This window comes from Vigna unguiculata, chromosome 7 (genome assembly GCF_037176805.1).
Source record: "Vigna unguiculata cultivar grain cowpea cultivar isolate G323 ecotype 2 chromosome 7, ASM3717680v1, whole genome shotgun sequence".
Lineage (NCBI taxonomy): Eukaryota > Viridiplantae > Streptophyta > Magnoliopsida > Fabales > Fabaceae > Vigna > Vigna unguiculata.
Window position 1 is genome coordinate 42,690,376 of NC_140798.1, and position 72,089 is coordinate 42,762,464.

At 29.1% G+C, this 72,089-nt stretch overlaps 9 protein-coding genes across 16 annotated transcripts in view; 5 read left to right on the forward strand and 4 right to left on the reverse strand.

The window, feature by feature from the left end:
* Positions 1-3,237, reverse strand: part of TWN2 (valyl-tRNA synthetase / valine-tRNA ligase (VALRS)) — a 9,197-nt gene extending 5,960 nt beyond the window's left edge. The window contains exons 1-10 of one of the 3 annotated variants that reach the window (XM_085675575.1): positions 3,187-3,237; positions 2,956-3,078; positions 2,710-2,760; positions 2,385-2,557; positions 2,234-2,306; positions 1,606-1,671; positions 1,451-1,534; positions 802-879; positions 611-694; positions 347-426 (exon numbers count right to left, since the gene is read on the reverse strand). In XM_085675575.1, coding sequence (XP_085531701.1) covers positions 347-426; positions 611-694; positions 802-879; positions 1,451-1,534; positions 1,606-1,671; positions 2,234-2,306; positions 2,385-2,557; positions 2,710-2,760; positions 2,956-3,078; positions 3,187-3,222 — 848 coding nt within the window. In that variant the 5' untranslated portion in view covers positions 3,223-3,237. The other 2 variants (XM_028078214.2, XM_085675576.1) reach the window with 2 other exon arrangements.
* A 10,370-nt stretch (positions 3,238-13,607) lies between these two features.
* On the reverse strand, positions 13,608-14,355 carry LOC114190648 (uncharacterized). Its single transcript, XM_028079609.2, has one exon. The coding sequence runs from the start codon at positions 14,169-14,171 to the stop codon at positions 13,857-13,859; it is 315 nt and encodes a 104-aa protein (XP_027935410.1). The 5' UTR covers positions 14,172-14,355; the 3' UTR covers positions 13,608-13,856.
* A 6,658-nt stretch (positions 14,356-21,013) lies between these two features.
* LOC114192811 (protein HOTHEAD-like) lies at positions 21,014-23,587 on the forward strand. The gene is made up of 5 exons (XM_028082632.2): positions 21,014-21,304; positions 21,440-22,084; positions 22,228-22,625; positions 22,713-23,263; positions 23,354-23,587. Exons 1-5 carry the CDS (start codon positions 21,091-21,093, stop codon positions 23,418-23,420), a joined length of 1,875 nt encoding a protein of 624 aa, XP_027938433.1. The 5' UTR covers positions 21,014-21,090; the 3' UTR covers positions 23,421-23,587.
* Positions 23,588-29,238: 5,651 nt separating this feature from the next.
* Positions 29,239-31,511, forward strand: LOC114192350 (uncharacterized). Its single transcript, XM_028082047.2, has one exon. It carries the CDS (start codon positions 29,424-29,426, stop codon positions 31,374-31,376), a length of 1,953 nt encoding a protein of 650 aa, XP_027937848.1. The 5' UTR covers positions 29,239-29,423; the 3' UTR covers positions 31,377-31,511.
* An 812-nt stretch (positions 31,512-32,323) lies between these two features.
* LOC114190563 (Pentatricopeptide repeat (PPR-like) superfamily protein) lies at positions 32,324-35,419 on the reverse strand. The gene has a single exon (XM_028079504.2). It carries the CDS (start codon positions 35,200-35,202, stop codon positions 33,415-33,417), a length of 1,788 nt encoding a protein of 595 aa, XP_027935305.1. The 5' UTR covers positions 35,203-35,419; the 3' UTR covers positions 32,324-33,414.
* A 2,822-nt stretch (positions 35,420-38,241) lies between these two features.
* On the forward strand, positions 38,242-39,747 carry LOC114190262 (TCP family transcription factor). The gene is made up of 3 exons (XM_028079075.2): positions 38,242-38,296; positions 38,424-38,499; positions 38,621-39,747. Exon 3 carries the CDS (start codon positions 38,622-38,624, stop codon positions 39,600-39,602), a length of 981 nt encoding a protein of 326 aa, XP_027934876.1. The 5' UTR covers positions 38,242-38,296; positions 38,424-38,499; position 38,621; the 3' UTR covers positions 39,603-39,747.
* A 3,135-nt stretch (positions 39,748-42,882) lies between these two features.
* LOC114191541 (2-oxoglutarate (2OG) and Fe(II)-dependent oxygenase superfamily protein) lies at positions 42,883-47,355 on the reverse strand. 2 transcript variants are annotated; one of them, XM_028080767.2, is made up of 5 exons: positions 47,104-47,355; positions 46,634-46,881; positions 46,037-46,259; positions 45,738-45,892; positions 42,883-43,470 (listed from the first exon to the last, which is right to left on the reverse strand). In XM_028080767.2, exons 1-4 carry the CDS (start codon positions 47,257-47,259, stop codon positions 45,770-45,772), a joined length of 750 nt encoding a protein of 249 aa, XP_027936568.1. In that variant the 5' UTR covers positions 47,260-47,355; the 3' UTR covers positions 42,883-43,470; positions 45,738-45,769. The 2 variants fall into 2 exon arrangements, with proteins under 2 accessions (XP_027936568.1, XP_027936566.1); XM_028080765.2 differs by lacking the exon at positions 42,883-43,470 and having other exon boundaries at positions 45,449-45,892.
* Positions 43,313-45,312, forward strand: LOC114191540 (peroxidase 66-like). Its single transcript, XM_028080764.2, has 3 exons — positions 43,313-43,582; positions 43,699-43,887; positions 44,240-45,312. Exons 1-3 carry the CDS (start codon positions 43,313-43,315, stop codon positions 44,801-44,803), a joined length of 1,023 nt encoding a protein of 340 aa, XP_027936565.1. The 3' UTR covers positions 44,804-45,312.
* Positions 47,356-59,887: 12,532 nt separating the features above from the next.
* Positions 59,888-69,512, forward strand: LOC114190787 (MADS-box protein AGL42-like). Of its 5 annotated transcripts, none has more exons than XR_014996672.1 (9): positions 59,888-60,149; positions 60,474-60,535; positions 60,696-60,880; positions 62,688-62,766; positions 67,350-67,411; positions 67,674-67,715; positions 67,820-67,861; positions 69,168-69,326; positions 69,447-69,512. XR_014996672.1 is itself a non-coding variant. In XM_085675841.1 (8 exons), exons 3-7 carry the CDS (start codon positions 60,699-60,701, stop codon positions 67,851-67,853), a joined length of 399 nt encoding a protein of 132 aa, XP_085531967.1. In that variant the 5' UTR covers positions 59,888-60,256; positions 60,474-60,535; positions 60,696-60,698; the 3' UTR covers positions 67,854-67,861; positions 69,168-69,512. The 5 variants fall into 5 exon arrangements, 3 of the variants coding, with proteins under 3 accessions (XP_085531967.1, XP_085531966.1, XP_085531968.1); XR_014996671.1 differs by having other exon boundaries at positions 69,168-69,322; XM_085675841.1 differs by having other exon boundaries at positions 59,888-60,256; positions 69,168-69,512.
* The last annotated feature ends 2,577 nt before the right edge of the window (positions 69,513-72,089 follow it).

Genomic DNA, 72,089 nt, shown 5'->3' on the forward strand with positions numbered 1-72,089 from the left:
GTTAAGATCCACACATGTGACAGGTAGTTTATGTAAACACATTCTGCCATTCAGATCATTTTTGTGTATGATTGAGTAACATCACGCAGTAAACTAGATACAAGTATAGTCATACAAGTTCCAACTAGCCTTCTGTAACTGTTACTTAATAATTACAAGGCATCCTATATTCCAAATCCCAATAATGCACTAACAAAGCGTTCTTCACATAATCAATGATCTCTATCAATTCGTTTTCGAGAACAGACTTAAAAACTCAAACCAGCATTGATGAAAAACCTACAGTTTGGTTGTTATGAATAAAAGCATTAGAAAAGACAAAACATATTGCAAATGTCCAACCTACCTATAGATAAGGCCTTGCTCGTAGAGCCTTACAAAAGCCTCTGTCACAGCCTTACTTCTTCTTTCATCCATTGTGAAGCACTGGAAACAGAAAGTGAGTCACAGATAAATACAACAGCCATGATAGGAAATGGCATCAGAAAAAAAATGATCTGACTTGGACAAGCTTTGTTTCAGTTGTCTTCATTATGTTGAGTTTTCTGCTCATGGATTCTATAAGGGTGATTCTACGTTGGACTAAACATTAAACAGGTTATACATTTACCTCACGAGACCAATCCAAAGAGGCTCCTAATCGGCGCAATTGTTGTAATATTGTGCCCCCATATTTGTGTTTCCACTCCCAAACCTATTTTGCCAGCATTCACAAATGTAGGAAACAACAGTCAGAATAAACAAATAAAATTTAGCAACTTATCAAGAACCTTGACTTCAATGATTATTCCATTAACATACCTCAGAGACAAATTTCTCACGGCCCAGATCATGCCTGGTTAGATTTCTTTCCCGCATTACCTTTTTCTCCACAACTACCTGTGTCATGATAATGATAACTAACAATTTAATTTCATCTCACACAAAAGATATGCTAAAAACAGAGAATGAAGATATATGTCACAAGAAAAAATACATAGTACATCAGCACCATAACTAAAAATTGAAATAGGCCAACACTACCATTTAAAGCCAATGTTATGACACGATTGTCACAAATTTTAAGGGTAAAAATGTCTAAATTGCTTAATGCTACCTATGCAGACCTTATTGACGTAGTAACAACTTCAATTAGTCACAAATTTGGGATAGAAAAAAATATGACAAAATAGAAATATAAAAAAGGCCATTGTCTATCAGAAGCTAAAATTTTACACAAAAATCCCAGTAGCAAAATGGAAAAAAAAAAGTTCAAAGGAAATTGAACAAGTTTTTTATATAAATACTTAATCTGAGTCCAAGTGCAAAATAACGATTTCCTTTTCTAATTCCATACTATAATTTAAATAGCTTCTATTCAGCCACCCTACCACTAAATTCACAACAAATGATAAACTATAAAACAGTTATGGAAAATGGACCCGTAAAATTTTCTCAATTTAGACACAACCTGCGTAGCAATCCCAGCATGATCCATCCCAGGTACCCACAAGGCATTGTATCCAGACATTCTCTTCCATCGAATCATTGTGTCCTGAAAGCAATAAATCACAATGAGATTAACAGTTTAGAACAGCTAAACTTAAAATGGGATATATAAGATACCTCTATTGCGGCTGTTAGAGCATGACCTATATGGAGAGCACCAGTCACATTCGGAGGAGGCAAAACCTAAAACACAGCACGCATAATCACGTTCTCAACAGGCATAAAAAGGGAGCAAAAAATGCAACTTCTAAATATCATCAAATTTATGGGCTGTGCAGTGCAGCAACCTTCAGCAGTGTAACCACAAAAGAATAACACACAAAATAAATATTTTCAATATAAAACAAGGTCATCACACTATCCTTTATTTCGAGTCCAAATGAGACTGACATTAAATCAATAACAAAAAATTTGCTAGCCTATGTCCGTTTCTATTTGATACCATCAAACAGCAATGTAAATACTGCTGAATTTTGAGAAACTTCTTAGACTAAGATAAAACACTGTAAAGCATGGACTAATATTTTTATTATAAGGATCTCAAATTGAGAAGGGTCATCACTTCTACAGTTCTAATATATGGCAATAAGCAAAAGGTTACTTCACACTCCATACGTAAAATCTCCAATCAGTTACAGACACCATGTAAACATACAAAATGGTGTTTAAATTCAAATAGCAGCAAAAAACAACTTCATATAATACTTGAAACCAACAGATATAATAAATTCAACAAGATACTCACAATAACAAAAGGTGGTTTAGAGCTGTTAGCATCTGCCACATAGTACCTTGATTTCTCCCACCACTCATACCACCTAAATTATAACAACATAAAAGTTAGGCGTTTCATAAATTTAAAGAACAATGAGCATAAAGATGGAATTAACACCCACGATTTCTCCACTGCAGTTGGACTATACTGCTTTGCCATTTGCCGAGCCATTCGCTTCTTCTCACCCACTGGAGTCTCAGGATCAACATAATCTTCAGGATTCTCATCCTCCGCCCCACGCTTTACAACTTTCTTTTCACTTTTTTTAGAAGCATTGGATGATTGCTGTGCTTGCTGCTGCCATCAAAAGGAAGAAAATAAAAAAGTGGGGATTGTAAAAATTATTTACAATATAAAATTGACAAAGACCACATGCGAACAACAAAAATGTAGCAAAATCAAATCAAATGTTGCAACTGTACAAGGAAAGCATGAACTCTAATCACCTGGGCTTGCTTAAGAAGAAACTTCTCTTTCTTCAATTGCTTCTCTCTAGCCTGAGACAAAGCCGTAAATTTGTGACACAAGAAAATAAAAAACAACAATTAGGATAGTGATAGTCCACCCATATAAAAGAAACTAGCTAACAAGACTAATAAATCATTAAAACTCAGAAAAGCGAATTAAGAAAACACATTTTTTCTTGAATCCCGATTAGTAAAACAAAAGGGATAAGATGATAATGGGGAAACCTTTTCTTCCTTTTTCTTTTTCTTCTCGGGGTCCTCGGGTGTGGGTTGCACTTGTTCTTTGTTGTTGGCAGAGGATTCCATTGATGAAGAGTGAAAACTGCGTGTCCAAAGCCAAGAACGGCACTTGTAGAATAGAGAAAGCAAAGTGAGCGAAAAAGAAAACCCTCAAACCTAGCTGAAGTTAAGTCTTGTTTGTTTCCTTTCGTTTCTTTGTTTCGAATAAAGAATTACCTTAACTCTGCCAAACAACGGGCCGGGTATCTTCATTTGCACACTCGCATGGTTTGGTTTCAGTTTTTTAACAAATACAATTAACCAATCTCAGGTTATATTACATTAAAGACAAGTATAAATTCAATATATATTTATACTTATTATTATAAAGTTAACAACCTATCGTTTATAATAATTATCCTAAACAGCAGTATAAAATCTTTTACACTAGTAATAGTAGAAAACTCGTAAATCGAACCTAAACTCCGTGTGAAGGATCAACACATCATACAAATTGGTAATGTAAGACATCTTCATTGTTCTCCTTTTAAAATACTTTTAAATTATTAAATAAAATTTTAAGTTCATAAATAAAAAATATGTTACAATATTAAAAAGAATCGAATTTTTACAAGCAAAAATTGTTCAAATAAAATTATATTCAATAATTAAAAGGTAAAGAGGATATGATTGACCTATATAACATTTCTTTCTATCAGAAAGATATTATCTACCGAAAATAATATGGTTGAATCAGATACAGTCACCATAGGTAACCAGAGACTGAGTTCTTTTAAAACAAATGTTTACAACATATTCTTATAATTTGTTTGTAGAATAGGAGCAAGAAGAAATTGTTCCAATAGTTAAAGAACGAACGTGGTACAATTAAGTGTGATCACAACTTCAAAAGAAAAAAGTGCTATGTGTTTTTCTTTTTTAACAAAATGTTGTATATATTCTTGTTTACATGCAGGGTTCATCTTATAGATTTTTTAGCAGTAACATGATCATTTGAGACCCTTGCAGTTAAAAAATTAAGTTATATGAAAGGAAAATCAAGCTCATAGAGAACATGCCTAATAATAATCATGTGGATGTTAACTTATGATGATAGAATAAAATAATTCAAAATATAACCAAAAACATATTTCTTGGATATTTAGATTAAACAATTTTTTTTTGTTTTTCGTATTAACTTTGAGCGGGTGTAGTCAAGCAGGAATTTCAACCGGATAGGGATGGATTTTACTATCTCATGCTCATTCTCATAAAAAAAAAAATCATCCTCAATTTCAATGGATATCAAACTTTTGTCTCATCCCAATTCTTATTAGGTAACGGGTATAATTTCGTACTCATACCAATACTTGTTTTATTACTACTTCAATATTAATTTTAATTATTTTTTATAAAATAATAAAAAATTACCGTAAATGAAACATAATATTATCAAATATTCAATATTACGATGATGGTTGTTTCTTCGATATCAAATACTTTAAAATAAATTATAATTGTTTACATTTTATATTAAAATATGAAAGAAAAATTCATGAGAACCAAAACATTTATTAAATTTACAAACATTAATAAAACCTAGTTGATAAAATTTAAAAATATTTTAAAAAAATATATAAAAGGAAAACAAATATTGAAATTAAAATATATTTTAAATATTTATTTACTTCAATTTTTTAAATTCTAATTAATTTCTTTTTTATATACTAATAAAAGTTATAATACATCACTTGATAAAAATGATATAAAGAACAAATAATAAACATAATAATAAAATTTTAACATAGATATTGTATCTTTGAACTCCAATATATGTTGGATTATGATAAAAAAATATTATGACAACTACATTAAATTTTTATATTGTAGTAAATAAAAGTTATTTATATAATTAGAGATGGCAAATAAACTCGTCCCCATGGGTATTGCCCGAACCCGTCCCCATTTTGACGGGAAATCCCCGCATTGACTGGGTATGGGTATGGGAAATCCCCAATTTTTTCATTTGGGTATGGGGATGGGGATGGGGATGTACATATCCCCGCTATAATATCCGTCCCCGTCATATCTCCATCCTCATTTAAATTATTAAAATATTCATAATTAATTAAGTAACATATATATATATATATATATATATATATATATTTTATTTTTTATTTATTTTAATTATTTGGTTTATTTTGAAACTCATTCGCATCTCCAATCTTCAATATATTTTTTATCTTATCATAACTTTTATGTAATTATGTTAAAATGATGTATGTCAATAAAAAAAATTTATTTCACACTTGAATATTTATACTATTTTTTAATACTTTTATTTATTGTATATTTTTCTTTCACATGAGAATGTTTAATACTCTCAATTTAAGTGTTTAATAACATAAACATTTCATTTACTAGGTAATATATAAAAAAAATACTTATTATATTATTATTTTTTGTTTCATTTGAAGAACTTTTTTGTTTCGCTAAAACAATTTTTGTTATTTCTCAACCATCATTGAGTATATATGTTGATATTAGATCTCTAAGATATTTTTCATCTTATCATACTTTTAATTGTACATTTGTTTTTCTTTGTGCGATTCCTTTCAATAGTCTCCAAATTGTTTATAAGACACACATTTGTTAATTTTTTTATTTTTTGTTTATTTTCATCATGTAGAATACTATTTCGATATATTTTATCTAGTTATTTTTTATTTTCTAACTCATTACAATCATATTGTAATTTTTTCACTATAATTGTATACATAATTTTTATTTACTACAATATAAAAATTTAACGTAACTGCCATGAATATTTTTTTATCACCATCCAACATATATTGGAGTTCAAAAGATACAAGATCTATGTTAAAATTTTATTTTTATGTTTATTATTTGTTCTTTGCGTCATTTTGATGTATTATAACTTGTATTAGTGTATAGAAAATAAATTCATTATAATTTAAAAAATTGAAGTAAATAATCATTTAAAATATATTTCAATTTGATTTTTTTTTCCTTTTATATTTTTTAAAAATAATTTTAAATTTTATCAGCTAGGTTTCATTAATGCTTGCAAATTTAATAAATGTTTTGGTTCTCATGAAACTTTATTTGGTATTCTAATCTAAAATGCAAACAATTATAATTTATTTCAAAGTATTTGATATCGAATAAACAATCATCCTCCTAATATTAAATATTTGATAATATTATGTTTCTTTTATCATAATTTTTTATTATTTTATAAAATATAATTAAAATTAATATTAAAATAGTAAGAAAGCGGGTATGGGTATGGGTACGAGATTATACCCGTTACCCGATGGGGATGAGGATGAGACAAAAGTTTGATACCCGTTGGATTTGGATATGGGGATTGTAACATCCTTTTTTTATAATAAACCGTATTATTTATTTTAAATAAAGCAATTATAAAATCTTATATTTTTACTAATGTTTCATATTTTATCTAAATGCATTTTAAACATTAAAAATATATTTTATCATGATGTAATTTTACTTATTGAAAATAACAATAAGAATAAAACAAAACAAATATTATATATATATATATATATATATATATTAGGTAAAAATATTTTAATTAAATAGGTGTGTGTAAAAAAAATATATATATGAAGAATTTTCTAAAAGAGATAATATATATATATATATATATAGAAAAGAAAAAGAAAAAAAAAAGAGAAAAGAAGAAGAAAGGATAAGAAGATAGGAAGAAAAGATAAAAATAAAAAAAAGAAAAAAAAAAAGAAAAGAAGAAGATAAGATAAAAAGATAAAGATTATCTCTTCATGTAGGTAATGATGGTAATGATGATTTGGAAAAGGATAAGGATGTGTGGCTTGCTTATATATATAGAGAGATGAAGGAATAAGTTACGGGAGAAGTTAAGAAAGAAAGAAAGAAAGAAGAGAGAGAAAGAGAGAAGAAAGAAAGGAGAAAGAAAAAGAAATTAGAGAAATAAAGTTTAGAGCAAAGATTCAAAGGGATTCCTCTACAAATATTATTAGTGTGCTCTTCAATCAATAAGGTAAGGGGAGTGAGGTTAAGCTCTTATATATTAATCTTGATAAGCTCATGGGTTTTATATTAATCTTTTATTTATTTTGACTCATATATTATTCTATTTACTTTCATTTAACTTATTTTCATTTATTATCCTCTTATATTTATTTTATTTAATCTCCAATTATATACTGATCCTGTTTATTTATTTATTTTAATTAATCTCCAAATATGTATTGATCCTGTTTATTTATTTTATTTAATCTTTAGTAACGCACTGATCCTATTTATTTTATTTTATTTTATTTTATTTTATTTTATTTTATTTATCTTCAGTTAGTACTGGCCCTATTTATTTATTTTATTTTATTTATCTCCAGTTACGCACGGGTCCTATTTATTTATTTTATTTTATTTATCTCCAGTTATGCACTGGTCCTATTTATTTATTTTATTTTATTTATCTCCAGTTACGCACTGGTCCTATTTATATATTTTATTTTATTTATCTCCAGTTACGCACTGGTCCTATTTATTTATTTTATTTTATTTATCTCCAGTTACGCACTGGTCCTATTTATTTATTTTATTTTATTTATCTCCAGTTACGCATTGGTCCTATTTATTTATTTTATTTTATTTATCTCCAGTTACGCATTGGTCCTATTTATTTATTTTATTTTATTTATCTCCAGTTACGCACTGGTCCTATGTATTTATCTTATTTTATTTTTATCTCCAGTTACGCACGGGTCCTGTTTAATTTATATTTTGTTATTATATTTACTTATAACGTTCTAATCTTTATCTAATTATTTATTTAAAGTTCTTGCTTTGATTCTTATTTTATCATTATTTTATAATTAAAAAAATGTGAAGTGAAAGTAAATATTATTTTATTCAGTGAGCTTGAATATAAGAAAATTACATGTACATTTTATTTTGTTTTATATTCTTTGTGTATGGTTTATACAATGACATGATTTGATAGTCATCACATTTTATGACCTTTGAAAATATCCAAGAGTATGTCAGTTAAGTAAGAGTTAAATCTGGTTTCAATAAGTTGAGATTAAACCAGTGTCAAAGTGGTTGTATTTGGAAAGTCACAGTTTGGTACACTGCGGGATGAAAGGCAGGGACCATGGTGGGGTCTAAGGAAGTTTTACCAAGTAGGTGAATATCTGGATAGTTCAGAATAGCGCACTGGACTAGGATATTCATAGGCCAAACTTGGGACTATCCGATACCTGCTCGGCATCGCCAAGGTTAGGTAGTGAGTATATATCTCTTTTATGAGGCGATGAATGGCTAATATTCTCGAGAAAGAAATAATTATGATTGTACCAATGTTTTATGAGAAATACTCAACTACCTAATCACTTCCCAAAGTAACTTTTGATGTTCATATTGGATCATCATAAGTGAAATATGGATCCATATGTCTGGTAAAACAAGATAAGTTTTGTGGTTGTAGGTCCAAATCTAGGCCCTCGGTGTCTGCATTGTTTGTTGAGTTTATTAAAATTGATATTTAAGGCTTATAAAGACCTCACTCCTTTCATATTTTTCTTTCATATGTACCCGTTGCATGAACATAAGAGGAACCTGCTCAATGAGAGTTGTTCGGGATATTATTGGTGGATCTTCTAAAGATTGACTCATGGATAATTTCTATTAATATATTTAGGAGATATTAAAAATATAGATAATCTTTTATTCTGATGTAGAACTCTTAATATTTTACAAATACATATTTTTGTAACATTTCATGAACAATTATAGAGATGTATACTATATATATGAATATGAAGTTATGTTATTATTAATGTTCTCTCAAGGATAATCTTATGGAAAAAAAAATTAATTTCATATCTTTTTATCAAATAATAATTATTTAGTGTAGTAGTCGGGTATCACAGGGATGGGGATGAATTTTTTTACGGGGATGAGTATGGGATAGCGAGATCTGTCCCCGTCCCGTCCCGTTGCCATCCCTATATACAATTGTAGTAAAAAGATTACACTATGATTTATAATGAGTTAGAAAATAATAAATAATAAGATAAAATATATTGAAATAATATTATATATGATGAAAATAAACAACAAATAAAAATATTAAAAAATTAACAAATGTGTGTCTTATAAACAATTAGAAAAACTATTGAAAGAGATCGCATAAGGAAAAACAAATGTATAATTAAGAGTATGATAAGATTAACACATTTTATATTTTAGTAAATAAAATTTATTTATATTATAGTGAAAAAATTATAGTATTATTTATAATGAGTTAGAAAATAATAAATATTAAGATAAAATATATCGAAATAATATTCTATATGATGAAAAAAAACAACAAATAAAAATATTAAAAATTAACAAATGTGTGTCGTATAAACAATTGGAAAAAATATGGAAAGAAATCACACAAAGGAAAACATATGTATAATTAATAGTATAATAAAATGAAAATACCTTAGAGATATAAGAAAACTTTTCAAATATCAACATATATACTTAATGGTTGAGCAATAACAACAAATCTTTTGGCGGAATAAAAGAGTTATTCAAATGAAACAAAAATTAATAATAATAAGTAAATAATTTCTTTTCATATTACATAGTAAATGAAAATTTTATGCTATTCAACACTTAAATTGAGAATATTAAACATTTTCATGTGAAAGAAAATATACAATAAATACAAATATTAAAAAATAAAAATAAAAGAAATATTCAAATGTGAGACATAATTTTTTTTAATTGACATACATCATTTTAACATAATTACATAAAGGTTATGATAAGATGAAAAATATACTGATTCAAATGAGTTTCATGACAAACCAAATAATTAGAATAAATAAAAAATAGAAAGTATATATATATATATATATATATATATATATATATATATATATATATATATATATATATATATATATATAACTTAATTAATATGAATATTTAAATAATTTAAACGGGGATGGAGATATGGCGGAGACGAGTATTATAGCGAGAATATGTGCATCCACATCCTCATACCCATACCCAATTGAAAAAATCGGGGATTCTCCATACCCATACCTAGTCAATGTGGGAACTTGTTGTTAAAACAGAGACAAGTTTGGACAATATCCAGGGAGACGGGTTAATTTGTAATCTCTATAGTCAAATTTGTTAAATTTGATTCTCTTTTAGTTTTAGTATTTCAATTAATTAATATTTTTTATTAATTTTGATCAATTTGATATTTTTTGTAACGACATTTAAATAGTTTACGTGAAGCGTGCATGACACTTGTCAATTTTTTATTTTTTATATTTTTTTTAATATAAAAAAATGTGTTTGTCACGTCAGCATCATGTCACATGTCATGATCAATGTCACATGTCACATGTAAGTTCGTAGTTGTGTCGGTTTTTTTTTTGTTAAATTTAGTCTTTATATTCGATATTTTTGTTTAATTTAGTCTTAATTTTATTAATATGGAATAATTTTGTTTCTTCCAAATTTGAGATCAAATTTAACTTTGATATAAATGTTATTCTAGTATTTTTTAAAATTGACATTTTTATTAATTATTTAGGAAATTCAATTGTAAATTATTAAGTTTAATTATAATTTTATATAATTCTTAGATTAAAATATGACTATTAGGAAAAGATAAAATTAATATTTCTAAAATATTTATAATACTTCTAAATGTCAAATAAACATAAATTTAATATTTCTAATAATTTTAAATATAAAGTAAAACATAAACTTAATATTTCTAAAATATTTGTAATACTTTTAAATGTGAATTTTATAAATATTAGTATATTTAAAATATAATTTGGAAGAAAACATTTAATAGTTATATTTTATTAATATTATAATAAGTATACTCTATTTAATAATTCAATCTAAGAATTATGTTAAATTTTTAATTAAAATTTAATAATTTATTATTAATTTTATAAATAATTAATAAAAATATCAATTTTAATAAAAATATTAGTATAGATTTATTTATAAGATCCAATCAAAAATTCAAACAAAGTGAACACAACCATGGTTGAAAACTCTCCTAGCCTCGTTCAACGAGTGTATCCACTCGCTTAGTGAGTACTATTTTGATGCATTGATACTTCGATTTAGGCCACGTGTTTAACACATACTTGTGTACGATATTTTATGATACTTTATTAACATTTATTCGATATTTATTAATTAAGCATCTAATTTATAAAACAATAATATTTTTATGATGATAATAATTTATAAATTTTTATGTTAATAATTTTAATCCATATAACTTTTATTTGAATTTATAAAATAACAATTATATATTTATTATCATCAAACTGGATGCTCTGAAAACTTACAATTGAATTTTAACTTTTAATTTTCTTGAAATATTTTATCGTTCTTTCGATTTGTATCTTCTGTGGTTTTGTCAATTCCCCACTCAAAATGTTGACAGAAAGTATTACGAGTGAACCACAAATGTCCATGGATTTATGATGGTTAATTCATAGTTAAGTTTCTTCTCCTTGCCGCATCTTCTTCCTAATTTCCTTATGTATACGTCTACAATAGAGTATTTTTAAAACATGATTTAATTTTTTTGAAACAATTTTTCCTTGTATTGTCTCTTTTCACAGATGAAACAACCTTTTTTATTTGGGGGATACAACCATTTCAAATCGCCCTTAAAATGGGGCAAGGGGTAATCTTTAATTTAAGGAATAACTTATATCTTCTAAACAAATATCATTTGCTCTCTCTACACTAACTTCGAAACGTAATTAACAAACAACAAAGATATATTAAAGCGATTATGTGAAGTTTGTAAACTCTATACCTAAAAGTTAGATGAAAAATAATCATTTTTTCCCCATCAACACATGCTATGCTTTAGAGGAATGAGTTTGACAACTAAATATCTTACACTTCCCCTCTATAAAATTATTCTTCTCTTTCTCTATAAAATTATATAAAAATATTTGCCTACGTTTAACTAATTTCGCTATCAAATTTCAAGTGTCTATTTAACTATTGAATTTGCACTTCTTTCTCCTCCCACCCAAAAAAAAAAAAAAAAAACTAAATCGCACTAACATTTCCTTTATTTTTGAAGTCATAATCTTACCTTCTTATATTTTTAATTAAATATCACTCAGACTCCATGTAATTTTTAAATATACACCAATCTAAGTTATATTTACACTCATTATTTTTAACAAGTAGTTATAACTCATCTTCCTTATTTTACTACTAAAAACATTAATATATTTTTTTGTCAAATTTCTTTATTTATTAAATAGTCAAACTTTCTTCTTAATTTCATATTTTTATATTTAAATTTTAGTCAGTATAATATTTTTAAATAAAATACAAAAACGAGTATCACTTTATTAAAATATAAAAAAATATATTTATTAAAAATATAACCGGAATGAATATCTATCTAAAAATTAAGGAATGTATGTATGACATTTTACCGAAAAAGAAAATAAGAAAATGAATGTCAAATTTGAAATTAAAGAAAATATGAATATTATTTAAACTAGCATGAAGGGAACTGTAATTTCCCGTTTATTAAAGATATTATTGGAAGAGAAGTAATTGGTGCTTTCTTTTGATATTTTAAAATAATAAACAATTATGGATGAAAATGTAATGAGTAGAAATTAAAAAAAAAAAATTGCTCATCCGTATCCAACTCAAGAATTGTCACAACTCGTTCGTGTAAACTACCATTTCAATTTATAAAACGAGAAATATATATATATATATATATATATATATATATATATATATATATATATATATATATATATATATATATATATATATACGCTTTAGAATTGGATCAAAGGTTGGGATAATTTTACTCGGAATTTTTAAGTTCAGATTTTATTTTCATTCTAATTCGTTCACAAGCTATTTACATTATTTTTAGATACAAAATATGCAAATAAACCATATATACACATACACACACACACACATATATATATATATATATATATATATATATATATATATATATATATATATATATATATATATATTCATAGTTTAATTATTCGTCAATGGATAAAAAACGCAGTATAATTAAACTCAAAGAAACGGTGTTTTCCGCTTTGATATTTTTCATAATGGAAAGTGATGATACGAGAGTATATCTTAAAAAGAAAGAGTTTTTTTTTTTTCAATCAAAGTTTTTTGTAAACGAAAGGTATTTTTTTCTATTTATAAATAATAAAATGTTTCAAAAGAAATAAATTAACTCAAAAGATGAGTAAATCCATCGTATTTTATCATTGTATAATATGAGTCTAACTTGATTCACTTAACATATAATTCTAAGAATAGATTATTGTAATAAATAAATCAGTCAACTTGAGTTTCAAAATAATTAATTTGACTTAGCACAAATTCAACCTAAATAAAGCTATCCAACAATACTTGTATCCTTATTTATTTTATTTTCTTCTATCAGCAAAGTACTTGTATCGTTATAAAAAGTTTATTTTTAAGTCACACCTGACCAGGTCGCCACCACAGATAAAATTAACCCAAAACCTCAAACAAAAAAGTAAGAAACTAAGCTACCATTAACTATGAATATATATTTTTTCTCCTTCCTCTTTCTTGAGTAAATATCTATACAATGAAGAAGACCCGGAGCCTTTGAACCAGAAGATATAAAGAGGTTTTGACAGGTTTTTATACTGAAAAAAAAGAAAAAATCTAAGATCTGAGAAAAAAAGAAGGCTTTTCGAAATGAATTGCAGAATAATCCGTGTCTAAAATACCTTGTTGCAATGTAATAAGGAGGCACCACCTCTTGAATAGTTAGTTTCTCAGGATTGACGGGTAGAGATGATTTGGATGACAAGGCCAGGGTAAACATCATCCGGGTCATGGATATGCGGGTTCCGCTCCACGATAAACGGGTCATTACACTTGTCGCTGATTGTGTGCAGGGTCTCTCCTTCTCCCACAACGTAGATTTCATCACACGGTCCTTCACGGAGGTTGTTCCCTTTTACAGCCTCACCTTCTCCTGCCACTGCGCTTTCCCTTACAGACCCCAACAGAATCATGCCCAACAGCATCATGGCACAGTACCAGGACGCTGAATCTGCAATGTTTTTTGTGGCGGCAGATGAACCCATCTTATGCTATGTTGTGTATGAAAAGAGATGAAATATGAATCGGAATAAAGAAGCTTTGACTATATATAGGTACATAACAGTGTTGTTATGTAATGTAACGTGTATTGGTTGGGTAGTATCATGATGACGCCTAAGTAGTATCGGTATCTTTGCCGTTTGGCTTCGGGGAAGTTGGGTTCAACGACATGGGTTTTGGCGTGTAGGGATTGAGTTAAGTTCTGTTTTTTGTTATCACTCAAGTAGTCATCATGGTGTCGTAAAGCTTTGGTCTTAATCGGGTTTAGTTCAAATTTGTGGAGTGGATGAGGAGGTATTAATGGTCTTTTGGGTGAAAAAAATAAAAACATCATGGCAAGAGATTTTTATTTTTTTTATTTTTTGTTGACTCAGCTTCATTTTACACATACATTTAATAAACAATTAACCCCGTTTTTCATTTCTATAGTATTGATTTTTTAATCTCTCTTTTTTTACATAATCTACCATATTACACTAAGCCTCCTCTGTTTTGTAAATTGTTTGTATTTTATATAAAATTGTTGTATAAATACAAATTTAATGCACCATTAGTATTTGTTACGAGCAGGCAAACTCGTGGACTCTTTTTTTTGTTGCCACCTGTAAGATTCGTTGATTTCATCTCCTCCTAATAACGTAGTGGGTGCCTAGAGTGGTTGAACGAGAACACGATAATAAATAACTTTTTTTTTGTCCTTGCTTGTAAAAATACTTAATTTTCTTCTTTTATCTCGACACTTATTCTTATTTTTTAATTATTTCCAATCCATACAAGCTAAAATTACTTTTCCAAATGCATGCATTAAATGAGGAATATAGTTTATGGGTTTGTGAAATAACGATATATAAATTAATGTTTAGTCTATAAACAATAACATATAGGTGGCTAATTAGTTTCGGAAAATAGTTTGAAAAGGCTAATAATAATAATAGTAATAATAATTTTTTCGTAGCCATCAGCGGTCAATGAAGAATATTCTGGTCTTTAAATCATCGCTGTGAAGTCTTTGGATAGTATTAAGGTATGATTAAGACAAATTTAGGTCGCTTTGAATGGGTCATTGGAGAAAACGTCATAGCTGTAGTAGAAAAAATAAAATTCTCAACCCAAACAATGGGAAATAACCATTATTGCATTTCATTTGAATGGGAAATAACCTCATTTACATCGTTTTGCACTCACTCAGATACACTCCTTAAAACAATGAAAACAAAATATAAGCATAGCCAACTTTCTGTGAAATTATGTCCAGGATATTTTACAGTTTTGATATAACTGGGTGATGCAATCGCATTGCTTACGGTTCAAAAGTTTAAACAAATTTTAATTTGATGTATACAAAATATTTTGTACGGCGGAGATAGTCGCAGTTGAAATTTCAACGGCAGAGATCATCTGAGGGAGACGACTTGCGCCTGTGTCGTGAGGGGGTTGGCGGACTTGGTCTAGAGTGGGACAGTTTGACAAAGTCATTTTTTTTTCTAATTTCACGTGTTAGATTTTAACTTAAAATTTATTGAGATTAAGTGATGTTGGAACTATTATTAAAATTTAAATTCTAAACTCTGTTTGATATCATATTAATGAAGCATGATGAATGGTTTGAAATTGATGAAGCAGTGGGTGGGAGAGTTGAGTAACAAGGAAATGTAAGGGTAGGTTAGACGTCACACTTTGATCTTCGTAGGTGCTACCAAATTAGATAAATTCAAATGCTGTTCAGTTAAATAATTATATTTTACAATTTTAAATGGAATTGGTCACTACTTTTACTCTCTTCAGATTTGGTGTTTCGCTAATTATTCAGTTTTAATGCTATGCAATACTTATCTTTATGTTATAGACCTAAAAACATCAATATGCAATATTACAATTTATAAACTATTTTCTTTAAAAAAAAAAACAAGTTAACTTCTTGTCTATTATTTGTTTCCTTCTTTCACTGGTTTAACCGTTTCTTATTTTTATTTTTTTATATCTGTGTTTTAAATCTTATTTTTAACTTTGTAAGAGAATATTGAAGAATAATATTTAATATTTAATAACTATACAATCATATCTATATTTGTTTGAAAAACAACAAAAATAACAAACCAAAAACAAAACCCACGTTAGTTTTCTTTCCTGAATAAATAAGAACAATAAAAACCAAGATAAGAGAGAAATCACAAAACATCAAAACATCAAAGCAATGTAAAAAATATCAATATGAAAAATAACTCATGGAACCTATAACTTTATCCAGTAAAAAAATTTATTAATGACAATTAATAGGAATATTACAAGTTTTTTTTTTTTTAGTTTCGAAGGATATAAAAAAAATTCTTTACTAATAAGTAGATAACAATACTAAAAAACTCCAACGAGTATCTAATTAAAGAATAGAGGGAACCTATCTTTTTTATAGATATTTCGAGGGAGTATCACTAAAAAAATACAATACAAATGAAACATAAATCCAATTCATATTAAAGTATCGATATCACTTCCAACCTAAAATCTTATATTGAATTTATAGATATTCATCCTTATGTGATGCGTAACTTTTTCATTTTTACTTAACTTTAGAGTTTAAACTCACACTTGAATACACAAATACATTTATTTTTTTTTCTTCAGTATCTCTTAAGGCCGTGTTTGCTTCCAATGATGAATTTGCGTGAATGGATATTAGAAAATGGAGAAATGAAATTGAAGGAATTTTAAGATAAAATTTATGAAAGTTTATGAATTATTTGATGGATGTGATGAACAAAGAAAATAATTTAATAAATAAAACTATTAGATTACAATTTTACCCCAATGATTAAAATTAATATAAAATAAAATGTAAGTGTTATTATTATTACCAATATTGCTATAATTATAATAATAATAATAATAATTATTAATGTAATTGTTATTATTACTAATATAATTACTCTTATTATTATTAGTAATTATCCATAAAGTTTAAAAATAATAATAATAATAATAATAATAATTAGTTTTTCAATAGTTTTAGTTCCACAATTAATATCAACGTTAATGATATGTTATTATCATTAATATTATTCTTAATATAATTTATATTATTATTATTATTTAAAAGTTATGAGTAAAAATTATAAAAGATTATAATTATGTGATCTTGGCCACCTAATCTCTTCATCCACGAGGAGATGAGAATTTTAGGGTCTCTATACATCCTCTTAAATCAGTTTAAATTATTTGAAGCAAACACCTGTATTAATTACCCTTAAATCCATCATCACATATTATACATGTTTTTTTCACACAAGAGACTATCAGAGCTACCATCTTTATCTCATACGAATTTGATACAAAGGATAACATAATTTTAAATCACATACCAGAATTATCAGAATGATAATTCGTAAAAAATTAAATTTTTTAATGAAGTTAACTTAATCCAATAAATTAATGATTCACCTTAATGTAGAAAATAGTAAATAACTAACTCTTTATATACCAGAGTAATTAATTTTAAAATATTATAATTACTAGATACAATGTTCAATTACGCGTAGTTAAATATACTATATATACATATATATATATATATATATATATATATATATATATATATATATATATATATATATATATATATATATATGAGATATACAACAATTGAAAAACTAATATTCATCTCATACAAAATAATATACAATGAAATCTTATTATCTATTAATAAAAACATATACGTGTGTTCACATTTTTATAATAATAAAAAATAATAAAATTATAATAATAATAATAATAACAAATATAAATAATTTTTATAATTTGATAATAAATAGTTTATTTATTTATTTTGTATATGCTTTTTTATTTAATTTAAAAAAGTGATTAAATTTAAAAGAAGAATGGTGAATTTTTCCTAAAAAAACACTTAAAGGATAAAATTAAAATAAAAAATGGACACACTTTTTGTCTCTTTATATAATAATAATTAATAAATAATATAGATCACTTTCAGTGTCATTCGAATAATGAAAACCATATGTATATATATTTACGTCATTCAACAAGTTTCTTTTATGTATTTATGTACAAAATGTAAAGTAAACGTTAAATATATGATTATACAAAACTGTTATAGGCACACATTCTATTCAAATAAATACTTAGTGTTGGTCATACATCTAAACATGACATGTTTACCTATACTTGGAATTTATTCGTTCCTAAGTATGATACATAAAATGTGTAGTGCTTTGATAGTCCAAGTTGATCAAAAGAAAACATCCTATACAATCCAATTATCACAGAGCACATGCATATCACAACTTTTAATTCTCTTTCAACCAAACTCACAAATCAATTTATTGTTTAATTGAAATTAGTATTCACACATCAATTTATTCAAACATACAATTGTGTTATTAGTTTTCCTTACTTAAATTAAAAAATCTCTTACTTTAATGTTGTTGTTCCTAACAATTCACAAAATATTTTAATTACACAAAGAAAATATTAATTAAAAATTTGAATACATCTTCGTGATCATAAATAAACAAATATTCATCTTGAATCACACAACTGTATATTAAATTAACTTAAAAAAAAGAACAAAAAAAATTACTGTGTTTTTAACATTGATTGATTGGATGTATAAAACTATACAAGAATCATTTATATGATATTTGATTTCGTGGGATAAAAAAAATTAAAATTTAGAATAATGGAAAAAAGAGATTTTTAGAAAAGAGTTACAAAGATATAATATTTTTTGATAAAATAAAACTCGATTAAGAAAAAATATATTTATAATTTGATTGTTATTTAATAAATGAGAAATGATATTTTGGCAAAATTTTTTACAATGACAAACAACTATTTTTGATAAAAAAAACTCTAAAACTTTATTATTTTATTCTCTTAATTTTCATAAAAATAAAAAAACTAAACTCTATTTAGTAACTTTATCAATAAAAATGTCTGTCTAAAAAATATTTTCCTTAATAAATAAGCAAATGTCATCTTTATAACCTTTACTCCTCTTAACCTAATTTATAGATCTTTACATATACAATTAATTCTCGAGAGAGTTTTTTATTTTAAATAATGTGTGATTTCTTCAAAATAAATTATACATTTATATTAATTTTTTTTAATAAAATACAGAACAGTTATTAAGTATTAAACGAGTATTTAATTATTGCGGTAATGGAACAAACCAATAAATATATATTTACTTGTTCTATACTTTTGGGTTATCCGCTGTAGCAAGATTGGTTGGTCTCCTAAGGGGTTCAAAACCCATGGGAGATTCCTGGCTGCGGACTTTCTTTTAAGATATTTTATGAATTTCAATGGAATTTTAAGCTCATTTTATTACTTATTTTAATATAAATTAAAGTTTTATTCATTTTTTTATAAAGTATGTAGATTTTTGTTTAATTTTGTTTTTGAGAAAGGCATACTGTTTTTAAAACTTTAGATAACACTAAAAGTAGTACATTTATTAGAAGGATTAAGAAAAAAAAAAATATTCGTTGTATAAACTTTCAAGAATTATTATTCAATTTTAAAAAAATATATATTATTAACAAAACCTTAAAACTCACGCTAAAGAAAATGAAATGCATGAAAAAAATTATATTATCAATAGTTAACAATATAGTTTAATGTAGATTTTAAAAATCTTTGTTTTGAAAATCAATCCGGTCCGCTTATCTAACCGGTTAATCTATGAACCCACAAAGTAACTGGTTTTAAGAAGGTAAAAAATCAGTATGAAGAAAAACCAATAAAACCGATAAAAAATATGTTTGATTAAAAAATATTTAATAATACATTATTTTACCTTTTTCTTAAAAGAAGTAAAAAAAAGAAACTACCTAAAATGTTTGTTATTTTCTTTTTATGCTACATGTGAAATTATTATTAATAACAAATATCGACAAATATTATTAAAATCTTAATATAAGTATGATTAATATATTTTATTTTAATTTTTATATTTACTTTAAATGTCAATACCTAATTTTTTATTTTTCTCCAAAAATATATTAAGATTTTTATACATTTCTTATTTTAATTTTTTAACATCAGATGATAATGATATTATATATATATTTTATATTATTTAATTATTATAATAATTCAAGTGATACTAGTCCAATCACCATTAGAATACTGTTGAACTATTAAGCTATTGATTTGACGAATTCACTTTTAAAAATATTGATTAAAAGATATATAGGATTGTGCAAAACTTGAAAAATAATTTACTCATGAGGGCATGTTGTTGATATTAATGTGTTAAAAACTTTCAGTAAAAAGACACATCTAACCATGACAGAAAAGTATAAAAACTCAACAAAGAAGATACTGCATTATACGATATCAAAGAAAATAAATGTTAGATTAGATTATTGCTGTAAATGTTGTTTGAATGCAAAAACTGAAAAAAATTATAGTAAACTTACATTATTGTTACAAAGAACACATCTAAGACTAACCCACATAAAAAATTAAAATAGTGCATTTCAATATACTCCAGTCAAACAATATTCAAATAATTTACTTGTGCATTTCACAAGGAGTCATCTCTAGATAAAATCTAAGGTTTATTAGTTGACTCGTGGATCTTACCATTACAGTGTAAAATAACAATATAGGATTCTTTAAAAGAAAAATGTAGGTTAACTTAATTTACAAGAAAGGTTGTTTCAGTTTGGATATCTGAAATACTTTCGTTTGTCGTGTTTTTACCCTCTCTAATCTTGAGAGTTGTATAAGGTTTTCTTTATGATTGTGATACAACAATGAATATTTTGGTTAACCACAAATGATAATTTTGACGTATAGTTTATAGGGCAATTTAAAAGATCCAATCGATGTCCCTGTCACGCTTCATGCATTTTCAAGAACACTTGATCTTTGTATGGAATGAGACAAACTTTGAATGTTGTTGAACAGACAAGAGCAAAGGGTAGTGCATGTAGTGGTGACTTTAAATTTCTGGTTATTATAAGAAGGGTTTCAACTCTTTGGAACAGATCTTCCAAGTTCCTGACAACAATGGGTTCGATGTTGGATAAATTTATGTGGGCACTTCTTGTTGAGTGCATATTCCTGTCTGGTTTATCTCATTCTGGACAAGGTAAATGCTTTGTTGTGAACTACGACTTTTCCTTTTCAAATTTTTTTGTGAGTCCCATATTGTTGCATTCGTAGAGTCTGTTTGGAACTTTTTTCACCTCATGCATTTGTTTTTGTTTCTCATGTGTCCATGCAGCTTCGAAGTACGCATTTGTAAGAGAAGCAACATCTGCTCCACCATTTTTGTCTTATGACTACATTGTGATTGGTGGAGGAACAAGTGGGTGTCCCCTTGCAGCAACTCTCTCACAGGGTGCAAGAGTTCTAGTCCTGGAAAGAGGAGGTTCTCCTTACACAAACCCAGAGCGAATCAACCTAAAGAACTTTGTCCATTCCCTGGCTGACATAAGCCCTTCATCGTTTTCCCAACCGTTCATATCCACAGATGGGGTACTCAATGCGAGGGCTCGTGTTCTGGGTGGTGGCTCTGTCTTGAACGCAGGGTTCTATTCAAGGGCTAGCTCTGACTTCATAAGGATTTCTGGTTGGAATGAATCTTTGGCTGAGGAATCTTATAAATGGGTCGAAAGAAAGGTGGTTTTTGAGCCCCCTATGCTGCAGTGGCAGTCAGCAGTGAGGGATGGGTTGGTGGAAGTAGGTGTGTTGCCTTATAATAACTTTACTTATGATCACTTAAATGGGACTAAGATTGGAGGGACAATTTTTGATAAGAAGGGTAACAGGCACACTGCAGCTGATTTGTTAGACTATGCTGATCCCAACAAAATTTCTGTTTATCTCCATGCCACAGTGCAGAAGATACTATTCAGATATAACACAGGTAAGGAGAAGAAAATAACATAAAATTATTAGTTTTGTAAGGTGGATTGGTTCTGTGATGAAATTTAACAAACTTGGCTTCCTTGTTTTCCTTATTGTATAGTAAGAGTGATGGCAATGCGTTTGAGCATTCTTTTTTTACAGGAAAAAGAAGACCAGAAGCTTATGGAGTAATGTTCGTAGATGCATTGGGAGAGATGCATAGAGCATACTTAAACAGAAAAGGAAAGAATGAGATAATTTTATCAGCTGGAGCAATTGGGAGCCCACAGTTGCTGATGCTGAGTGGGATTGGTCCTGCTAAACATCTGCAGGGTCATGGAATCACGGTGGTTTTGGATCGGCAATGGGTGGGTCAAGAGATGGCAGATAATCCAATGAACGTTCTAGTGGTTCCTTCCCCTTTGCCTGTAGAAATCTCTCTGGTCCAAACAGTGGGGATCACAAAGTCTGGTAGCTTCATCGAAACAGGCAGTGGATTAAGTTTGGGACATTCTTGGTCTGAAAGACTGCAAAAGATTTTTGAATTTGTGTCGAACCAGGTCAGTGTCCCATATGCTGCTTGCTTTTTGAACTTGAATGTTTACTAATAAGAATGCTTTTGTTCTGAAATTTGTTGTTGTTTGAAGTCGGGTCAGCCTTCGACGATTTCCTCAGAAAACAAGCAGAGGGTTTCGGACTTTGTTAGATTTTTAACGGGTTCAACTCTGAAAGGAGGAATCATCATTGAAAAGATCACGGGACCACGATCCACAGGTCATTTGGAGCTGATAACCACAAATCCCAATGATAATCCATCAGTTACCTTTAACTATTTCAAGGATCCAGAGGACTTGAGAATCTGTGTTGAAGGCATGAAAACCATCATTGATGTGATAAACTCAAAAGCGTTATCAAAGTTCCGGTACCCCAACTTGCCGGTCCATGCTCTGATGGAGTTGATGTTGCTGATACCAATGAACTTGAGGCCAAAGCATGCTAATGCTGCTCATTCTTTACAGCAGTATTGCAGAGACACTGTGCTAACAATTTGGCATTACCATGGAGGGTGTCTCACTGGTAAAGTAGTTGATCATGATTATAAGGTTATTGGGGTCGAAGCTCTCAGGGTAATTGATGGATCCACCTTTTATCGCACACCTGGGACTAATCCTCAAGCCACTGTCATGATGCTTGGAAGGTAAACAATTATTGGAATACTTGTGATTTGATATTGATAATAATAATAATAACAATGATTTAGTAACTTATTTTTGTCAATTTGATACAGGTACATGGGAGAAAAAATTATAAACAAAAGAATCTTCGGTGGACAGAAAAGTGAAGGGATCAATTGAGTGCATATTTTCTGCTGTTTCTTATCAGTGTGCTGTGTAGTATTTGGGTTGTCACTTAGATCTCTTTCTCTTTTCTTCAGAATGCTGTATCTGTTTATAGGACAACATTTGCACCTGTTATTTTTTTTCTATTATAATATTGTTATCTCAGTAATATAATTGCAATTTGATACAAAAAATTGGAGAGAAATTGTTTAATCCCTTTTAAAGTTAGAGCATGATGACATACTGAATTAATATTCCCACACAGTCCACTAAATAAACAAAATTAATATAATTAAATAACTTCTGTTTCTTTTTTCTCTTTAAGATTGGTTCACCTTGTCTTATTAATGACTTTGGATGGAGTCTAAAACCAAAAACTAAATTCACAGTCATAGCATAAATGAAGTCAGAATTGCAAGATTTATGATACCAAAAAATATCTTCAAAAAATTCTCTGTCTTTATGGTCCAAGTAAAGATGACCATTATCTTAATTTCAAAGGACACATGTAACACTTAAAATGGTGGCTGGACTAATAAACATTAGAAAACAAGTTGTTGCATTCACAACATAGTTTAAGTAAGAGAAAGAGACATTAGCATATGCTCTGCAACATGTGGTACCCCAACCCCATGGCACCTTCATGAAATGGAAGAAGCATCTAACTTTCACCTACTTTCCCCATTTTTACTAAAAAGCAGGTGAGATAGAGAAAGAGGATGACCTGTTTCTCATGAAGGGAAATCACCCTCAAATTCCTTGAAGAATATTCACAGCATAAGCCTTAAGCATATGCTTTTGATTATTAGTTTATTCCATGTCCTGGGATTATAAATTGCTATGTTCATGGAACGTTGTTGTGCAACAGCAGTGAATAAGCAAATCAGTCATAGGGCTTCTCTTTGTTGGCAGGAAATGACATGATCATCTCATGAAATATCTTGCCAAAGGAGAGTTGCCCTGTTGCTGCTTTAGCTTAACATGTAATCTTCTACGCTATTCGGTGCATATCATCATTCACTCCATTGAAGAGACCACTGAACCAGTATGCAAGGATCACACAAGTGACTTCGTCTTCTTCTTCTTCTTCTTTAGTTCCACAAGTTTTTATTTTTTTAAGGAAACATAATGTAACAACATAGTTCGATATAGTTGATGGATACATATGTTTCCTTTATTGTTCACTTGTAGAACACTTAAGGTAGAGAAAAACTTACTGAGATTATATGGTCTCATAATAACTCCAAGATGTTCTTCTTTGATTAACATATGATTTTGCAATTCAAGAATGCTTTCACTTTCTCTTGTATCTATCTCAGATGTCAATTATAGTACATCATGCATAAATTAAAGGATTAACTAATTAATTAATTAATTAACCATATAAATCAAAATCCTAAAATAAGAAAGAAACTGAAAGTATCCCTAAAAACTCCAATGACAAAAGAATGTATAAACCAAATCGCCAAATACATCAATCCAAATAGCACTTTTCTTTGATTAAACATGTAAAACTCGAAAACATGCTCATTAATATCAAATCTTAGTAATTACTTTAATGAATGTTTAAAGCGAACATGATAATAATTCCAATAAATATAATTTAATCTTTTAATTTAATTTTTAACGATAATGGGTTAATCTACTCCTATATTAAAGAACACAACACATGAATAAAAAATGAAAGTTGATTTTTTGACACCATAAAAGCTATTTGACAACTGTCAGAGATAAAATAGTGAATAAAAAAGTAATAATTTTTATATTTATATAATAATAAAATAATAAAAAAATTATATTATAACAACTAAATTTTGACAATTTTATTTTATAACCTTTTATCATTTTTTAAGTGAATTTTTCATTTTTTTATATTTTAAATCCATTTAAACTATGTCAAGTTGTAAAAAAAAATTTATCAAAAAATAATAATTGGAAGGATATATTTCTTTTAATGTCAAAGTAATGTGGTCCATAAAAAATAACGAAAACAATCTAAACTTACACTCAAACCTTATTCACATAAAAAGTAAGAACATAACTAATGAGAACTAAGAAAAATAGAAGTTGCAGACTTGATGAGGTTGGAAACATTGAAAGCAAACACAAACATAAAAGTAAGAAGAAGGCTTATTCCAAGAACCTTGATGTCTTTATCAATAAACCTTTTGGACCGTCCAAATCAGGAATCTGCTATGATTTGTGTTCTTGCTCTGTCAAGTTGTGAAGGGTTGCTAGAAATGCTGAATTAACATTACACTTTGGTTAAACATAATTAGTATACGGTAATGTAATATAATATGAAGTATAAATTAAATATAATCACAATATATTATCGTCACTCCAACTATTGTATAACATTTCTATAACTCTTTTCTTCTTTTTCTATTTCAACATTTATCTTATTTTACAATTTTTTTTATTCTTGTCTTTCAAAGTCTATTCTTATTGTAAGATATGTTGTGAAAAAAGTATTGGTAAAATAGCGTTATACTATCACTAATTTGATTCTTTTTACTAGCAATATATATTTTTATGATGAAAAAAATGAGGGTTTTTTTTTTTTACTTAAAATAGTCTATTTTTATAACAATGTTATTGATGCAGAATATTTTCTAATTTTATAAATGATTAATTTTATCATAAAATTGGATTGGATTAATTGAATTTTACACTGATTTTTTATCAAATTATTTGAATTTCACTGATTGCATTTGAGTAGTCAAACACGTCCATCCAAATTATATATATATATATATATATATATATATATATATATATATATATATATATATTTCTAAACTGTTCCAGTATTGCTATGTTAGTATCCTCTAAAATATATGGACATATATTAAGCCTTTAATAATTTCGTAAAGTTATAAGACATTTATATGCACATGCTGCTCAAAGTAAATTATCTCACAACAGATAATGTTAAAGTAGTACAAAAATTCATTCATTATTTTTTTAAAGCCATTAGTTAAAAAAAAAAAATTATTATAATTATAATTGTTTACACATATAAAATGTTGATGAATAAATTTATCATAATTGGTGCTACTGTACATGCAACTATTTTATGATTAGAGATTATGATTCGATTAACAATTTATTAGATAATATATTTAGAAATGTGATAAATCACATTTTAATTAGGAATTAGATTTTGACATTTTTTATTTGTATATTTATATTTTAAAATTTTCATAATTTTAGTTTTTATATTATAAATGTAGATTTTCACATTTTTGGTTTATATCTTTAAAATATACCATGAGTACATGAGGACATTGCAATATATGTCATACAATTTCAGCCAGTTTATTCAACAAACACAAAACATCCACGAGGTTTAGCACATCCTACATATAATAAGTAAAAATTTAACTTGGGGTAAATATTTAATACAGGGGACAGTAAAGTTATTTTTAGTATCTATTCCATTAACAATCGTGGCTTTTGTTATCAAATATAATTATATATTTGAGTATGAGTCAATATTTTTAAACCGGATGTTTTAGTCTAATACACTATTAAAAAATTTCATATTATATTGATTTTTTTTATAAATTTATTAAAATAATTTATAAAAAAAATTTATTTATGTTGTTTTTCTAAAAATTTTAATTGGTAGATAATTCCTTCGTAGATAATTATTTCTTACAAAATTATAAAATTCGTAATCTGTAATTTTTTTATAAGAATATTTATAGATATTTCTTTAAAAAAATTTAAAACAAAATTAATAAAAAATATTAATTTTTTTAGTAGTGAAATAATATACCCAAATTTTCATTCGGTGGTTTTTCATTGTTTATAATCAAAAACAAAGGTTAAAATGTCAACCGTTGATTCCTAAGTTGGTGGTAGATAAAAGTTGAAGAGAGGGTTGATGAATAAATAAAGTTGTTTGTTTGATGCATACATTCAATTTTTTTTCTTCTTTTAATTCCTTCATTGTTTTTAGTCTTTATACATTCTATTTATATATTCTTTTCAGTTTATGCGACTCTGAATGGTAGGAATTGAGGAAAAGTAAAAAAAGAAAAACAATATGCATATATGGAAGAACTTCTGTAGATAATTTTTTAAGTATAATCATGAAAAAGTAAAATTTATAACATTAAATGATTAAATAAACCACACATAAATAAATATTTTAGGGTGAGAATGAAAAGCTAATTCAGACAAGAAACTTAAATAACATACTAGATTTAGGAAAAAAAAAGTAAAAAAATGAAAAAAAAGTGAAAATAACTTTTAACATAAGTTTGAATTAATTTCTTTATAAATTAATTTATAAAAGTTCTCTCATCACTCCACCAAACCAAACTACAGTAAAAAATGGAAATTATTGGATCCAAAGAAATGGAATAAAAACAAATTCCAAAAGTAAGCACAAGCTGTCCAATGTCCATTTCCATCTATCATTCAAAGCATTATTTTTTGCAGCAACTCTTCTTTATTGGTGCAACTACCTGAAAATGTAGGATATTTTTAAATAATTTAAAGCTTAATTAAACTTCAGTAAACAAAACTCTCGGTGTGTTAATGTAGAAAGAAAGAGGGGTTAACTAAAGTGAATAGTTTAACACGTGTCTATATTATTCTTCTGACGAACACATCAATGTTCCTTTTGTATGATGTTCCTAATATGAAATATAAAAACAAAATGTCTGGAGCCAATATGTTTATTATTTTATTTAAACTATATGTATCAAGTTATTATGGGTAGCTTCAAGAGTTATAATATAATAAAGGTATTTGGCCTTTGGTAACCCTTAATTTCGCAACAAATTTTGCACTCTTCTTTTTCCTCGGTTTCCCGCAAAACATACCAAACCTTCTTTGTGCTGTTGCCTGCAGCTTTGCCTTTTCTTTTTCGTTAATTGAAGTGACTTTAATGGCAGTCAAATTCACTTTGTTCTTTTTTGAATAAAGGGTTTTCCTCATCATAAGCATGCCTCCTATTTATTTGGGTTACTGAGCCCAGTGTCCTCGCACATTAAGCATCCCAACCAATAATAATGTAACCTCACTTCCAAAAAATAGTTTAATATCATCGACACAATATGTGCACTCAACACATTCAACAATCTTACAAGTGCATGTAATAATGCATCCACAATCATGGAGCTTTTGTTTTCATGTATTTTGCAACACTTAAACCTTAAGCAAACGAAGTACTTAGAAGATTTTTCAAGAGATTTTTCTTTACGACCTAATCGATAATGCCGCCTTAGATAACGACCATTCTGTCCTCCACTCACTATTGCTTTGCTTTCAAGTACCTGGCTCCACCTTTTACTCTCACAAACGTGTTCATTCTTCACCCATGCACCAAAGATTTTTGTACCAGATTTCCCATTAGACCAAACTTAGTTACTAGCTAACACAGTCAACAATTTTGTTACTATTCTCTCAAAATTTAACTCTTGGTTTTATGTCAAGTAAAGTTACTTGCTTGCATACGCATATGTCGTAATTTTTTTCTGTATATGCAATGACCAAGTGTTCTTAACTTTACTTTGATCACTTAAGATAATTTCTCCGTTACCATGAATAGCCACTATTTGAAAAAGGAGAAGGTGAATTGACCAAAAGAACAAAAGAATTGGAGAGGAGTCAGTAGTGAGTAAAAGTAAACAAAATAATTTAATTAGGTGCAACAAGAAATGTTTTTACCTTTTCTTTATCTATAATAACGTGTAAAGAAATCCCCCAAAGCATACATCAGCACCACCATCACGCCTTGAAGCAGATTGATTGGACTATGAGACACAATATAACTAAGAGGTCAACTTGACAAACTACCCAAGAAACGAAGAAATAGTCCAAATTGTGCTACCTGACCTTGTCAGTGTGTTCACACAGTACTGTGTCAGCCACATAATTACAGATAAATCAATACAAAATTTATGTGATCTTTATGTTTGTTTTAACAGAGAATAAATCCATCTGTCAAACAGGTATATATAACAACCAGAATTGTCTCTGAGTGCAGAGAAGAAAAAAAAGATGCAGTCCCTTGGTCAAAATGAGGGCTCCCAACCATGCCCTCAAGGTTGTTGCCCTACTCTATTGTTCAATCCTGCACCACCTCAATCTCAGAACACAACAACCAAACCCAGAAACAGTTCTGCAGAGTGTCGCCACAGTTTTGTAGCCACCACGTCATCCTATATCTTCCCAAACACCAAATTCACCAACCATGAGTCCCTTCCTTCTCTTCATGAATCATTCGGTGAATTCAAGAAAGTTTATCCTCAGTACTCCGAAACTGACCAAGTGGACCATTTAAGAGCTAAGGAATATTACCATCTCTCTTTCTCCAACCAATCATGCCTTGACTACATTGGTATTGGCCTCTTCTCCTATTACCAACGCCAACACCACCATGACACCTCAAAAACCCAACTTGCCTCTTCTTCAACACCTCTTTCCCCACCCCAATATTCGGATATTCCCTTCTTTAGCATATCCTACAAGACCGGGAATCTGAAAACACTTTTGCTTCATGGGGGGCAGGAGTCAGAGTTTGAGTCTGCCATGAAGAGAAGAATAATGAAGTTTCTCAACATTTCTGAAAATGACTACTTCATGGTTTTCACAGCAAACAGAACTTCAGCTTTCAAACTCGTGGCAGACTCGTATCCATTCCAATCTAGCAAGAAGCTTCTGACAGTTTATGACTATGAGAGTGAGGCAGTGGAAGCAATGATCAGTTGCTCCGAGAAGAGAGGAGCCAAGGCCATGTCAGCAGAGTTCTCATGGTCAAGGCTGAGGATTCAGTCAACAAAACTGAGGAAGATGATTGTTAGCAAGAGGAAGAAGAAAAAGAAGAGGGGTCTCTTCGTGTTTCCACTTCACTCCAGGGTAACAGGAGCAAGATATCCTTACCTGTGGATGAGCATAGCACAGGAGAATGGATGGCATGTGTTGATCGATGCCTGTGCATTGGGACCCAAAGACATGGATAGCTTTGGCCTCTCTCTCTTTCGACCTGACTTTCTCATCTGTTCATTCTACAAGGTCTTCGGAGAAAATCCATCAGGGTTTGGATGCCTTTTTGTCAAGAAATCTGCTATCACCACTCTTGAATCCTCTTCTTGCGCAGGAATTGTGAACCTCGTACCAGATAGGTTTCTACGTCAGTCATCAGAAGATAAGTGTTCTTCTGGGAACTGCAAACAAAAACCATTATCTAGCTTGCAAGACCAAGAATTGTCTTCCTTAAATTCTTTCTCTGGTCGGATACAAACTTCGCAAGCTTTAAAAGTTGAAGAAGAATCATGTGAGCTTCAGGTAATGGTGGCACCAGCAGAGGCAAAAGGAGGCTCTGGAAGTGTTGAAGCAAAAGAAGTGGTTGAGAGACATCAAAATAAGAAAGCACAAGATGGTGAGAACGGGGGATTCAACATTGAGTGCAGATGTTTGGATCAAGTGGACTCTTTGGGATTGACAATGATCACCAATAGAACAAGGTACCTGATAAATTGGCTGGTGAACTCCATGATGAAGCTGAAGCACCCTAATGCAGCAGGGGAACCCCTAGTCAAGATTTATGGCCCAAAGGTAAAATTTGATAGAGGGCCTGCTTTGGCATTCAATGTGTTTGATTGGAAGGGCGAGAAGGTTGAGCCTGTCCTTGTACAGAAACTTGCTGATAGGAACAATATATCTCTGAGCTATGGGTTTCTGCATCATATTTGGTTTGCAGATAAGTATTCAGAAGACAAGGGAAAAGTTCTACAGACCAAAGAAGGAAGAGGCCAGGGACTAACCTCCAACAAGAAGAAAGATAGGGATAAACTAGGAGTAACAGTAGTTACTGCTGCATTAAGCTTCCTGGCTAATTTTGAAGATGTATATAAACTATGGACTTTTGTTGCCAGGTTTCTTGATGCTGATTTTGTGGAGAAGGAGAGATGGAGATACACGGCTCTAAATCAGAAAACAATTGAAGTTTAATTCAATAAATTTCATTTATTCTTCTGGTTTGTGATACACAGAAGACTAAAGGGTGTGAATTTTGATGAGGATTTGTATCTTGTCCTTGTATGCACATTATCAAGATAGAAAGAAATAAAATAATTCATTGAATCATGATGATATTTGTATATAAGAGAAGATTATATGTAATAGTAATGAACTAATAAAATGAATAAAAAAAGAAGTAAAATAACTAATAATATATAACATGTATAACATTTAATTATATTTGATTCTGATATCCTCAAGTCCAATAATAGATATTTATGATTTCCAACTTGTCGATGAAAGGATTGAAGACAACAACAAAAATGGCTTTTGTAAATATATTAGATATTTGATGCTCAATTTTGACGTGAAAGAGAGTGAAGAGTTGCTTTTGAACCAAGCTCACAGATAAAATGACAAACGGTATCTACATGTTTAGATCTCTGTTATGTAGAAGGAGTTATAAGTAAAGTGCGTGGCAAATTTGTTATCACATAAGAGCATAATTGTGTCAAGTGAAACTTCAAAATATTTGAGTGATCATTACTGCCAAACAATTTCACTAGCAAGTGATTATAATGCATAAGATTTGGATACAATATCTTATTTGACAACCTTCCGAAAAATCAGAGAATTACCAAAGAAAGCAGAAAAAGTTTGTGGCCATTCTTTAATGAATAATAACTAAATAGAATAGTATTCTATTTAGTTAGTAACCGTTCTTTAATGATATATGTTTACTTACAAAATCAGCCTACAAAGTATCTTGGCCTTTCCTGAATATATCTCAGTGCGTTTGAAAGTCCAAATATGCATTGTGTCTTGAAAAATATATGGTCAAATTGGAATAATCACATAGAATCTATCTCTATTTGTTTCGGAATGCTTAGGCATCACACACAGTAAACGATAATTAAATATAAAAAAAAAATGGAGCATAAAGCCAGAAATTGTTTTGTCACTTCAAAACCGTAAAAGAACAAAATCTGAATAGTATTCTAAAAATACCAATAAGGGATTAAATTTGACTTTGATATCTTCATTTTCTTTGTTGACCAGGAATTCGAAGTTGTTCAAGAGACTTGACATACCCATTATTCAAACACGGCCTCTATGGAATGCAGCCGACCAAGAAGCTTATTCAAAGAAGTCACATTTCTCCACTAAGAACTTCACATCATTAATGTATTTTAATTTCTCTCACGTACACATCTGAGGAGGCTGTTGGTTCTTCTTTCATTTCAGCAATAGTCATAATAAATAAACTCAAAGTATACGTGTAATTGTATTTTTCTTTTCTAAACCTTTTCGATGAAAACGACACATTCCGGAATAGACAATTTCTGAAACCCCCTCTTAACTAACTATGCAAGTACTTGGTCAAATAACTACTTTAATTTACACAAGTCGTGTAAATTATGTTTATTGTCAAGAATTTCTCTTCTTTAAAATTGGAATCTCATTTGGAAGAAAATAAACAAGTCAGCATGCTCAAGCTCCAGGAAAACTCCTACAAGTAATGGTAGAGTTCTTTTACTATTATGACCACGTGCCATTGAATGTGTTGACGTATTCCGTATCTGAACTTACCCAAGTGGCTTCTATTTCTATTATGATTCTGTTTCATGTCAGAGCTTGTGGTCTCGTCAAAGTTCAGGTGACCATTGACCCTGTGGTCTCGTCAAAGCTCACAAACATAAACTTGAAACGTTGTCACTGTGTCGCAGATGCCAGATAAAATTTCCCTTTGGCCCCTAAAAGAGGTTACCTATGAATCCACCTTGCTCCTCAGCTGCTTCTCAATGCATAAGCTTAAGTTTAATTTGGCAAAGAGTGACCCGTATCTTTTCCATAAATGCAGTGGTCTCGTGTAACTATTATGAACTTCCATATCAAGTCCCAATCTGGCCATGGAGGGAACATAGTAAATAAGACAAGTCTAAAATTATTTAGGGACACTTTATAGAATGCATCATTAGAAGTTGCTCGAGTCCATAGACAGAGCTCAGGACCAAACGTGCTTGTCTGATTAGCAGAGAGTATTAATATGCCCCTCAGAGTATATTTGATTGGCAAGGATGTTCAATAGTACGTAAATATCCTCACTATAGGGATGACTACTGTCTCCAACTAAAAATTCATGACTCTTACCATCCACCCTTATAATGCTAGACCCAGGAGCCTTGCTTATTCCTTTCTGCTTCATCAGTCTCCTAACATTTCTCACGTCAGCCCATTTCTTGTTTGTGGCATACAGATTAGAAAGAAGCACGTATATGCCACTATCTTGGAATTCAAAATTCTGCAGTGATTTCAAGATTTCTTGGGTGAATCCAACATTCCCATATGTATTACAGGCACTCAAAAGCGCTCCTATGATCTGCACATCAGGGGGCATGGGCATTGTCTTTATCAACTCCCCAGCTTCCTCCACCAGTCCTGCTCTGCAGAGTAAATCAACCATGCAGCCGTAGTGTTCTAACAAGGGAGAAAGATTGTAGAGGGGACTTGACATCTCATTGAAATACTTTCGGCCTTCGCTGACCAAACCAGAATGGCAGCAAGCTGTAAAAACAGCAAGAAATGTCACTTCATTAGGCTTTGCACCAGACTCGATCAAATCTTCAAATAGTTTCAATGCTTCTCTCCCATGTCCATTTATTGCTAGGCCACCTATATAGGCATTCCAAGTACGGATATTCCTAGAAGGCATTCCACTGAAGATACGCTGCGCCATGTCTATACAACCACACTTTGCATACATGTCAACCAATGTCGTTCCTATATGAACATCCCACTTGATACGGCATTCATCAATGTACTGATGGACCCATCTGCCATAGTCAAGAAGCCCAAGGCTGGCACAAGCAGAAAGCACACTTGTTAGTATAACTCCATCCGGCTCAAAACCTGAGTCCTGCATTTGACAGAACAAGTCCAGCGATTCACTGGGATACTGGCACTGCACTAACCCGCTTATCATACTAGTCCAAGAAATAATATCTTTCTCAGGTATCTCATCAAACATTTGCCTTGCATCAGTGGCAGACTCACACTTCATATACATATCTAACACAGCATTGCATACCACCAACTCCTTCCCGTACAGACATTTGAGACCCAACCCATGAATCCCTTTCCCCAAATTTAAACAACCCAATTTCCCACAAGCCCCAAGTATGCTCACAAAGGTTGCTACATTAGGTTCCACATCCATTCTCAAGAACAATGCGATGGCCTCATTAAACAACCCAGCCTTGACATACCCAGATATCAAACCAGTCCAAGAGACCACGTCTCTCACAAGCATGTCATCAAACACCTTGCCAGCACCAACAGTGTCCCCAGAAATGCAATACACATGGACAAAAGAGTTTTGCACATAAATGTCGCACCACAAACCAGTCTTAAAAGCCACGGAATGAAACTGTTTAACCTCTACAATCCCATAAAACTTAGCACAAGATTTCAAAACTGCTAGGATAGTGTACACATCAGGCACAAAACCATTCCTAACAGTCCATCTACAAATCAGGATTGCAAGCCAGGGTAAGTGACCAGAGGCATAGCCAGAAATCATCAAGTTGCAAGGGAAAGAGCTCAAGTTCCAATCAAATTGCTTCAGGAAATTGCAAGGGTAATGAACATCTGTGACATGTTTTCCCAAAAAGTTTGCAGCTTTGGAAACAACCAAGTCATTGGCAACAAGGGCAGAAGTCAATAGATGCGCATGGATTTGCTTGAAGGATCTCAAGTCGTTGCTCTTGTGAATCAAATCCAAGAGAACCCATTTCAGAGATTGCCCAGCCTTGCTCATGCTAGTGATCAATGCTCAAAAAATCCATCCAAAATCTTTCAGTGTTTATTAGTGGACATAGCCACACTTAGTTATTGGAACACAGGGTTATCAAAATCACGAGGAGTTTACGTTCCACACCCTCTAACCTCGTTAACTCTCACATAGAATTGCTTTTGAGCAGGCTCGAATGTACTCGAGCAAACTCCGCGCTTCAGTGGTTCACTCTTGCAACTTTCTACTTATTATATCGGTGAGTCATAACGAAATGAATAAAAATATCATTTTTATTTATTAAATAATACAATTGTCTAATTAAAAATTGACATAAAAAATAGTTATACATATATAATATAGATTGTTTCTAAATTTTGTATTTTTTAAATGAACATTTTCAAAATTTATTGTCTTTTCAATTGTTCATCATGTTTATTTCTTTTCATTGTATTGGATAATGTGTTATTCAATCATGAGTAGCAAAAGTGAACAAATGAGTTGGATCCTCTAACTGCAGTGCTTGGGTGGCTACCAAAAATGAAATATTTTCGTCCAGAAAACAAAAATAGTATTAGAGTCTTAACGTTGAGTTCCCCTTCCTGTTGCAATATTCAAAAGTCCACTGGGCTTAACTGGGCCAATAGATTCGGGCTTTCATGCTGCAGCATAAATTGGTCCACTGGCCATCACCTAACTATGGCACCTAAATTTGAAGTTTGAGAAGCTTTTTCAATTAATATTTTCAAAAGAAAAAAAAAAGTAATATCAATTAAACTAAAATTAGAAAATAACATGAAAAACAATTTATAAATTAACATATATGTAAAAAAATATTAATTTATTCAATTTTATTTACCCTAGTAGAAATGTTCATAGAAAAGTTTGTTCGAAAGAACTCTAAACAGATAAATAGGTTAAAATTACTTTAGATATTGTGATTCCCTGGGAAGTTACAGAAGAAATAATAAGAGAAATATAATCCAATTTTTGAAAATATTTAGCTTTTTAGTTCATAGTTTTCAAAATATTTTTAAAAGAAAATTTATAAGCAGAATTTGGCAAGTTGAAGAGAATATTTGGGAAAAGATAGTGATGGTGTGACATGGAGGAGGAGGCAATAGATGGAGCCTTCGTATCCTTGCTCCCCACTGACTTCCTCTGCACAAATACGATTCACAAACAATATAACATAATAAATAATATCCACTCCAAAGTTTCGTAATTTAACAACAATAACTTTATTCAAATAAACAAGGATCTATCATTTGCTTTCCTAAATTTTAGTAATGATCATGATTTCATTTTTTCTTAAATTTTATCTTTAGTTTAAGGCAACCACAACACAAAATTATCATGAGACATAACATTTTGTAGCATGATTTAGTTTGCTATAATTTATAGTTTGGGTAGACTTTGCAATGACGAGGGGAGGGAGGGTTGTAGTAAAGAGAAAGTGAGTTGCAGAAAAAAACTCTAATATTGTTAACTATAATTTGATCTGAATAACATTTTACTTTCCTATTTAAACAATTAAATATTAATAATATTTATACTCATGTGCATGAATATTACCTAACAACATTAAAATGAGTTCAAACAATATGTAATGTATTATTCGATTCTATATTTATTATTATGAAATTATTTATTTTAGTTAAAAGAGATTACAAGATTATTAAGAATGAAGACAAGTCTGATAAATTAATATTGTTTTAAAAATTTAACAAAATAAAAAAGATTGATTACTTTCTTTAATATATGTGATTATGTTAAAAATATTTTATAGTATAAACTAAATAAAATATATTTAAGCTTTTTCTTACATATTTTATATTAAACTCGTTATTATTTACAAGAAGAAAAAAATTATTTCAGATAGATTAAAGGAATCGATTAATTTAATTTGAACAGTCTCTTAATTTTTTTCCAAAAAAAAAATCTTTATGGTCCAAAGTATAAATTACAGTAAGTAATCAAACGTGAAACAATAATTAAAGTGAATATAGTTTACATAAAATTATTATTAAATAATACAAAAATAGTTATTTTTTGTATTTACAAAATGTGTATTGTCTTAGTAAATGACAGAAAGCAGTCGAATTTTAATAAAATATACAGTAATATAATTATTTTACATTATCATATAATTTGTTTATAAAATTAGTTGACTTCTGATTACATTGAAATTCACAATTATGCTTGAATGATATTCACGAATTTAATTAGTTAGGTTTTGATAAGTTTATGCGTTAACCCATTAAAAAAAATATAGGGTTGGGTTTTGTTTAGTTTAGATAAATTTAGATTAGAATTTTAAAAATATTTAATTTTTTGTTAAAAGTTATAATTTTTAACATCAACTTTGTTGAAAAATAATGTAATCTTTACACAAATTAAGACTTTATTAAGTAAATAATTGAAGTCATCAAACTAATTCAACATACAAAAAAAGTATACAATACAGTTTTATGCCTAAATAAATATAAAATTGAATCTCAAATCATTCCTAGAAAATTTATCATTCAATCCCTGTATAGATTATTAATTTAGACTAAATTAACTTTAATTTAATCATAAATAAAATTCACATAAGTTTGAATTAGATCAAGGTAGTCATTAGTTAATTAACATAATAAAATTAATACTCTTAATTTAAGACATTTATAACTTTAGGGTATAATTAATAATTAAATATTATACAAATTAAACTATGCCAAAAAAATATTTTAAAATGAATGTTTACATTATTGTGAAAAGATTGATAGTAACTAAACACATTAATATTGTCATCTAATTTTTAAATAATCATTAATTGTTATTTTGAAAAAAAAAAAAATCAGTAACTTTCCCATTACTCAGCCAAAAAGAAGGAAACTTTTGATTTTTTTTTCTGTATCATTGAAATTTGCAAATTGTCTTGAATTAGGCACAGAACTGGACTGGAACAGTAAAGTCACAGTAGAACTTAGACACTCCACGTGGCATCATCCCAATGTGTTACTTATAGGGAAGAGTGTATCTGACCATTGATTCAATTTCACTGTGTAAATAAATACAGCACACTGGGTCCGAGGGTCCCTCTTCCATCCGGATAAGTGGGGCTCTCACCTTTGTTAGGGTTTGTTCCTCTCTGTCTTCTATGTTGTCTCTGTCCCAATTTTATTCATTTTATTCCATTTTTCATTCATAATTTTTAATTATCAAAATCCATCTTTCAATTCTGAATTAGTCTCTAATCTTTGCAGGGCTAGAAAGCTTCAAACACGGTCAACTTTCCTAAACTCTCTTGCTCTTTCCCTGTTCTTCCCGCTGCAAAAAACTGTAATTTTCTATTTCACCAATGGATTCTGAAATTCTGAAATTGAAAGTATTTTTCCTTGTGTCTCTTCTGGGTTTCAGTCATATTTTTTTGGGTGTTTTTAAAAGTTTGGAATTTCTTCAGGATGGAATCAAATCCCACGCATGACGGGGATGACACTTCGGAGAAGCTGTTACCGCCAATGGTGGACCAGCCGGAGTCGTCGTCACCCTCTCCGTCTTCACCGCAGGCGCTTCAAATGAAAGAAGAGGCCGTGGACGCGGAGCAAGGCGTTGACGTGGCCCTTCCCATGAATGTTATTCCGATGCCTCTGACGGTGGCAAAGCGGCCCTCTAAGGACCGACACACGAAGGTGGAAGGGCGCGGCCGCAGAATCCGGATGCCGGCTACATGCGCCGCCAGGATATTCCAGCTGACGCGGGAGCTGGGGCACAAGTCCGACGGAGAAACAATCCGGTGGCTTCTGGAGCACGCCGAGCCCGCTATCATCGAGGCCACCGGCACCGGCACTGTTCCGGCGATTGCGGTGTCTGTCGGTGGTACTCTGAAGATCCCGACATCCTCGGCCGCGAGGCCCGACGGGGAAGACACCCCGAAGAAACGAAGGAGGAGAGCGTCGAACAGCGAATTCATCGACGTGAACGAAAACCACGTTTCGGTGTCTTCAGGGCTCGCACCAATCGCGCAAACGGCATATGGCGGTGTTGCCAGTGGCGGTGGTGGAGGAGTAGTTCCACTCTGGAACGGTAACGGTTCAGGGCCTTTCTTCATGTTCCCAAACGCTTCAAACCCGCCTCAGTATTGGGCCATTCCCGCAACGGCGGCCCCATTTTTTAACGTGCAGGCCCGGCCCATTTCGGGGTTTGTTTCTGCCTTCCAGATGCACGAACAGGATAAGCCCTCCTCAAATGGTGCCTCGGATTCTGTGAACTCTTCGTCCACTGTGGGTTCTACTATGAGCTCAGTGAGTGTTACTACCAGCGCCGCCGCATCCTCCTCATCCGCCGCCACAACCACTCAAATACTCAGGGATTTCTCTTTGGAAATTTATGACAAGAAAGAGCTTCAATTTTTGGGTCAAGCGCCACCTTCATCAAAGCCTTGAATGTCAAGAACAAAAACAAAACAATTAGATAGTGTTTTTAGTTTTAGACCATTACTTTTTCAATTTGAGTTTTGTTGATTTTAGATAATGGTTAGGATTTAATTATTTTTAATGAAAACCTTATAAGGCTGTTCTTTTTGTTTTATTTTTATTTATTTTTTAAACGGTGTGTGTTATCGGGAATGTGAAGCAATGGAGGTAGGGTAGGGCGTTGTCTCACCCGTGCGATGGCACGTGGGAGGGAGGGAATGGGATGGATGAAGGTAAGTCTGATTGGTGTTTTGTCACGTCACGTGAGTTTATGCACGTGTTATGGGGTGGGGTCCATTGCTAAAAAGTTGGTGGGGAAATAGAGGGTGTCCGTGGAGCGTGCTGAGTGGTTGAAGTTGGGCCACGATATTTGGGCATGTGATTCCTGGGTTTAGGCACGTGTCCCTATGATTTTGTGGGGTCCACTCCTTGTTGGAACCAGCTGGCCCTCTCTACACGTGTCTGTTGTGAGGACTATACGTGGCTGGTCCACACGTGGACTCGTGTTCACTCAACCAATGCGGCCTTTTCTACTATCATCGCTTGGGTAATGCAAACGAAGACACAAACTATTACATTTACACACAAACAACTTTTTGTTTTAATAATCATTGTTTTTTATCCTCAGTTCCAAAAGAAACTATTTCATATCTGTATTTTTTAATTCACATACACATAGGTATAAGAGATTTTCTTTTACTTAAGATTTATTCAGTTTAGCCATGAGTTGTTATAAATATTTTACATAAATTCAATTTATAATTAAATTGAACAAATATAAAGTTATAAGAACGTAAATAAGATAGACTGATAAATGTGATATAAGTTTAGTTAGTTTACTATTCTCAATCTCATGTGTGAGCTGTTTTTTAGTTCTTAAAGTCAATTTTGAAAGAGTTAGTCAACTAAATAGACATCGACAACTATAACACGCCAAACACAAGTTAGATTATCCTATAGAATAAATATCAAAACATCTTTAAACATGATGTATGATAGAAATAATTGTTGGTGAACATATCAATTTAATATATATTCTACAGTTATAATAAGTTATTTAAAATTGAATAGAATTTTAATTTGAAACTAGTTTATATTAATAAATTTCATATTAAAATGATATTTTTTTATTTATATACATAACTCTATTTAAAAAAAAAAACATTAGATATATTATAACAAACACAATATGATAGATACACCATCTTTTTACATGTCAGATACGCACCACTACCACAAAGGTAAGCATAGCAACCTGGTGCCGAATGAAAATTTTGATAAATTTTAGTTGACTATATGTAATTTTGCATTGTTAAATTGCTATTTTTTAGTTTTTATCCCTTTTCACTCACTTTAAATATTATAAAATTTCCTTTTGACTCTGCTAAATATCACCAGTTTTACATTTTATCTTCTCCACTGCCACAGGTCTTCCACTTTGTCTCTATTTATAGGGATAAAGCCAAAATGTTGAGCCCAAAAAGATTAAATAGATAAAATAGAAGGACCATTTGGCAACAAAATGTCTTTTATGAAAGTGCTTTGGAGAGAAAAAAAAAAAGAGATTAAATAAAATTGTTTCGACGTTTTAAAACAATTGACTAAGTAATTGTTTCGGTTGTTTTAAAAAATTAAATCTATTTTTTTAGCTATAACACTCAAGTTACGTCATTAAAAAAATATTGAATTAAATTTAATGTACTGCTTAAATAATTGATATAAATTCCAATATTAGATATTATATTATTTCTTAACATATTCACCATCATGCTGACATAAAGTTTACATACTAAATATAATTTATATATCTTACCAGAATTAGGTGCTGCTGTATACAGTGTCTGAACTTTTTCTCCCTGGGAGGACTTTGATCCTAGTTTTTTTTAATACACATAAATTAATATATATATATATATATATATATATATATATATGTAAAAATAATTTATTTTAATTTTAATATATGTCATATATTTGACCTTTTCAAAACTTTTACAGATTATTCTTTACATCCTTAAAATATTTTGTTAAGATCCGTTTTATATAAGTGTATTTATGTTTAACAAAGATTACGTTTCTTTCTTCCAAACAGTTTCTTAAAGTTCAATTTAATTACACTTGACATTTGTTTGGTTGAATTTATTCAATTGAAAATTTGGCTCTCACAAGTATATCTTCATTTCAACTGGCGTCATATTAAAACTTTTAAAATGATCAAATTAAGTATTAAAAGAAAAAAATTGTCAAATAGTGGAGTTTCATTTACCTTTATTCTTCGATATTACTTGTGTTATCTACACGCAATGTAACGTGGCAAACGCTCACAGAATACGGTTTCAAGTAACATTCTTTACATAACTTAAAAACAAATTCCAATATATTAAAGACAATGTATATTTAAGAAAAATGTTAAAGATAGTTCAACACATTAAATCTCTTAAAAGAAAAATGTAATATTCTAAAATACAAGACGTGTAATTAACGCATCTTTCAGGAATATCAATTGTTATTTACCTAAATATTTGCATATGGTGAAAATAATTCTAATTTTTAAGACAACATTTATTTTCCAAACATCTCATACAAAGAAAAAAAGTTAGCAGGTTTAAGTTTCCAAAAATATTTAAATCAATTTGGATTTTTATTCAATATTTTCTTTATAAAACAAATTTTTTTTATTGTATAATGATATAACATGTTTTGTTTGAACATATTTGACCTAACAGTTTAAGTTTTTTTTCCCTCTTGGAAATAAGTGCCCTTTTCGATTAAAATTTCGTTATTTTTAAGAGTTTGTTTAATTTGTTCATTTTAAAAATAATCAGTTCGTTCTTTTAATATGCAAAATTCTATCCGTTTCTTAAATGATTTTCTTAAAATTACTAACTTCAAAATGACTTATTTTATCATAACTCATGCTGCGATCTTCAGCGTTACTATCAACTTTATTGGGTCATTAAATCACTGGTTCAACCAATGACTGAACGGTCAAACCAGTAGTACTTGTGCTGAGTGCAGTTGCTGTTACTTTAAACATTAAATTCAATAGATATCAAAGTCTAGTATGAGGTTTTTACAGTATCAAATATTTTATGAAAACCATTGAGACGCAAATCACCAATCTGGATTGATTGTTTAACTTTAACCTGTCTCATCAGCTTGCAAGCTTAATAATTACATAAAAATCTACCTGTACTGGTTATTTGCTAGTTCACTGGCTGGTTTCATAACCAATCTGATTTTTATAACATAAAAATGAAACTTCCGCACAATGCGGGCAATTTGTGGCTGCAGAATTACGCACTTCTCTCGTAAACTTTACAACATTACTAAACTCATCTGAGAGTCATATACCAACAGAACAACTTATGAAGTAACATGTAACCTAACCAGGATGTTGGACGAAAATATTATCTTAATTACAAGCAATGAAACCTAAGAAACAACCTTAAGGCCTTACTCAAAGCTAAACAATTAAGTACACGATAGAAACCTTCTGTTTGTACTTCTGTTAGCAACAGAAGATCTGCGTAGGTTTTTTGATAAAGCATAACAGAAGACAGGTCAAAATCTGTACTTCTAGGCTAATATTCTAACTTTTGAAGTACAGTTAATCACACTTAAGCATGTTTTTGCTAAATCGTACACTACTATGGTATAAATATCGCAATGCATCTTTCATGAGGTTCTCATCCAAGCCTCATTTTCAAAATACAAAAATTCTGATCTATCATATGGCCCTTCTGCCAGCAGAAAACATTTTTCCAATCATTTTCCTCCTTTTGACAACATTTTCAGTATCCAAAGCTGAACTTCATGCTCATTACTACGACCAAACCTGCCCACAATTGGAAAAATTAATTTCAGAGACTGTTCTCAAAGCTTCCAAGCATGATCCAAAAGTTCCAGCTCGTGTCTTGAGAATGTTCTTCCATGATTGTTTCATAAGGGTATGATCTTTCACCCAAGACAAAACACACGCAGGTGCACAGAGTATTCACACTGATGAATGATCAAAAGTAACTAATGTGTACAAATGCGTGTTTTGATTGATGTTCAATGACAGGGGTGTGATGCATCAATATTGATGGACTCAACAGCCAACAACCAAGCAGAGAAAGATGGCCCTCCTAACATATCAGTTCGGTCGTTCTATGTGATTGATGAAGCCAAAGCAAAGATTGAATCGGCTTGCCCGCGCACTGTTTCTTGTGCTGATATAATTGCAATTTCAGCAAGAGATGTGGTAGCCATGGTAATATCCAAGTCTCCAAACTACTTTAAACTTGCTAAATTCTTGGTACCCTTTAGTAGACACATTTTATGATCTAAAATATTCCATTAAGAGAATACAAATCACATAATAGATTTAGATAATGCCCAAATACATTCTACATAAATAATTAAAATGTTTATTCACACTGTGATCACTTATTACTGAGAATCTTGAATAGCATATATTATTATTCAGGATATTTAGTATGTTGGATATTATTATTGGTCTCTACATTCCATAATGATCCCCACCATGAAGCATGAGTATATCATAAGGTAAGTAAAAGGAAGTTATTTATTACAATGTCAACATTTCTTATTTACTATAACAGTCAGGAGGCCCGTATTGGAATGTACTAAAAGGAAGGAAAGATGGAAGAGTATCAAAGGCATCTGATACTATCAACTTACCTGCTCCAACCTTCAATGTCAGCCAACTAATTCAGAGTTTTGCCAAGAGAGGTTTGACAGTCAAAGACTTGGCAACTTTATCGGGAGGTCACACTTTAGGCTTTTCACATTGTTCTTCCTTTGAGGCACGTCTTCGTAATTTTAGTTCATTACACGACACAGATCCAAGTATGAACGCTGAGTTTGCTTTAGACCTAAGGAAGAAGTGTCCAAAACCAAACCACAACCATAATGCAGGACAGTTCCTGGACTCAACAGCATCAGTGTTTGACAATGACTATTACAAACAACTTTTGGCTGGAAAAGGTGTGTTTTTTTCGGATCAATCACTTGTTGGTGATCACAGGACTAAATGGTTTGTTGAAGCATTTGCGAAAGATCAGGGCTTGTTTTTCAAAGAGTTCACAGCTTCAATGTTGAAACTTGGAAATCTAAGAGGCTCTAGAAATGGAGAAGTAAGAGTTAATTGCAGGATGGCAAACTGAGAGAGACAGTGAACAGAGACCAATTTGCCCTGATTCTTGTTTTCTTTGCCACCGCTTTAGTTAATTACAGTTTACAGTCTCATCACAAAGATACTGTTACGAATGTTGAAATAAAATCGTTTGTGCTTAAGACAAACAATGCACAGAGTATACAAAGTCTCTTTCATTCTATGATAACTTAAGACCAACAATGCCCAGACTTTTAACCCCGAAACTAGAAGGATATGCAACAAGCACACAATATGTGAATTTCAAACAGCAATTAACACTGTGAGAAATACTACTTGGGCTAAGTTTGCTGATGTCCTACACTAAAAGAGTCTAATTATAAAATATATGCAATGATTTAAATTTGTAAAGGATTTTCATTGGAAAAATGTGCTGTTCATGATAATATGTAAATAACATAAAAGCGTGCTATACTAAAGAGAACACAAGGCAAATAGATAATGAGTTTTTCAAATTTCACCTAAACATCTCATAGGAAAGTCAACGAACTTTTCATCTATGCCCATTAAAGAAACCGTGTTTTGATGGATCAATCAACAAATCCCACAGACATTATACTGCAAATAGGTATACAGAAATTAAGAAATATCGGCATAATTCTTCAATGGACATAGAAGATAATACTTCTCCCCGAAATTCAACTTCAAGTATCCAAAAAAATTATTCATACTCAAGCTTTATATTACAGTACCAGGCTGCCCTTAATGTTCTGAGTGGGTAGCTCCATAATTGGTTTAATTAACCTGATTTTCACTACTATACGAGTTTTTCAAAATAACTTCCCTAATCTGTTCACACTCAAAGGTAAATTATCTACTGCATACACTTCCATACTAAACATATTACCGACACTGAAAATCAAGATAACACAACAATATCTTGAGCAATAGGTTAACCAAAAAAAGCCCTCAGGAGATGAATATACCAGATTATGTGGTACTAGTCATGAACCATTCTTCAAGCAAATACTACATCTGAACGAAACACATACTTGATACCCTTGGTAACATTTCTGGCTTCATGCAACAAACATTTATCTCCGTGAAGGTGAAGAAGTGCTGTCCCTTCAGTAGGAGCCACCTGGGAAATTAATTTTGTATTATATCACCCAAAGTATATAGTCATATTCCAAAATTTGCATGAAACATAGATTCAAACTCACTTGAAGTAAAGAAAATATTGCCTACCAATCCATATTTCACTAAAAGAAAATCAATAATTTACCTCAGCCACAATCTTATTTCTTGGACCATAAAATACTGTTTCTCCTCCAACTAAAGGATCAACAGATGAAACTGAGGAATTGCTGGAATCAATTTTGGGCTTTGATTTAAGTTCACTAGGTCCACCGCTCAAATACACTAGAAGAGTATAATAAGTGCGTTTTCCATCTCCAAGATTAACACTTTCGTCAATGTGCCGTCCAAACCGCTGACCAGTCTTGTACCTGAAGTGCAGAAGTCCAAGATCATTGGTGAAGGTGATGCATTTAAATTATCAACATTTTTCTCGTAACCAAACTTAAAGAGACCTGTGGTCCAATTCTAGGACAGCAAAAATGAAAGGAAAACGTTCGAACACCAATGTGGCTTTTGGGAGGTGTTTTTAAGGTGTGTATACGATGCTAAAGATAAAAAGTAATTGCAGGATAGAGATAATTGAGCATGGTGTCAAATGTAGTATCAATCTTTACTCTTATTTTTGGGTGTTCAAATAAACGTAATCCTAACTGAAAATACAATGGCCCAAGAAGAACTTTAGCAACTGAACAATTTTAATAACTAATCCACCAGAAACTTTTGTCACAGAAAATAAACAAACCTATAGAATCTAATATTTGGATTCAGGCCTACAGCAACCTTTCCGCGAATTTTTATATCAGAGAACATTTTGCTAAGTCCAGACTCCCAAATAGTATCTGCAAGGACAGGATCATCCACCGAGATTCGATCATTATCTCTGTAAGCTTCACCATAAGTAGGACCTAGACTCCCTTGATGAGCAAAACCAATTGACTCAGCATTTTTAACGAATGCCTTCGATTCAGCAGAGGAGAAAAAATTCTGGACCTAAACCCAAATAAAATAAAAATTATTTAGAAAACAATAAGCACGTGGATACTTTTAGCAGGCACTGTTGAACTATTAAATTTTCTTTGAAAGATTAAAATTTCAACTGAATTTGAAGCAAACATAAAGAATATCAATGTACGGGGAAGCAATCAACGTCCCGGATCAAGTTAGACCCCAAAAAAGAAGGAATTGAACAGAGAAAAAAGATAGAATTGTAACCGTGAAGAGATCGAAATCTCGGAGTTGGGTAATCTGAAGATTCTTTTTGGGTTTGATGAGAGGCCATTTTGCCGCAGGTTTCTTGGGAGTGGTATCCTCTACGTCTCCCATTTTTCTCTTCCTCGTTGGTGGCGATGTTGTCGGCCTCTCGGACATCGCCGCCAACGTTCTCTATTTGTTCAATTTATGTTTGCGTGTTGGGCCCAATTTCTGTTAAGCACATAGTTTTTCTCTCCACAACCCCTAATTCTTTTCCCCAAACTATCATATAAACAGGACGATTGTTTCCGCATCATTACGAATAGCAACGGGTGGGACAGACACCGGTTTCGTTATCTTATGTCTATCTTTTTATTAGAAAAAATTTATTTTTATACTCAAATTAAGGGGTATCAAACTTTTGTCTCATCCTCATCTTCATCCGATAACGGTATAATCTTATACTCATACTCATATTCATTTTCTTACTACTTCAATATTAATTTTAATTAATCTTTATAAAATAATACAAAATTATGATAAAGTAAACATAATATTAATAAATATTCAATAGTAGAAGGATGATTGTTTCTTCGATATCAAATACTTAAAAATAAATTATAATTGTTTACATTTTAGATTATAATACTAAATAAAATTTCATGAGAACCAAAACAATGATTAAATTTGCAAATATTAGTTAAAGATAGTTGATAAAATTTAAAAATATTTTTTAAAAAATATAAAAGAAAAACAAATATTCAAATTAAAATATATTTTAAATGTTTGTTTACTTCAATCTTTTAAATTCTAATAGATCTATTTTTTATACACTAATAAAAGTTATAATACAACATTTGATCAACATGATACAAAGAACAAATAATAATCATAATAAAAGTTTAAAATAAATTATAATTGTTTACATTTTAGATTATAATACCAAATAAAATTTTATGAGAACCAACACATTTATTAAATTTACAAACATTAATGAAACCTAGTTGATAAAATTTAAAAATATTTTTTTAAAAATATAAAAGAAAAAAAATTAATTAAAATATATTTTAAATGTTTGTTTACTTCAATCTTTTAAATTCTAATGAATATTTTTTTTATACATTAATAAAAGTTATAATACATCATTTGATCAAAATGATACAAAGAACAAATAATAATCATAATAAAAGTTTAAAATAAATTATAATTGTTTACATTTAAAATTATAATACCAAATAAATTTTCATGAGAACCAACACATTTATTAAATTTGCAAACATTAATGAAACCTAGTTGATAAAATTTAAAAATATTTTTTTAAAAAAATAAAAGGAAAACAAATATTCAAATTAAAATATATTTTAATTTTTTTTACTTCAATCTTTTAAATTCTAATGAATCTCTTTTTTTATACACTAATAAAAGTTATAATACATTACTTGATCAAAATGATACAAATAACAAATAATAATCATAATAATAAAATTTTAACATAGATCTTGTATCTTTTGAACTTCAATTATGTTGGATGGTGATAAAAAAGTATTTATGACAATTATATTAAATTTTTATATTGTAGTAAATAAAAGTTATTTATACAATTATACTGAAAAAATTACACTATGATTGATAATAAGTTAAAAAATAAAAAATAATTATATAAAATATATCGAAATAATATTCTACATAATGAAAATAAACAAGAAATAATAATATTAAAAAAATTAACAAATGTGTACTGAAAATTTGAGAGACTATTGAAAGAAATTGCACAAAGGAAAGGAAAATAAATGTATAATGTATAATTAAGGGTATGACAAGTTGAAAAATATCTTAGAGATCTAAGAAAACTTTTCAAATATCAACATATTTACTCAATGGTTGAGAAATGACAAAAATGATTTTAGTGAAACAAAAGAGTTCTTCAAATGAAACAAAAACTAATAATAATAATAATAATAATAATAATAATAATAATAATAATAAGTAAAGGAGTTTTTCTTTTATATTACCTAGTAAACGAAAGGTTTGTGCTATTAAATACTTAAATTGAAAGTATTAAACATTTTTATGTGAATGAAAAATATACAATAAATAAAATTATTAAAAAATAATAGAAATATTTAAATGTGAGACATAAAATATTTTAATTGACATACATATTTTTTAATTACATAAATGTTATGATAAGATGAAAAATATAATTGAGATGCAAATGAGTTTCATGACAAACCAAATAATTAGAATAAATAAAAAATAATATATATATATATATATGGTTACTTAATTAATTGAGAATATTTTAATAATTTAAACAGGGACGGGTATTATGGCGGGGATATGTATATCCCCATACCCAATTGAAAAAGTCGGGGATTTCCCATACCCATACTCTTACCCAGTCAATGCGGGGATTCTCCGTCAAAATAGGGACGGATTCGGACAATACCCACGGAGACAGGTTTATTTGCCATCTCTACGCGTCATCACACTGAATTTCATAATTTTAGATGAATACATTTTGAATTACACAGTAGATTATGTAGTTTTGTTTTGAATTATTTAATTTGGAATTATATTTTAGATTGTATATTTTATTTTAGATTGGGTAATTTGAAACCATATTTAATCATTTAATATATAATTTAAATATTTTAGATAATGTAATTTAACATACATTTTAATTGTATTATAACAAAAATATATTTATTGTGTTTTATATTATGAGTGATGAAAGAAGAAAATAAAAAGATGGAAGAAGAAATAGAGGAATAGACCAAGTATTTTGGTTTATTGGCTCGTTTAAGCTTGTTTCGCATAATTTGGCGTGGAGTAATGATGGAATAAGGATGTGATACTTAACGCGTTAGTTATAATATTGCATGGATTGATATATATATATATATATATATATATATATATATATATATATATATATATATATATATATATATATATATATATATATATATATATATATATATATATATATATATATATTATCTATCGTTTACGGTTAGGACTGGACTATTAGGATATCTAACTCATTCATTCCCCTAGCTTTCGTCTCTCAGTATTAGCGTTGGTAGTGACGAAGCTCTTTAGGAGCTGGCGGGGCCACGTCCCCCCCCCCCCTAATTTTTTCCATTTTTAGTGACGAAGCTCTTTAGGAGCTGGCAGGGCCACGCCCCCCCCCCCCCCCCCCCCCCCCCCCTCCATTTTTTAAAATTATATATTTAATTTTAAATTATGTTATTAAATTTTTTGTTAAATTATGTCTATTTTTGTAAATTAAGTAATAATATATTAAAAAAGTAATAAAAATTAAGTTAGGTATTTTTTTTATTTTTTTAAGTATAATATTTAATGTCAATAGTAAAAATATACAATCAAATATAATAAAGAAAAAAATTGTTAAGATAATTTTCATTTTCTCTTACCATTGTCTTTTGAGTTTTTCATATATTGTACTCATATCTTATTTTTACCTTATTTCTTTTGTCATCGAAGAAAAAAAAAAGTTAAAAAGAAACTCATTATTTTTATCCTCATTTTTTAATATTTTCTTCCATTTTTAAATTAAAAAAAAAAGTAACTTTCTATTGTCTCACTTGTAGTAAAATACATGTTTAATATTTAGCACTATTTTTTTATCTTATGACATTTTGTATATTATTTATTTTTTATGAATATAGAAGAGTAAGTAATCTATTATGTGATTTTTTATAGACAATTTATAAGTGGACTCGATTATCATAATTTTTTATAGTATTTATGCCTCTTAATGTTTGATTAGTTTATGATAAACTATTGTTAGTATTAAATTTATTTTTTAAATAGGTATATTGATGAAAAACAAAAGAATAAATTCATTTTTTAAAATTGATAAAAAGAAAGTGAAAATCAAAACATGACAATATCGTTACTCATCGCATAACAATGAAATGAAATGCTTGTGATAATTTTTGAATCGATACGTGCACATTAGTAAAAGGCAAAATGAATATTTTGTAGATAATATGGTTATTTATATTGAAAAAAAATAGCTGAAAAATGTAGTTATGATTGAATTATTTGATAAGTTCTAGAATATGAAAAAATGATAGATAATATTTAGATATGTGCAATTTCTTTTATAGTTATAGCTATACTAAATTATATATTCATTTTTATTGAATTAATATTAAATATATATAAATTTTAAGTATATTATTTTGGCTCCCCTAATAATTTTAGTCAAAATCCGCCATTGAACGTTGGCCTAACAGAGTACTTTCGAGGTTGGTGTTCTTTTCGATCTCTACGCATTTCACCACTTCACCTGAAAGTTCCCTCTACCCTTACCATACTCAAAGTTTGGTAATTTCCACCACCTATCTAAGTTTGAGTCCTGAGATTTGGCAACAAACTTGAAAAGTCACCTACATTCATACGCTTTATAATAATAATATTTTGATATACTTTTTTATCATTTTCAATTTACTATTTCAATCACCTCTAAATCATCATATCATACTATTAAAAAAATAAAAATAAATAATTAAAGGATGATTGGAATGATAGATTACAAACGAATAAAAAAAATGGGTTAAAATACCAATATACTACTACTGAATGTATCCGGTATTTCGATAACACTAGGCTACTTTTCTGTGAAGAGAAGCACTTGCTACCTGAGACAACTAATTCAAATTGGGTCTCACCAAGTCTTTCTCCAATAGCAATCTTTATTTTTTCAGCAGTTTCTATCTATCATGTACTGGAGTTGCTTTTATATAACCGTTCACATTTACAATATTTCCAATAAAATAATACTTGTGTTGATACGAAATTGATGAAAAAAAATCTGATTAAACATGCTCTAAAAGTGCTCTGCTATCAAAAGTAAGAGAAGTGGGGAAAAGGTAACAATAGTACGCAGTACAGTAAAGAGTAAAGTAAAGCGTGAAAATGCAGAAGATGAAGAGTTGATAAGAATGGCACAACACCGACAATGGAAGAGCAGACAAACGGTCTATTCCACGAAAGGACAACCAAAAAGAACACGGAAGCCATGTTCATTTCTTTTCACTCCTTTAAGCTCAGTGGCAGTCATAAACAGCATCATCTCCTCCTACCAGTCATTGTTTTATTCCCAAACAAATCAAAAGAATCCAAAATGGGGTTTACGTCAAACCAAGATCAACTCAGATTATGATCTAACATTTTCAAATGCTGTCCAACACTAATTTTAAGATATTTCAAACGCCAAATGTCTATATAATTTTCTTAAACCTATCTAGTTAATTTTAAGGTAGGTAAAAGATGTATGTCATAGAAACAGGAATATTAAGTAGTAAAACAAAAATTCGACGACCTTGTAAGACTATGTGATGATTAAATATAAAAGTAGAACACGACAAAAGTACATCAATCACCACACCTTTAGATAAAAATCCATTAATGTACGGGTGAACAAAGATATTTAGATAAATAAAAATTATATGACACTTCCTAACAAATATATAACTAAGGTATATAATCAACAAGCCAAACAAGAATATTAACAAATAAGAAATAAGATAAAATAACTCAGAATAGCACTAACTTACATTTTTGTGAATATGTGAAAATCACAACTTTTTCTCTCTTTTTTTTTTCTTATTATTTATTCTTGTATTTTCAATATCAAGTCTTCTATATAAAATTTTTAGTTTGGCCACTTTTCACTTAAATAAATTCTAAAAACTTTGATTTATTTTGTGTTTCATTTTGTGGATTTTGTTTAGAACTAATTAAAATGAATAGCAAGGAAGTTTCCATCACCTTGACCTTTTCTATTTTACAACACTCTTTTCCTTATGATTATTACACCAATAATTTATATAGTGGCTCCTATGTTCCTCAAGATGTCTTATCTAATTGTCCAATTCAATTTTAGAAATATTCTTTTTCAATAATGCGAATTTCATCCACGAATAATAATACTAGTAAGAATATATGCAAATGTGTGTAACTTTTTCTTCTTCTTTTTTTATTGCAAGTAATTAAGATAATTCGATCAAAAGTAGTTTCTTACAATATTGTTCGCATATAATAAACTCCAACTTCTTGTACTTTTTTCTTATAACTTGTTTCAGATCATATACATTTTTTACCTACAAACATAGTTTTTCTTGCCTTAAACATGAAAACTATTTGGTTGCATCTTTATTTTCTCTCTTTCCAAATCAATATCTATACGTTTATATTTTTTTTACATGAGTTGATGCATCCTCATGCCTTATTCTTTTAATTGTATATTAGTTATTACTAATGAAAAAAAAAACTGTCCATTGATATTTTTTGTGCATGAGTTGATACATGATGTCTTGTTATTTTAATTATATATTAGTTACTACTGTTAGAAAATAATTACTCAAATAATACTAATAATAATAAAAATATGAAATAATATAATAATAATTATTAAATCAATAATAATACTAAGACAATATATAAAATAATGAATATTAATCAGAGATCAACAATTATAATAACAATAATAAATAAAAGATAAAAGGTAAATGAGGTAAGGAGTAGAAATATCCTGGGTTGAGGCACGCATAGCGCTATCTTTAGAGAGAAAACGCCCCTACTGCACAGGACTAAACAAATACACAATCATATGTGTTTCTTATCAAATGCGTTTCTCTCCTAAGATACAACAACCCGTCAGATCAATCGAGTGCAGAGAAGGATCTCCGAACCTTATGAACACCACTATCTTAAAGATAATATAGGAAAGAAGAAAACTTTTGAGAGAACTCTAGTATTTATTGTCTTTTGTTGTTGTTGTTGTGTTCTTCCCCATGCATCTAGGTGGTATTTATAGGTAGCAAAAGGAGACAAAAGAGTAAATAGTAATAAGAATATAGCCGTTAGCCATAAAAACCATTAACTCATAAATTAAAGGTCTATAAAAACATGAGTACAGTAAGTTTTTTTTATTTTAATTATTTATTTTTTAAATTATAATAAAATATTTCCAACAATCCCCCACATAATTTAAAAAATAAAATAAAACAAAAAAATATATTATCTTTTTAAACAAAATATTGTAGTTCAGTGTAAGGAACCTTCCGGGTCTGACCCTTACACCTAGTGCTTATAAACTTCCACCCGAGAAAATGCAGACATCTCCCTGTGGCCGGGTTTTAGTAAATAACACATACAATATCGGTGTTCATTATAGGTTCTAATCGGTGGGTGCACGTTACGACCTTGTGCATGTATCTTGTTTCATGAGTGTCACTTACAGACTTGCCCATGTCTCACAATGGCGGCCCCACCATCACACTCACTAGGTAAACTCTCAAAAGGTTGTTTGTTACTCACATCCCTACAATAATTGTCATTGAGTTTATTAAGAGGTATTTTATAAAATAATTCACATACCTCAACCATTAGGTTTATTAAGAGGTATTTTATAAAATAAGCATAATAATGCACATACTTCAACCTTATTATTGTCACAATTTATAGTACACCTCGTCATAGGAATGAGACACAAAATTTAATCAAATTATTTTGTGTACTTTAGTCAACAACAACTTCGTTGTTACCTATTGAGCTTCATTCCATGGGATCGCCATTCATGTGGAGATGGGTATCCATTGTTGCAACTAATTTATGGGCTATAGTCTCATTCCCCTCGACGACTCAAATACTTGTTGATGCATCAACCCTTTGATAAACAGATCTGCAATATTTCTTTCCGACCTGACAAAGTCAAGAGAGACAGTACCATGAGTAGTTTAGTTTCTAATATATTTGTCTCTCATTCTCATATGTCAATTTCATTGACATTTGTAGTGAAAACTTTAAATATAACAATTTAATTGTCACGATGCATTAGAAAAAGGAATAACTTATGCTTGCATGGTAAATCATGACAACAATTTTTTAATATATTTCCATGATAGTTCACCTCCATCCAAGGTTAAAACATAACCATAACCAATAGGTGATTTTGTGTCACCAAAATCAATATCCAATTTACATTAAAAATATATCCTTCAATAATCTCAAGAAATTGGACATATTGTCATAATATAAGAAACACAAATAATATTACACTAGATGGCAAAATAGTTCTCGAGGTATCATAAACAAATTTAGTCAATTTATTATTTGAAGGAAACAGCTCTAGACATTTATAAATATAAATAACCAAAGATTTTTTTTTTATTAAAAGGTATATTAACCTTTACAAGACACCCCCACACTTTGAAATATTTTAAATGTGGTTCTTTTTTCTTTCATAACTCATAACAAGTTTTATCGTAATCTTTTGTGTTCAATACATGGTAAGCAGGAATAATATAATATTAGGCAAGCTAGAACTTGAAGCATAACATTTACCATATCAAACAAAAACATTTTTTTTTTCACTGCACCATTATATTAAAACCATATACACTATATGAAGATGTTACATAATGAATAATACCATGAGTTTCACACAAAACACTCATTTATATATATATATATATATATATATATATATGTATGTATGTATGTATATATATATATGTATGTATATATATATATATATATATATATATATATATATATATATATATATATATATATATACATACATACATACATACATATATATATATATATATATATATATATATACATACATACATATATATATATATATATATATATATATATATATATATATATATATATATATATATATATGTATAGAACATCTTTATCAATGGTAAGAATAGACAATATTAAAGCATAAATTAATATAACAACATAAGCATGAGCTATAGACATCACAATTCACAACAAATTATTCAATGAGCATGAATTTTATTTATCCATAATTTCATTTATTGTTACCAATAAAAATAGAAACAATTATACACATCAATTTTTAGGCTTAGTTGAAACTCATTTGATTATAGCCATAACAAACACATTAGTTCATAAAATGTGTTTTCAGTCTTCAGCTCTATATTATTTTTAATTTTAGAAATGAATACAGATGAGTAATCAAAAGTAGAAATAGCAAGATAATAATTTTCTCTCTAAGAATGTTAGAAAATGATTACTCAAATAATACTAATAATAATAAAAATATGAAATAATATAATAATAATTATTAAATCAATAATAATACTAAGACAATATATAAAACAATGAATATTAATCAGAGATCAACAATTATAATAACAATAATAAATAAAAGATAAAAGGTAAATGAGGTAAGGAGTAGAAATATACTGGGTTGAGACACGCATAGCGCTGTCCTTAGAGAGAAAACGTCCCTACTGCATAGGGTTAAACAAATACACAATCATATGTGTTTCTTATCAAATGCGTTTCTCTCCCAAGATACAACAACTCGTCAGATCGATCGAGTACAGCGAAGGATCTCCGAACCTTATGAACACCACTGTCTTAAAGATAATATAGGAAAGAAGAAAACTTTTGAGAGAACTCTAATATTTGTTGTATTTTGTTGTTGTTGTTGTTGTGTTCTTCCCCATGCATCTAGGTAGTATTTATAGGTAGCAAAAGGAGACAAAAGAGTAAATAGTAATAAGAATATAACTGTTAGCCATAAAAACCATTAACCCATAAATTAAAGGTCTATAAAAACATGAGTAAGAGTAAGTTTTTTTATTTTAATTATTTATTTTTTAAATTATAATAAAATATTTCCAACAACTACCATGGAAAAACAATCATATTTGTTTACTCTATCGTCACATCAAGAATAACAAATAAACTTAACACAACATCAATAAAAATATCTTTACAATACATGTGAGAAAATTTTATTGCAATCAACACCTCATGTTTCACCTTTTAAATGTAACTAGTGAGTAATATCATTTTGTGATGGATTTTTTGAGAAAGAATTAAGATACACAAGACTAATGAAAATTGAACTTAATTCACACAAGAGATTGACATCACTCAAAACTTTAAAACGACAACTTTATCCATCTTTTATTTTATAAGATGCTCAACTTTCTCACAAGACTTAACCTCATACTCAAATTCCCAACATTTTGTCTTTAGGCAAATTTATAAAAAAAAAAACAAAAAAAGTGTTTTTACCATATTGGAATTTCATCTCATCCTTCTTATTTTCCTGAATATTTTTACAATATTCTCATTACCAAAAGCACAAATTTATAAGAAAAGTACCAATTAAATGGTTATACTTTAGGTTAAAATTAAAATGCTTCAATAAGATCACTAAGATTTTCACATTGATATATATATATATATATATATATATGTTAAAATTAAAGTCTGCAGGTATTTTTTAAGTGGGTATCGGACGGGTAATTTGGACTCCTTTTGCGGGTCGGGTAGGCACTATATTCGTGTCCAACCTCTCTACTCAACTATATGCACAATTATGAGACAAGAAAATAATTTATGAAACATATTCTAACTCAACTATCCATCCAAACATAATTCATTAAATTTTAAGACATGATTAGAACAATTTTAAAAATAATTTAATAATTAAACATGTTCAGACACAAATTAAAATACTACCAAACACAAAAAATAATAAAGAAATAAAAAGTAAACCACATATAAAAAAATAAAAATAAAAGTAAGAGCATAATTTTAATTTTCTTGATAGAAAATAAATCATGACCACTTGCTGGCGACTAGGGTGGCATGAGCAAGTGATGCTAAAAAATAAAATTTAAATAAAACAACTTAGAAAAATAGGAAAAAAAACTTAGAAATATTGGATTGTCTCCCGATAAACACTTGTTTAACGTTTTTTATCTTGATGCATGTTATTATTAGGCTTGGTTAGTGCTTTTGGTGTGTTCTTCCCTTACCTCACATTTCCCTTACCTCACATTTATACAAAACAGAGAAACACTAAAAGCAACATGTTAATAGTGATATTTAATTTATGTATAAAAATTGAAATATACATAAAAATAGGAAGAAAAATATATAAACTATTTAAACAAAAATTGGTAAATAAAACATAATTGATTAAACAAAACGCAAGTCTTGGTAAAGGCATAAAAAACATGTTACAAAATTGACTAGAGTACCAAATCATACAAGTAATAAAGTTGATAAGTTCAAATATCGTTTCTTACATAGATTTACGTTGTTTCAAAATATGTTTATTTACTAATTAAGGCTAAGAATTTTAAAATGATAAAATAAATATTGTACATAATATATTTCTTCTAACTCCTGACTCTAGCATTCACACCACTATGTAACAAGTTTTAATATCTTAGAGACAAGTCTAAACTTATTAATAAGAACCCTAATATGTCTCAGATATTTCTTTATTAAAAGTTCGCATTAAGCCTTAAGTTCAAATGTTAAGAATGACCAATGGTTAACTCTATGTCTAAATGTCCAATCAATTAGTTGTTTTATTCTAATCTAATTCTAATATAGTTGTTTTATTCTAATCTAGTTCTACTATAGTTGTTTTATTATAATCTAGATCTAATATCATGTCCAATAATTAGATAGTCACAAATATGGAATCAATAATTATGATGTAGTTAAGGTTGAAAATAGTATGGAAAAGAAATATATTGAATAGCAGAAATACAAAGAGTTGAAATACATTACGTCCAACCTCGTGAATATAGAAATTAATTATTTATACATTCTGAACACTAGAAAAAAGAATAATGATATAGCCTCCAGAATAAGTCTCCACCAAAAAATTAAGTTCCATCTCTCCTCCAAAAGGGAGTTAATTTTTAATTTTGTAGAGCCTTCTATTTAACTAGTTTTAGAAGTGAAGTGACCTTGAAATTTGTAATTGAAGTAACCAATTCTATTCACAATTGATTATGTTGATAACTTAGATCTATAAGATTTTCAATTATCTGCAAAATATAAACAAAATACTTATATTTTTCAATTTTTTAAGTAAAACTCTAATTATCTAATAAAAACTAAAATACTTATCTTTTTAAAAATTATTAAATAAATTCTTAACAATTTTTAAAAAATAATAATAAAAATACCAACAAAAAAAACATCAAAATATAATAATATCAATTATCATGATCTAAACTTGTACCGTATGATCTATCAACATCCTTAGCCAGACCCTCGATCAGGCTGTCCAAGGATAAACGGTCGAAGGCCGCCCGCTACAGGCGGACAATCCTGTGGGTTGTTGATGTGATACTTTCTCCGGAATGATTTAAGGGAGCTCACGACCCGAACGGCTACCATCGTTCATTCTAGTGAAACTTTGTCGCCGTAACATAATTATGGTGTCACCAAAACTAAATCTGTAAATTAAAGTAATACAAATCACTAATCAAGTTTAAAAAGCAATTGGACCATGATTTATCGGAACGGACTTGAATTCTGCTATGAAGAGAATATAAAGACATTGAGTTGTTTTAAATAGGTGCCAGTTTCTGTACTCGAAACAAAACTCAATTTTTTTTTAAACTTGCAGCATTATTGTAATTTAACAATGAGATTACACCGATGCAGAGTGGTAAAAAATCCCAATTATACGTTACGGAAACTAGCAATCTTCCACGGTCACAGTTCACACTATTGACCAAATAAATTTTGACTAGAAAGAACTAAAACATTGAGGTAGCTTTAATGTTTAATATGTAGCATCAGAGTTTTATAGTGTATTCTTTAAATTAATATTCTTGAGATCTTTCATTCAAATACCAAAGGGGAGTTTTTCCTTTTTAAAAAAAAAGAATATTTTGCCTTAAATAGTTAATGTAATTTTGCTAAAACAAGACAGACAATGAGGTGATAAGAAAAGAAAAACATAAAATTCGTTTTCCATTTGTTTTTCTGATCGGTTTTCAAGTCAACTATTGGGGTATCGAACCTCTGGGAGGATGACAAAAATGGATGGAATAAGGCAACACCCTCCATTTCTGTGGTCCGAGAAACAGCTACAATGAATGCCACTTTGCTGGAAGTGGGATCCTTCTGGCTAGGGTTTCTGGAATATTTTCCACTTCTTTTCTCCACTACCCACAGTTTCTGTTCTCTTCTTTAACTTTAACCTAAAGAAAGTGGTGAGTTTTGCCTTTCTCTGTGTTCCATGACCTACGACGAAGCCTTGACCTCTTTTATCTTTCTCTCTGCTCATATTGAAATGGTTTAATTTCAAGCATTCTTGGAGGTCAATATTTTCCACCTCATTAATTTAATTTGGTACATGTCTAAAATAAGCTAAACGAAATATTTGTCTGTAAGATCCATTCTGGAGTTCCAGGATCAATAGCGCTATTTTTCTGATAAAACTAAATACCCCTTTTAACCATGTTCTTCTATTGACTATTTGCATCTCAGTCCAGGCTGGATTGTGGGTTTTAATGGATTGTTTCCAAATCTTACAGTTTCCAGCTTTGGAAAGAACACAAACTTAAACTTTTCTGGAAGAGCCTCTTGCGAATTTTTGGTAATACTTTGTCCTTGTATTTTCAATTTTTTTGTACTATCTGATTTCTTATAAATGTTTTACTTCATTTTGTTTCTTCTGACTAGGGCTTGACGAGAATTTTTGCCTTCTCTTTTTTGGTTTTTCCGGGGCATATGCAACTTTTTGTTTTTATGTGTAGGAGATGGTGAGGGGAAAGGTTCAAATGAAGAAAATAGAGGATGCAACAAGCCGTCAAGTGACCTTTTCAAAGCGTCGAAATGGTCTTCTAAAGAAAGCTTATGAGCTATCTGTTCTTTGTGATGCACAAGTAGCTGTCATAGTCTTCTCCCAGAATGGAAGGCTCTATGAGTTCTCAAGTTCCGAGTACGTTTTCCTTCACTAGTCTGCTTAAGATATGTATGTACCTGTTATACTAATGTGGAAAAAGAAATGGAGATGGGTTGAATTGTTGGTTCTGTGAGTAGTCTTTGTTAATTTTGTTCACTAACTTGTGTTTTGAGATTTGGTGCTATCTGTACAAAAAAAGCAAATGAGTTGTTGTGGCTTTAATTGTGAAGTTTTCTTCTACTGTATGTGTGTGACCGAGTTGTACTGTTACTGAGATGGTTACACTAAAAGGTCCAATAAATTTCTGGCTATGTAAGAACTACTCATTGTACTGGGTTTGGTACCTTGTACTCAATTCAATGAATTTTTTTGCGCCTAGCTGCACCCCTTGGTTGAGTAAAATAGAAGTCCATTAGTAAGTCATGGTACCCTTTGAATTATGATCTAGGTCATTTCAATATTCCCCAGCTTTTAGGTGGTTGTTTAGTGTAATTATAGACATGAAGCCAATCTATCAAGGTCCAATTTTCTCAAGGTTTAGTTAAGATCACTAGAACCTATGTAGAATTTGATATGCAATATCTTCTAGGACGATTTATTTGACAGGGATCGATATCTTGTACTAAAATCACTGCGTACCTTAAATTTGAGTAGATGTTAAAGCAACTTCATAAATTCAGATCTATCATTACATAAACTTCACTCTTTACTTTTTTTTTTTGGAACCTTGAGACGTGGAAGTTTTTGGCTTTTGTGGAACACACTGTGGACATTTTCCAGTGCAGGCATGTGTTTATGCATGCCGTTTCCCAACAGTATTGAGAACATAAAATATATATTCATAGTATTTTTATTTATTTTCCACCTTGGAAAGAGAGATTTTACCTAGTATTTACGAACAGTGCTGTTTGGTGCATTCCGTACACATTGATTTCTTATTTTTAATAAGAATTCTGCGCACACCTCTCAATTACCCCAATTCTTGAAAATGTCAATGATGCAAGTTGTTGTTGTTGTTTTTTTTTTTTATCCAAGTTTAAGATTTCTAGAAAATAGCTGCATTACTTTTAATAAGTACATTAAATAAGGAATGAATTCATTGTGGTTGTTGAATAGTTATCATTAATATGAGGGAAAATTAAAAAAAAAAATACATTAATAATATATTGTAAAATGAAAATATCAGTTAGTTTGGGGATAAAGTGAAAATGTTAAAATTGAAATTTATTAGAAAAAAAGTTAATAGTATATTAGAAAAATAAGAATGTTACTTGTTTTGAGAGATAGATTGGAAAAGCTAAATATAGATAATTTGGGAGGAAGATGCCATGAGTAAATTTTGTTTATTGAAACATGGTGGAATGTAGCCCTATGTGAGAAGGTGAGGAGAACCTCTATATAGATATTTTTTCCTGGCAACATAAAATTTCCAATCCTAGGGTTAACAAATTTATATGTACAATTTCACCAACATTTTCATCTGAGATCTTGAATCTGGACTGCATCTCATTTTTCTATTCAAGATCAATAAATGAATGGGTCAATCTTGTGCAAGATGACTATAAATAAGCACTCTTAGTTAATTAACAGGTTAATTAACTGATCTACATAGCTCTATATTGATGTTCGAATTTGGTTATACTACTTTGATTAAACAGTATCAACTAAATCATTATTAATATAACTTAGAAATAAATTATTATAAACGTTAACAATACACAATAATATATAATCAAGTGATAATAATTAAAAAAATTATAATCAAATGATAATGTAAATTTATTCTATCATTAATTTTTAATTAAATTCTTAATTTTAACAAGATTTATTTTGAAAATTTCAGCATGTCAAAGATTTTGGAACGATACCGTGAATATACCAAGGATGTTCCTGCCAATAAGTTTGGAGATGATTATATCCAGGTTTTACTCTCATCTTACAAATTTAGAACACATCATAATATAGGGTCATAATTATGAGTAAATTGTTGAGTAATATTTATATTACTCTAGTGTGATGTTTGTACTAATCACAATTTATTATCAAACTTAATTAATATAGTTATTAAGAGAGGCTTGAATGTTTAAATTGTCAATCCAAACTTCACGTAAACTTTTATTTCCATTTATGACCTTTTTAAAAACACATTTAGTGACTTAAATAAAAGCAACGCCACTTGATTGGCACTGGATTCCCCCAAAAACTAGTTGAATTATAAAAGTAGAATATGTATCCTATTGTCAACAAAATATTTACTTTAGACGTTGATTTGACTTTTTTTTTATCAACAAAAATTATATATATATATATATATATATATATATATATATATATATATATATATATATATAGTATTTGAAGTGCTCTAATTCATATGCATTTGTAGATATCTAAAGAAAACTTAAAACAAAAATTAGAGAACATTGTTTGAGGTTTAATATGTGCTCAAAACAATGTAACTATGTTAAGTTGTCAGCACAAAACAACAATTTCAACTTGAAGGCTAAAGTCTTTCCCTATCAACGTGAAATTTGTTCGTGAGCTTATTTTTATGAGATGTAACCATTTCTTTAACCTCTCCAAAGTCATTAAAATAATAATATTAATAAAAATACTAACAATTTTAAAAGATAATTGTCTCTTATTTGCAAAATATTCCAAATCTTCTTTGACATTTTGGAAAGAAAGCAAATAATATTAAGGTAAACTAATACTTGTTGATCCTATATATAATTTGATTACCTACAAAACATTCTTTCCTTTTCTGTAATACCATCAACCAATCCTTCATTGCTTATATTATACAGGGGCCTAACAACAGCAACCTTACTCAGGTTTTAAACCATTTATAATCCAAATTTATGAGAAAACTATAATAGACATGACCTGTATATTGCAAAAGGTATGTATGTACCTGTAAAGAAAATTATGTATTTCGATTTATTTATTTTTAAGCAAATAACCACTTTTTATAATTTTCAAACAATTGATTATTTCTTAAAATATTAAATGAAGCAAGAAACATTCTAAAGAATTTCTTGGGATGAAGCAATACTGAAGATTCTGGTTAAACTATTGTGCTTTTGTAACACTACCGTGCATGGTTTATGGTTCACATATAGTGTGACATATCAGATAGCCATCAGTTGATAGACTATTGGTTGATAGTGTATATTTCAAATAAAAGAGAGAAGAATAATCTGATCCTGTAAGTAATACATTCAAATTAGTTATTTTTCTTTGTTTAGTCTAGAAATATGAGATTGTGTCTATTAGAATGTTTTATTAGAATGTTTTAGTTTATTTAAGAATCTCAATGTAAAATCAGGATATGTATAAAAATTGAGACATCTTTAAAGTATATATATATATATATATATATATATATATATATATATATATATATATATATATATATATATATATATTAATATTTTTTGTTGATAAAAAGAAAATTTCTCATATCTCCCGGCTAGTTGCCTATAGGGTCTAGAAACCACGTGACTACCATTATTTCAATATTAATGCTATTATATAAGTCAACAAATAATCTAAAACATTATGAAATGAAAAAGTTTTCTAGTAATAAATAAAAATTGTGCCTAATATCATGCTTTTATATGTATAGATTTAAAATACATACAATCATATTTAATTTTAATGAATCCATACCTAATTCATGATAAAAATATAATGTAGAAACCTAATTGAATTTGTCGGTGAGAGTAATGTGGATAATGATATCAACAACGATATATATGTATGTGATCTATCAAATATAGAGAACTTTAGATACCGTTTTTGTTTTTCTTTTTTTATGGGATCAAAAGAAAATAAATTCTAATACACTACATAATGTTTACGTTCTTTACAAATGGGACCATAACTCATTCTTGTATCTTTCGTCTAGATTTTAATAATTTCAATGCGACCCTTCATCAAATCAAAATATTATTTTAGATATTTACACAATAAACTTTCATAACAATTATATCAAGAGATGACAAAAATATTTGTGTCTGCGGGTATTCGCGACAGATAGTTAGTACTCGTAGGTAGTTAGTGGGTATTTTAATACTCGCTTATAAATGGGTCGAATGCGGATATCATGTTATGAATACCCACAGATATAATTTAACTACAAAAATTTAAAATTAAAATTTAATTTATATTTTATTAAGTTAAATTTAATTTGTATTTAATTTTATTTATATTTTTGTAATTTTTTTAGATTTTTTTTTAAATTATAAAATATATATTTTTTTAAATATCCACGAGTATCAATGGACACCTGTAGTTATCTATGAACACTCGTGAGTATTTTTTAACGGGTATCCGACGGATTGAATTTTTTTGTTGCAGGTCAGATAGGGATAAACACTATCCATGCCTGATGATCTGACCTATTCTCAACCCTACTTATATCCTTAGTCATAAATCTAATATTAACATATCACTTTATAATTTTAACTTATCATATATTGATCCTATACATATTTAAATAATATATACGTGACCCAAAAGTTTTAAAATGTAGTCCCTCAACCTCGAGCACTAGTGAAAAAAATAATAAGTAATAACCTATCCGTACAAAATCTCTTAATCTCGAGTAAAAATAAAGAAACTATCATATAAATCATTAAATAACCTAACAATACACTTGGTATCACATTATTTGTATTGTATACATTGTGTAGTTTATCAGTTTATCATTCTAATTAGCAAATTGTGTAGTTTATCATTCTAATTAGCGGTTTATTCCAACATTAAATCTCATTTTATTTTCAGAGTTAGGATTTGTGACTACTTGCATGTTACTAATTGAGTAGCCAACTAGATAAATGAATATGAATGACTCGCAATATTAGTAGAATGGTTATATAAGTCCTAACGCTATCACTCAACTCAAGAACTAGATAAGTGAAGGAACACACATTATATTAGCTGAGTAGCCAACTTGATAGGGATGTATAAGTCCTTGCACTATTAGTCAAGTCGCCAAGATAAGTGGGATGACTTAGTCACTCACTTGTTCCATCTTTCATGATATTTATGCTTTGTACTAGTAGATTTACCCACATATTAGTTTTTCTATACTTGAATAAGTTAGAAACAAATTTTGTTATCTTTTTTAGTTTTCTGTTTTCGCGTAGTTTTATACTTTTTGTATTCTTTTGAGTACCAAATTCAATAAAAATAAGATTTACCAAAACTAAGACTTTGTATGATTTTTTGGGACGTTTCACAAATTACTTTATTTTCTTGTTTTGCTTTAATTTTTATTTATTTGTGTTGAGTTACCAACAAGATATGTGGGTAAGAGTCACACACTATTAGTCAAGTAACCAACTAGACAAAGGAGTAAAAGTCCTCACATTAATAGATGAGTTGCTGATTGAAATAGGAGATGCAAAAGTCCTTACCTCAATCACTTAATAAGGAACATAAAAGTCTTGTTGCCCTGTTGGCCGAGTAACCAATTGAATAGGAACATATAAATCATCACACTATAGCTAACTAAATAGGTGGATGTATAAATCACATGCCATTAGATCTAAGTAGAAATGAAATGCAAAAGGAGTTTTCGACCAATATATATAAAGGGTAGGGTTTTGTAAAAACTTCATTATTCAATAGGTTTCATTAAAATGGATACAATCCATTAGTGTGAAAGGTGGAGGAATAAGTCACATGTTATTAATCGAGTTACTTTAACTATTGAAATTGATTAAGAATGACAATTAGATATTGTTGCAAAATGAAAGCTAGGAAGTCACAATAAATGCATACTATTAGTCAAAATATATTTCTAATTTTACTTGTACAATTTTTTTTAAAAAAATAAATAAATTCCATAATTTTTTAATTATGATAAAATAATTAAAATACTATTATTTTATAATTTTTCAATTCTATTTTATAACAAATGCATATATTTAAACAAATTAAAAATAGATCAAGTGAAGAGAAAAAACATAAATAGTAATGGATAAGTGTTGTTTCAAAAGTTGAAGATAACCGGTGTTATAAAATTGTGTGTAAAAACAAATTTTAAATTTAATTTTATAAAATCAAATTGTACGATCAAATCTGTACTTAATTATATATTATAAATTTATTTATCTCGAGGACTACTTCTTTATATTACAAGACTCTTGAATTAGAACATTTAAAATCGCTTGTCTTTCTTATTTCCAAGAATCCTTAATATTGATTTGGTTGTAGTTACAAATGTTAACTTTTCTAAGACATAGTGGTTAAAATTCCTCCATAACTAAAGTTTATTGATGAATCATCGCCCTTCTTGATTTCTTTTCTTGACTGTAGGAGAAGTAATCTTGATAATTTTGATTGTAAGAGATACTATATATATGGTTAGTATTACGTTGATAATTAGGTTATAGTATATAGTTTAATACTAGAAAAATGTTATTTTTATTACTTTCATAATTTCATAATAGTGAGAGAAATATATTGCTATAACTTTTTCATCTTTTTCATGCAGCAACTGAAGTTAGAATCCGCAAACATGGCAGAGAAGATTCGGCTTCTTGAAATATCTAAAAGGTCACTCCTTATTTAATGCTTTCTTAATTATCCTACTACCTCTTGTAAGAGGTTTTAGTGCTGCTGCCACATTAATTACTCAACTTTTGGGAATGATTCTATTGGAGTTCTTGCCTGAAATGTGCTGCACTAGGGTCTACAGTTTTTGATTAGTTATTTGAGATAATCATAAAAAAATGAAGCGCTCTAGTTGCTTTCTATGATTAAATTAATGAATAAATTCAAAGGACACAATTGAGAGATTTTGATCTGGCTCATTCAGGCTCAACTATACATGGAACAGATCGATCAACTACGATCCCAGGTAACCCTGCTTCATTCATTCACCTGCTAATTACATTGAAAGGTTTAACACTGTTACATGAATCCTTTACCTTTAGACCTGACACATTTTCCCACTGAATTCAGGAGACTAACTTGCTCCAAGAGAATGCCAAATTAACTGAAACGGTGAGATTCTTATCTATCCTGCTTTTCATCCATGTTATTCATTATCCCTCATCTTCTATATGTCCAAAACAAAATGAAACACTTGATATACATTTTAGTTTTGGTAACTGCTTAATTAAAACGTTTTGTTAATTCCTTGATATTTGACTTATGGTTGATCATAGAATTTTTATATTTTATTTTTGTATCACTTTCAGAAATATATTTACTTTACAACCCAATTTAATAATATAAATAAATGATCTTAAACATTTCTCATGATCTTAATTTACTGATTCTACATTTTTTTTAGTTGTATATTTAATTTGGAGATAAATTCATGTGAATGGAGTTTTCCCCCTTCCCTTCTGTTTGAAACAATTTTCTTTTTATTCTTTTCATGATAGCAATCATCTTGAGTTTTATTGATGTCACTCAACTTACTTGGACTATCATCCTACTAATCCTGTGTTAGAAATTAATTCAATGAGTTTTATTATGTTAATCAGTACAACAAACGTAATAAATAGTGTGTCATGCACTATTAAATTAGGATTGTGATCGCATGATTAATTTCTTCCCTTCCATTATTAAAAGTGATACACTGTATATGAACAAATAATATTCATTTCTATCTTTTAAGTAACATTTTTATAATTGGGAGACACAAGTAAGGGATATAGGTGATTTCATTTGTACTTAATTATAATTATTTTTCTCTTTTACATAGGCAAATCAAAATTAATTTTTTATACTTTTAATGTATCTTTGATATCATACTTGTGTATAGTAGTATACCCTGGAGAAAGAGTTATCTCTATTGTTAGAAATATAATGAGGATAGACAATTCAACACTCTTGATGTTTTATTTAAATTATTTTTAGAAACTTTAATAATTTTCTTAGACTGATTTCTCAGAGAAAAAAAAAATACTCGATCTAAACAAAATGAAACACCATATAACTAAATGCTTCATATATCTGGTGAGAAAAGTATCAAAGTTGACTTCTTAGCACAGAAAATCCTTGTTGAGAGAATTATTCCTATTATATGTATCGTGAATCTTCTATACTCAAATAGATTCCTTTCCTATGTTCCAGTAATCTAAACTAAAAACCATACATACGTATAAATCATAAGTAAAGTGAATCAACTATAAAAAACCATTTGTTAAGGCCAACGTTTAGATTTGAAATTTTACCTCAAACAATTTAGAGAGACAGCAGTGAAATGAAAGCATATAGTTGGATATAATAGCATGATGAAATGTTTAGTGTAGGAAAGGGTGACCACCCTTTTCTAAGGTATTTTTGTGATTAATGGCAGTGGAAGAGTACAGAAAAGACAGCTCAGAAGCAATGGCCTAGGCACTACACAGAAGTTGAAGCAGAAGAAGAAGCAGCACCTTACTGTTCGAGTAGCCAGAGTTTAGAAGTGGATACAGAATTATTTATTGGATTGCCAAAGCAGGGTTTCTCATTGTAGGTACTTATATATATTACTCCACTAATCACTTTTCAAGATTCATGACAAATCACAGTGATAATAAATGATCATATATATATATATAATATTCATGACAAATCTTATTCATTTGAATTCTAGATAAATAAGGTCATTGCATGCAGAAGAGAAGATGTATACACGTATGAATTAAGAAGACACAGGAAATGGAGTCTTTTGATTCCGAGTTTGTACAAACCATAGTCATGTTTATTCTCTTTCCCTCGATCTTTCGGGAATGCATAGTGTACGATACAGTTCATGGAGTATCTAACCTAGATTAAGTTGTTCTGCTACCATATATATTAGGAGTATTTCTGTTAGAATAAGAGTTACATATCACGTTTCAGAGTTAATCACTCAATCAATGTAAACGTGATTTTTATAAGATCAGCTTTTATAATAAAATGGCATCAGAGAAGGCTATTTTGTCTTTTTATTTTATTTTCTTTTCATCTTAATTTTACCTTGTTATTGTGCTGTATCAGTGTATAACTTTAACGATTATATTAGCTCTGAACCATATGATTTTAGGTTATGGTCTAAACTTTGGTAGAGAAAATGGCACTTGTGTTTGCCTCTGAAAAGTTATCCATTCCTTGGCTAAGATAGAAAGCCAAGCTATACCTATTTCAGAATTCTATAGTATTTATTTGAGAATGTTGATGTGCATCATGTTAGTTTTATGGTATATAGGAGTATTAAAGTGAACAAAAGGTTCACTTATAGAGAAATTGGTTATAAACATGAATAGATGTTTATTTTAACTTGGTTAATTTTTGTAGTCAGAAATGTTATGATTTGACAGTGTCAGTTAATTATTTAAAAAAATATAATTAAAATATTAACTTATTTTATCAAGTAAATATTGTAAAAATAGTAAGTTGAAATCAAAGTCTCAATTTAAATAAACAAAATAAATTAAACATATACATTACTAAAAGTAATAAATAATTATTATAAAAAGTAATAAATAATTAATAATATTAAGTTCAGTTAAATCTATATTTAAAAATTAATATATTTATTTTCAATTTGATTCATTTCTATTTTTACACTTCTAGTATATGTTACTCCCATAAATGTGGTATTCCACTGCAACACAAATTATAACCATTAAAATAATCATAATTAATTACATGCAATTATTGAATATATCAACTTTGTTAGACTTAAAAAATATATAAGTCAAAACAAATTAAAAATTCAAAAATTATACTAACAATAAAGTAGTTGATAAATCAATTATTTTTAATATTTGAATAGATAATGGAGATTTTATATTATAATATAAAGTTAAATTATAACATAAATATGTGTTCAACATACACCAACAGAATATGCAAACTTTACATTTGAGAAATAAAAAAAATGAAGTGTGTAGGTATTCTGAACAATATGTTAGTAGTGGTTTGAGTCTAATAATTAATTGAGGTATTTTTAGAAATATTCTATTTTTTAAACTAAAATAATAACTAGCTCATTCACTTCATTTTTTTTTTGTCTGCATTCCCCCTAAAACCTTTGAAACTCAAGTAATATAAGTCCATACAAACGAAAAATATAGGCAATAGAAGTTATAGCCTTTTAAGTAAAGCTGTTTCTTTCTCCTGCAATCCATCAAAATTCTTCATGCACATTAGACTAATTTTGGAAATACAATTCCACCTCTATTCCAGATCACAATTTTCCAAAGCCTATAATTCTGTGATGGGGTGCAGAAAGAAATTTGATGAAATGCAGAATAAACCAGACAAAAAGAAAGTAAAATTAAATTAGCTAAGGTTTGCAATTGGGCCTAAATAGATCTATCAAGAGGGAATGAATTGGGGGAAAGTTTTGGAGAATATAGCATAGCATGTAACAAACATTGCGTTCATTTTATTTTAAATATTGAGAGACTATTTCTGAGTTATGTTCAATTATTATTTTGCTTTAGATATAGGAGAGTTTTCCAAAGCTTACAACAAAAGAAAAGTATGAATTATAATATGAAGTATATTTGTTTTCATGTTACTGAGGGACGGATAAGATAGAAATCGTGATAATGCTTCCTATATTTTTCTTCTGTGAAGTTTTACAAAGGTTGTCACCTCTTTCGTTTCATTTACCATCTCAATGAATTGAAATGTAATGAAGAAAACTAACAAGTAAATATAATATCACACGTTTTAATTAATTTTATCTTTTCAAATAAATATTTTTTGTGGAAAAACATGTTTGTTAAACAGTTATTTATTACAAGTTAAATATTTTAATAATTGTAATTGAAGGGGAGGAATTCAGCCTACGGATCCCAGGATCAGTGCATGTCTGTTTCCATTGGCCTTATTTGTTTTTAAGAGAAACAAGGGGAAAAAAAAATATAAAGAATTTCAACTACTTGTCTAAGAGGAGAATTGAAAAGTGAAGAGTTTGTCTAGGAAATGTACAATAGAACCCTTTAAACAAATTACCATGAAAAGGGGAGCAGAGAAAATCTCTGTTTTTTTTTCTTCTTTTGGTTCTTCAAAATTTAATAAAAAAATATATAACAAGAAAAACCAAAAGAATATTACAATAAAATATTATTTTTTAGAATAAATTTAATTTTAAATATAATTAAAGAGCATTTAGTATAAAACATTTCTCATATAATATATTAATATTTTCAAAGGGCTGTCTTTGCAATAACAAATATATACACAGTAGTGATAGAAAAGAAAATAGATATTTGTTTTCTATTTTCCCTAATTTTCTTTCTCT

Excerpts from the sequence above, each read along its gene's own strand:
- LOC114190648 (XM_028079609.2), bottom strand. The coding sequence starts at position 14,171 with ATGGGTTCATCTGCCGCCACAAAAAACATTGCAGATTCAGCGTCCTGG.
- LOC114192811 (XM_028082632.2), top strand. The coding sequence starts at position 21,091 with ATGAGACAAACTTTGAATGTTGTTGAACAGACAAGAGCAAAGGGTAGT. Across the intron at positions 21,305-21,439 it reads TTTATCTCATTCTGGACAAG|CTTCGAAGTACGCATTTGTA; the intron begins GTAAATGCTTTG and ends GTGTCCATGCAG. Across the intron at positions 22,085-22,227 it reads ACTATTCAGATATAACACAG|GAAAAAGAAGACCAGAAGCT; the intron begins GTAAGGAGAAGA and ends CTTTTTTTACAG.
- LOC114192350 (XM_028082047.2), top strand. The coding sequence starts at position 29,424 with ATGCAGTCCCTTGGTCAAAATGAGGGCTCCCAACCATGCCCTCAAGGT.
- LOC114190563 (XM_028079504.2), bottom strand. The coding sequence starts at position 35,202 with ATGAGCAAGGCTGGGCAATCTCTGAAATGGGTTCTCTTGGATTTGATT.
- LOC114190262 (XM_028079075.2), top strand. The coding sequence starts at position 38,622 with ATGGAATCAAATCCCACGCATGACGGGGATGACACTTCGGAGAAGCTG.
- LOC114191540 (XM_028080764.2), top strand. The coding sequence starts at position 43,313 with ATGAGGTTCTCATCCAAGCCTCATTTTCAAAATACAAAAATTCTGATC. Across the intron at positions 43,583-43,698 it reads TCCATGATTGTTTCATAAGG|GGGTGTGATGCATCAATATT; the intron begins GTATGATCTTTC and ends GTTCAATGACAG. Across the intron at positions 43,888-44,239 it reads CAAGAGATGTGGTAGCCATG|TCAGGAGGCCCGTATTGGAA; the intron begins GTAATATCCAAG and ends TTACTATAACAG.
- LOC114191541 (XM_028080767.2), bottom strand. The coding sequence starts at position 47,259 with ATGTCCGAGAGGCCGACAACATCGCCACCAACGAGGAAGAGAAAAATG. Across the intron at positions 46,882-47,103 it reads GAGATTTCGATCTCTTCACG|GTCCAGAATTTTTTCTCCTC; the intron begins GTTACAATTCTA and ends ATTTGGGTTTAG. Across the intron at positions 46,260-46,633 it reads CCAAATATTAGATTCTATAG|GTACAAGACTGGTCAGCGGT; the intron begins GTTTGTTTATTT and ends TCTGCACTTCAG.
- LOC114190787 (XM_085675841.1), top strand. The coding sequence starts at position 60,699 with ATGGTGAGGGGAAAGGTTCAAATGAAGAAAATAGAGGATGCAACAAGC. Across the intron at positions 62,767-67,349 it reads TTGGAGATGATTATATCCAG|CAACTGAAGTTAGAATCCGC; the intron begins GTTTTACTCTCA and ends TTTTTCATGCAG. Across the intron at positions 67,716-67,819 it reads TCGATCAACTACGATCCCAG|GAGACTAACTTGCTCCAAGA; the intron begins GTAACCCTGCTT and ends CACTGAATTCAG.